The sequence below is a fragment of the Pipra filicauda genome, unplaced genomic scaffold (genome assembly GCF_003945595.2).
Source record: "Pipra filicauda isolate LSUMZ 115617 unplaced genomic scaffold, ASM394559v2 scaffold409_size848515_pilon, whole genome shotgun sequence".
Lineage (NCBI taxonomy): Eukaryota > Metazoa > Chordata > Aves > Passeriformes > Pipridae > Pipra > Pipra filicauda.
The window spans coordinates 692,524-764,612 of record NW_024104542.1 but is presented as its reverse complement, the minus strand read 5'-3'; the positions used below and the strand labels follow the sequence as shown (position 1 = coordinate 764,612).

Sequence of the window (72,089 nt, the reverse complement as noted above, 5' to 3'; positions counted from 1 at the left end):
CTTGAACACCACCAGGGATGGTGACTACCACTTCCCTGGCAGCCCATTTCAGCACCTGACAACCCTTTCCATGACAAAATTCTTCCTGATATCGAACCTGAACTTCCCCTGGCACAGCTTGAGGCCATGTCCTCTTGTCCTGTTGCTGGTTGCCCGGGAGAAGAATCCAACCCTCACCTTGCTACAACCTCTTTCCAATCCACAGACACACATACTTTTTTTCAAATACTATGTGGAATTTCTTCTAGATTTCAATTTGGAGAGAGACGGAGGAAGAACTGGCTGAAAAACATAAGTTGTTACTTTTTTATTCTTCTTTTAAACCACCAAGTTCCACCTTTCTTCTGCCTGCTCCTCTCCCTCCAAAGGTTAGTACATCTGAACTCCACAAGTTTCTCCTCTTCAACTCTCCTAAACCTTGGCTTCCTCCATTTTATAGTGTTATTAGAGCTGGGGTTTAACAGTTCATGAGCTTCCTCACCAGCAGACTTCATAGTCACTCTGCTAAGACTTGTGGTTGCAACTATGAGACAATACGAATCTTTTGTTCATTCACTCGTGGACAGGGAATTAAGACTAAATATATAGTATAGAATACACTTGGCAATGATTTATCCTTAATACAGAACCGGAGGTATGATCAGGTAAAAATCCCTGCATTTTACTATAAGGTGAGCAAACAAAGTTTTGAATGCATGCTGAAGTACCATATGTCACTTGTTTCACTTCAATACTGAAGAAACTTTAAATGTTAGAAAACAAAATTTCATTATGTTAACAAGCATCTCAATTTCATCCCAAATACCAGCTATATCTTGATTCATCACTGCAGCAGTGCACTCCCAGAAGAGCTGTCACAAAGACAGAAAATGAATAAGGGAGTATCTTTGCTGTTATGTGTTGTTGCTACTGCTGCCCCACTCCATTAGGGAAGAAATCAAAGCACAGAAGAGAGAGCTTATTAATTCCTACTCCTAATCCCTTTCAGTATAAACCACCCTTTTTCATGCAATGTATAACCTTTGTCCTATAGGGTTTACACAGTTAACTCCTAGAGCATATAAATATGGAGAAGTCATATCACTGCACCAGAAGTCATCAAATGAGTTTCAAATAACTTGAACAGAAGATTTGTATTTTTCCATTCCTAGTGGCTTTGTCAATTTGCATTTTCATTCTCATCTGTCATTTTTGTTCCTCTACTGACTTTTAAAATCAACATTTTGCTTCCCTTTGTCTTGAACTTGTTCCAGACTAAATAAGGAAACACACTTGATCTATGCCATGCATAATATATAGGGCTCATAAACATCGACATTTCAAGTTTTCAAAGTTGCAGTCAAGCAAAGAGAACTCTTCAAATATCTGCTTTGACATCCTTTCTCATTCTCAGCAACAGCACACAGTCTGACAGGCTCAGTACACATGAACACCTATTTCAGACTAAAGGGAGAAGATTTAAAAAACTAATTTCATCTATATCAGAAAAAAATTGAAACTTAGAGAGAGGTCTGCAGAATATACTCCATGTTGCTAGTTCTTTAATTCCATCAAAATGGAAACTACTTTGAAGTAAATTGTGCTTGCAAATAAAATACTATATAGTTCAAAACAAAATTTAAAAACAGCATTATAGAATCCATTGAAGGACAGGTGCTGACAAAGAGTAGCATTGTAAGTAGCATTCTCTTCATCTTGATTTTAGCATTTTATGTATCATTATTTTTTAATAGGTTCTGTGCATGTTGCTGCTAAAAAATTAATAGAGATTTGCAGCTAGTTTCTCTTCGCTTACCTAATCCATAGTAGGATATCTAACATTAAATTGATTTCAAATCCTGAAACCAATACTACAATAAATACAAAGCAACAATTTGTAAGACCATGGTAACTTCTTCATTGCACTTCCCTGGTACTCACCTCTAAATTAAATTAAGAGAGATCCACTAAGAAGGATTATTTTGTTTGGTAAAGGTAATGAGAAAACCAAACAAACAACTTCGGCTATGGTGGTGAGAGATAGAGACCTTATTAATGAATAACCAATAGTGAAAAAAATTTAAAGAGAAATATTTGCATAGCTGCTGTCTCAGCCAAGTTCAGTAATCCTTTTCCTTTCTATCTTACTCGAGAATTACATGCTAGCTGACTCATTGCATGAAGAAGAGTAACAGCAAAATTGTGTTTTGGGCAAACAAGATTAAAAGCTAGCAATTGTATTTCACAGTGAAAGAGGATTAGACGTTGTAGGAATTATTTTCAAACAAGTTATATGGACTCCTGGTTGCACTGAGATGTTGCTGCATGTATACATTATACATATAAAACTAATTAAAGCTGTTTATTAGTTGTCAGTCACTCATTTCCATTAGTAAGCCATTGAACAAAGCAAAAAGAAATTTGGAAGCTTATTGCAGGCATAAAACTGAACAATCCTCTTTTGGTTTAGAATTCAGAGATGAAGTATTTTTACCTGAATCAACAACTTATCACAGCAAAAACATGGAATGAGTGCATAATCTTGTACCAACATATTAGAATATCAGAGTAATTCCATTGAAAGTCATAAAACCAGACTTTTTACAAGTTCTTCCACTCTTCTACAAAGTCATACCGAAAACAAAGTTATTTACTAGGAGAATTTATGGCAGCTATTCTACTTGTCACTCATCCATAATAGCCCTTTTACAGCTGGTGAGCCTTCAACATAACCACTTTTATCCTCCACCTTTCCCTTCTATTTTCCTTCCAAAATAGCTAAACCAGACACGCAATAACAGACCAAAATGTTTTTAAGAATAAGTAAGTACCAGAATAAGGTCCAATAAAAGGACATATCATCTTAGAAGGATTATCAAGCATTCATTTAATAGTTCAGAGCTTTCAACAGACTCCCTCCTATGTACTGTGAGAGACCCAAAAAGATCCTCAGGAGGCCTGCAGTAGTAATGATGGTTGAAGGCTAAAGGGACCAAGAGAGAAACTGTGGCAACCTTTTCTCTACTGAACTAAAAAGGACGAGAGAAAAAGAAGGAAAAAGAAAAAAAAAGGAGGAGAAATTATATCCTCATTGAATTTCTGGATATTTCTGCCTGTTTTCATTCAAAATACACACATAACTTGAAGACTCTCTCAATGAAGTATTTTATTCCAGATTATTGAAGACAGAAGGCAACTTGTTGAAAGAAAAAGATGATTGAGTCTTCTGCAGTTGTTTCCCATTTCTGCCAACCTTGTATTGACTCTGAAAGTACTATTACATATGTTTCCAGCAGTCTCTCAGTCAGCCGTCTAGCAGTGAAATTAGGCAGACTACTAAACCAAAAAAGTTGATAAACTAAATAATGAAGGGGAAATTATTTAATTCCGTGCTTGAAAATGTGATTATTTTTAGATGACTTAGAATATTTTTTAAAACAAATGTAATAGCAACAGCCTTAATTCATGCCTGTGGCACAATTCAAATCATATTTTCTTTCTTCCTATCAAGGATTCATTAAATCTTTGATCAGATGAGGTAATTATTTCAGGTAGCTTTCCTCAGACACAACAGAAAATGAAGCAACTGATAAAAGAATTAGTTCTTTATGGTTAAAGGCCAACTTCTGAAGACAGTCAAAAGGAAGCTCACAATCTGAAATCTACTTGAGACCTTTCCAATTGAGAACTGGTTAAATAGGTACAATATCCAAAAGACATGCACATTCTTCTCTGTCCAGGTTTGTTTCGGTGGTTACAGCATACTGCAGTTAAAAATTTAGTGCAGCCAGAATGCCTCTTAAATAATAAATAGGGAACACCTTCCTAACAAGAGGAAGGTTGTGTTGTCCTGTCTCTTTTCTAAGTGAATGACTCACATTTTGAGTTCCCTTTGCTCATAGTATCCACATATCCAGACATCTAAACACAGCTACAACTCGGATGTCTGAGGTTCAAGGGTGCATCCTGCAGAAGTTCAGTGAGAAATAGCATAAGAGATTTCCCACTTCAGTGCATGCTATTTTAATTACTTCCCTAAAAAATCCCCAAATGTAATGGGAATGCATTTGTTTAAACTCTTAAGAGTGTATAAAAAACCACAGATCCTTATTTCGGAAAGCACTGAAGAACTGCATTACAGTACGTAAATAATGTAAAAGTACGTGGTCAGTACACGAGAAAAATGCAAGCCCTCACAGTTCAGTCTTTTGTCTTTATTTCCATGATCTTTCCTTTGCAAAAGAAAAACAATTACAGCCAAAAATTACCTCATGAAACAGAGTTGGAAGTGCACACTACAATTGTACTGTGTAATGAGACAGTTCAAGTTCTGTCCAGTTCTTTACATCATATTTCACATGTTTTACCTGGAAAGGACACCAGAAGAAGTCTTTGGATCAAAAGAATAATCCCAATAGCACAGAACTGCACCAAGAAACAAACATGCTTAACTGAACTAATAATTTAGAAGTTTAGGTACACTTTGGGGATAAATCATTAAATATGTTTAAAAAATTTAAGACAAAACTTAACTACAAAATCATCTGTTGATGATCACAGCACAAAGTGAGACACTAAGAGGAACAGTGAGAGAAGTAACAAATTTTTCTATTTTCTTGCTCTTCAGCATCCAGAAGGATCCTGGGATACCTATTCTAAACAACTATTCATGAGCAACTAAAAGATACTATAGGAATGAGAGTCAAGATTAACTTTTTTCTACAGCATCTTAACAAGTCTTATAAATAAAAAGTACCTTGACACTATATCTCTTCAGTGTAGCAAGACTTTTGACAGTCTTGTGATATTCTGAGAAACGAGTTGGCTAAACCACTGTCAATTAAACAGGTTTAAAATAGGTTCATATCTGCGGAAAACTCATCACCAGAGTAGTTAGCAAAAGTTCACAGTAAAAATAAAACAAACTGAAAAAAAATAAAATGTGATGAAATCAGCCAAGCATCATCCTATGTTCAGTACTTCTCTATACTTTCATTAATGAACTAGATAATGAAGGACTTTCCTTGAATTTGAAAGCAATATGAATAAGGGAGGTAGGAGAAAGGTGCACAATGTGCTTTTTGTGCTGCCAGGAAGGATGTGATTTAAAAAAGTCTCTTGACTAATTGAAGCTATACCCTGAATTATGTATAGGATGTAATTCTGTAATGGGGAGAGAAAATTGTTATTAGGTAAGAATAATCAGCTGTGCAAATACAAGCACTTAGCAATGAGATAGCAGGTCTACAGAAAAAGATGTGTGGGTTATAAAAGGAGATTTATTTGAAGATTGGGGAGACACACTAACCGTACCCAATATGTGCTAAAAGCTTCCATAATAAGGAGACATCACATTTGCTCCACGTTCACTCAAAATGGGACAAGAAGTAATCAAATGAAACTGTATTAAGGGACTTCAATTTCAGATGTTAGTTGAAAAAAATTCTAAAAGTAAAAATTAACTTAGGTCTTCCTGAATTTCATGCTACTGGTAATTTTTAAGAACAAAATAGATAAGTTTAGTGTGGATTTGATCTTGCCTTGGAGGAGTGAGTCAGGGTCAATGACTTCTTGAGGTAACTCTGAGCCTTATCTTCTATGATTATCAGCTAATCTCTCTGTCCTCAGCCCTGCACATTTCTGCTGGAGGGAACTCAATCTTTCCTCTCATTGCAATCTTTTCCCTAGCTACAAACTTGCAATGTGCTGAAATATGAATTTCTAATGCCCTGTTTATGTTATTTGTCCTTCTGGTGCATATTTAATAGCCACTACCACTAATAGTCTGAAACAACATCTAATTATTACAATCTCATGAGAGACAAATGCCAAGAACTTTACCAGCTTTAAGTTTTGGATCAGCAAAGAGCTGCCATTCTTTCTTCCATCATTTTTGTTTTTGTAAAGTATTAGATAATATTCTCCTGCCTCACTTGATGTATGTCATCAACTGCAAAATCAGAGCTAACTGCAGTTTTCATACCCTGGAAACCAGCATGTCAGGAACTGAGCTGCAGTCATCAGTTAAATTAGCTCCAAACATGCTGGGCTGCTATGCTCTCATATTATTAATTTTTCATAACCAGAAGTTGTTTCACAGAATACAAGCCATGCTAACTTAAAACAACAATTTCTTCTTATTCTGTCTTAAGATTTTGCATTGGTAGCTTGCATCCTCCACTACTTGGAACAACACAAAGACAGGGTTAAAATTAGTTTACATAGGAGAGCTCTCTATGCCACTCAGCCAGGTCTTCTTGAAGGGAAATGGAATGGTATGACATGACTTCTACTTTGCTGATCACATCAACTATTGTCATACATACTCACTAATGAAAAAAAAATTTTATGCTTAATTATGGACATGCGAATCAAGACCATAGTTAAAGATAAATAACTTCTGCACTTCATGCTAAGAATGCAAGGCCAAGCACATCCTCTTTTTTGTTAGCTAAAGTGTGGCCAGCAGGCACAGAGAAGTGATTCTCCCCTTCTGCTTGTCCTGTATTTCATTTGAGACTGTCCAGCATGTGAAAGACATGGACATACTGGAGCACATTCATCAGATGACCACCAAGACAAGTGGACACTACATCTCATGATGTACAAAGAAAGGCACAAACCTGAAAATTTTCATCTTGAAGAGACTCAGGAAAGAGCTTATTTCTCCCTAGAACTCCCCACAACTGGAGTTGTTGTAAAGGAGCATCCAGACGTGCCTCAGAGTTACATAGTGAAAAGAAAGGAGGCAACGGGCACAAGTGGGAATAACTTTTTTCACTATGAGAATGGTCGAAAAATTACAGCATCCTAGAATGATTTGTGTTGGAAGGTGTGGCAGGATAGACCCATCCTGATAAGACCTAAAATCTATCCATGCTATCATGCAAGCTATTATGCAAGATCAATTGCTGCAGCCAGGGTGTTGTCTTGGTGCTAATTATGCTAAAACCATCCTGGTTCATCAAACTTTGAATACACATCTTGTTTTTTGAAGTCTGATCTGAGAGATAAGCTGATAGCTGGCCTGTAAAGGTGTGACTAGCAGTCAATCACTTTACACTATAAAAGTCCAGTCCCCTCTCATGCAGTCAGGTTCTTCTGACATAACCCTTCTTGGGGTGTATATGTGGAGATTCCTCCCTTGGCTGGGGATGCCCCCCAAGGATACTCCTCGAGGTTGAGAAAAAGAGATCTCCCCACAAGCGTTGGTATGGGTGAGTTACATCACATCTCCACTTAATAATTATTTCTTTTTGCTAGCTTTAATATAACTGCTTCAATAATTGCTTTGTTACAGCGCACTATACTACTTTATGCTATAGTATACTCTACTAGTAGATTTTTAGCGTTTATGTTGTGTAGTAAATAGTTCTGATTAGGATCTTTCATCTGTTCACCTGCTTGTTAATTTGTCATAATAAGTAACTCATTTATATAAATATATCTGTTTTGCCATCATCAAAACCAGCAGGACAAAGTGGTTTAATCACACCTCTATAATTCCTTTCAATTCAAACAGTTAACACAGTGGGAGGCTAAGACAGGATTCAGCCACACCTAAACCTTTCTCTGAGAGGGAGTTCTTTCTCTCCCTTGAGACTCAAAAGCAGAGCTTCTTAATAACTTTGTGTAAGCCTTCCACTCCCATCCACAACAGAAGGGACTATAGACTTCATCTAGATCCAACCCCTTGCCATGGGCAGGGACACCTTCCACTAGACCAGGTTGCTCCGAGCCCCATCCAACCTGCCCTTCAACACTTCCAGGGATGGGACAGCCACAGCTTCTCTGGGCAACCTGTGCCAGAGCCTCACCACCCTCACAGGGAAGAATTTCTTCCTAATATCTAATCTAAACCTGCTCTCTTTCGGTTTAAAGCCACTCCCCCTTGTCCTGTCTCTACAGTCCCTTTTCCTTGCAAACAGTCCCTCTCCAGCTCTGTTGTAGTCCCCTTCAGATACTGGAAGGCCGCAATAGGATCGATCTCCCTGGAGCCTTCTCTTCTCCAGGCTGAACAACCCCACTCTCTCAGCCTGTCTTCACAGAACAGGTGCAGAATGGCAGAATTTGCCCAGAGACACTGTGAAAACTCCATTCATGTAGATTCTCAAAGTTCAACAGGACAAAACTGATCAGCTCGATTAACATGGGCCTGCTGAGCAGAGATGTGGACTAGAAACCTCTGAAGGTCCCTTCTGATCTACATTTTTCTTTGATTCTACGGTGTATTACGTGTTTTTATTATACGCAATAAACCACTCAAATTTATTGTGTGTTTTATCTCCCTGAAGTCTTGTGAAAAGACTTTCACAACTACGTTTAGTACGAATGCTTCGTTTTTCACTATTCATCTTCAAAAAAATAGTTTGTCGTTTAGCTATGCCAGCTGAAAACCTGTTCTACTAAAGGGCTATAAGGCAAATAAATGCACTTCAAAATGCCTTGTTTCCTAGATTATTCCTGTCTTTTCAAGGTTTTCTGCCATGTAGATGATTTGTGAGCAACCTATTTCTCCCTTTTGCCTCTGCATAAGATTAAATACCTTAGATTAGGGTGAAAACATTTGTTGTAAGAAGTAGTTGTCTTCAACTCTCTTGAGAATGAAGAAAGAGAATGGATGTCTTCAAATAAGCTTTGTTAATGACAATTCTATTACTGATAAACAATGAAAGGTGGGAATATCAGCTTGAAGGAATTTGTGTTTTTTAAGACACTCGCAACCTTGTGACATTATTCATCAGTCTTTCCTGAAAATGTATAATTACAACTAAATAGTACTGAATCTAAAAGGTTAAATCTAATGACTGAGAAAAGTTATTCTCTGGTTTACAAGGTTTGACCTTTCAAAAATATTCCTACAGTACAATGCAAAACAATATATATAAATAGAACTTACACCATTTCTCCAGAGAATTACTTGCACAATACAAAATAAATAGTGTGTTTAAAGAGAAAATTGAATTTATTTTATATATATATATATATAATTGCGAGATGAAAATACACTAAATAAGCCACTGTAGTACAAAGTTGCTGAAGATTTTATGTGCTCTAAATTAGAAAATATTTATGCAACATTCAATTTCAGTTTTCTATTCACATTTTAAAATATAAACATTTGTCAGTGCTACAGCATTAAATTGCCTTTTTCACAGCTCTGGAAATAACATCTTTTTGAATATCATTCACTGCTTTGGGATTCTTGCCTATCACACCTGGTTTTTAGTTGTTTAAAAATCAAGATATGCAGATGAGAATGCATGCAGAAATTAAGTAATTCTGCATATTTTTTGGGAAGGAAATTACAGAAACAATTTTCCATCAGCAAAATTTTGGAGATGGTGCAGTTTGCAATGAAGCTAATTTACTAAACATGCCTGTAGATCTCAGGCATCCTTAACTACAATTCACTGGTAACAGATTTTTACTTCAAAGCTCAACTTAACCCACTGAAATTTGTAGCAGTTCCTAAATTGGATTTTCCAAGAAACCAAATGGATTTAATCGCATATTTCCCACTGAAGCAAGAATGGAACTGTGCTAAAAGAACAAACCCATAAAATATATTTATGAACTTTGTGATGTAGACAGATACTTTTAAAAAGTGTTTGAGAGAGACTGTAGGCCCTCCTGTAAGCTGCACAAAGGACTAGGTTTCCTAAGAAGGTGGGTGTAATAAGGGACTGCTACTCTCCAACCTAAAAATTCAGATTCTCAAAGCTTTGATGAGCTGCCATGTAACCTTAGAAATATCTGAAATCTAGCTTTGCAAACATAATAAAACAATAAAATGGCCAAAGTGCCTAAATTGTCTGTTTCTTGACAAGTGCAGCATGGTCCAGCTAGTCACCCAAATGGGAGGGAATCACATGATAGAAAAATACCACCCCCTGCAAAACTGCTCTGAAACAGAGGAAACTCAAGAAAAGAGGAAATAAATTACATCAGATTTGACAGAAGTATTTACTTCAGAAACTTATTGGAAATGCTCTGTATTTCCACGTCAAAAAGCAAGTTAAATCATCATTTTAAACTCCTACATCCAAAGACCAGAGAAGTAAACTCCAGGGCAAAACACTCACACACAGGCGAAAGTTGGAGAGTTGTTTCACATCACTCAGAGCAACCTCTCCATATGACTAAGAAACAGCCCAGAGATATTCCAGAGGGATCTCTCTCTCACACACTGTCTTCATCCACTGTTGTGACCTGAGGACACAGGACCACTAAAAAGAGTTGGTTCAGTACATAAAGTAATTATTTTGAACAAGAACCTCTTTCAAAGAAGTACTTCACACATGCCCATCTACCTGCCACATACATAATTTTAGTCCAATCTCTAAGTCACTCCAAATTCAGCCTTCAGGTTCTGAACACAATTTAGGTATTCATTTTTCCCATTTTCTCTTTCTGGAAGCTGAAACCCTTCAAGTTAGGATTTTGCTGGATGGGAGAAGCAGCAGCTCCTCATGCTTTTTAACATGGTTGAATTTCATTTACTAATTCCCAGGAGAACTGTGTAGCTGCACAGCATGTATGAATGCAGCACTTCTTAACAGTTGTTCTTAGACATGAGATGGCAGACAGGTCTATATGCAATAACAAACCCTAAATTCTTTCATTTCCTTAGCAATGCACTTATGTAAGCTCCAGTGGTGTAGAAAAACCCTTCTCAACCTTCACTTCTCCTGAATCATGAAATTACTTTATCCAGCAGAGCTGTGCAATGCTACATTTTAAGCAGGGTCCATAATACTTCCAACAGCATTGTAATAGAAGAGCCTTGGAAACTTTTCATGTATTTCTGCCCCATTTGAGTTTTCACCCTTCCAGAGTGTAACACTGAACCTTCTTTGTTGTTGCTGGTGAATACTTTGGGAATTTTCCACCTCTGCAGCTCTAACCTTTACAATGAGTTTGCAGCAAACTCCCTCCTCATCCCACCCAAGATGAACAGTCAAGCTTCCTGATCTGGAGAACACACTGGTATAATTCGTAAAGTCCAATGGCAATGTGATCTTTTACAAGTCAGTGGTTCCTACTACCAGCCAAAATGTATAAAAAGTACAAAGACTACTTCAGCACTTATTATGTGCTTAACAAATCACTTAAACACACTTAAGTGTTTGGCTGACCACAGACTTACTTTACTGACTTATAACTTTGTGGAAGCACGGACATAATTAACCTGCCAAACCTGCACTGACAGTCTGCTCCTGAGATTATTAACTTTAAACTGCTTCTTTGTCAAGAAACCTCAATTAATTTACCGCAAGTGAGTAGCTGGGAAACATAAATCTCTCCTTTAACGGTTGGATTTTCTCTGTTAGCGTCTGTTTTCAGCTCACAGCCTGAGAGAAGAAATTCCCCCAGAGCACTGCATGATGTACACCTGAAAACATCAAATAAAAGAGATGTCTTCTGTTTCTGCTCCTTATTAACTTCAAGTGGGCAGCATCCCACAGAACAATAAGATAAAACCTAGATTTGGACCCCTCATGCAACTCACCAAGCATGATGATTGGAATGATTTTAATTACTTTGTTGCCCTCCTTGCCTGAGGACAGAGGCCCCGGGGGTGAGACCACTACATTAGCACTAACTTCTTAGAAACAAGAAATGTTTAAGTTTAGCATTTGAATGCATCCTTACAACAGTCTATGGGAACAAATTTATATCTGATTTATCCTGAAAATTGAGATTCCTTGGGAATTGCCAAAGCACACAAGAAATCTAGGAGCAAGTCATTAAACCCAACGTTTCACGCATTGAACTAGCCTTTATCAGTGAAAGAACACAGAATTAAAAGCCAGTACAAAATCCTTCAGATGAAGAATTAAGAATTTAATAGGAGCCAATCTGGGATAATCTGGATCATTCAAGATGCCTATAATTAGAGATTAAAGTGTAAAGCATTGAGTTTAACAGCTTTTACAAAACTGGTTATACTTGATAACTCTTATTTACATCAGTATCTTTTTTTTTTTTATTTAATCTTACTAAGTTCTTGGATTCCATTGCACCCTAATTACACGTATTTCCTCTTATTCATTTGCTGCCTTTCAATACCAAGTAGTCCCACTACCAAGGTTTGAAAGAGAAGGGTTGCCAAACCCACAGAAACTGTAAAATGCAGTAACTACTTAAAAAAAAGTTAAGGTGAATAAAAGGTAGTAATCACTGAAGCATAAATGTAACTTACTTTTAAGTGCTGTTAAAATCACTCTTGAGCAAAGTGGAAATTACATAGTTGCAATAGCACTGGGCAGAACAGCTGGGCTGGATTAGGCCTGGCATGCACAGTGACCCTGAAGTTTTGCAGTGATTTACAGAGCCCAAGCTTAAGTGTAACACTCCTATGCTTAAGCACTATGAGACGGCATTTTAAAATCTACCTTGGATTTTTGCTGCAATCCTGTGCACTGATATATCCTGCTATGGAACTAAAGCAGCTGCAAGAGCTGAGGAAGTGGCTGGCTGGAGGGGCTGGCAGGTAGCTCATCACCTGTGGCTGGGCTGAGGTTGTTTTGTGCCAAACAGCCACAGAAACTGCTTTGGGGACAGCAAACACAAAATGTGTATTATCAGCACATGTTAAAAAAGCCAATTTGTTCCAGCAGTTGCCTCACCACCTCAGAGAGGAGAACTCGCAAGTCTCAGGAAAAGAGACTTACACCTCATCTTCCTCATCTTCCCACCTTTTCTCTCCTTGCTTTGTTAAGCCATTTGAGTCACCATTTGCAACCGAAAAGAAATAGCCCAAAGTAATCAAAGTCGTTTTGTTTCACTTGCCCTGATTCTTGTGTTTGAAGAGATGTTAATTAAAGACCAATGAACTGAGTCCCTTCTTGCCACCAAAGTTGGTTAGTACGCTACACATACATTAATCATCTTTTAAACTCTCTTTTCTGTGTCCTAAAGTAGGCATTTTCTGTTGTACTTCATTTTTGAAATTTTCCAGGGCATTAATTATTTTTGTTGTCTTTCTTAATTTTCTACAGTTCTAAACAACATTTTTGAGAGAGCTTTTGCAAGTATATTGCACAAGAAAAAAAACCGGTATTGCATAAACTGTAAGCAGCTGTATGCAATGAGAAGATCTATTTTTCCAGTGGGTTTTATTCGTATTAACAAATACCACTCAAAAATAAGGCAAATATATACTTCTTCAATATTGAAAACTGAAAATACCCCAAAACCCTAACAACAGAGCAGCAGAAAAATATTGACCCTGAATGGTTAATAGCCACATTTCTAAAAACAGAATAAACATGGATAGGATATAATGCTACATCAAAAAACAGTGTGGTAGAAAATGCTGTAAAGTTTCTATCTGTCTGTATTATTAGTTACAGGATATTTAACAAAAGTCATTAGCAAAACAGTCATCACACCTCTATTAGATATGAGTGGGATTTTCTATAACAACATTATTCTACAGTTTACTAAAACAGCTGCCAAAAGTTGGAAAAATCATCCTATATTATTGAGTAGCAATAATAAACCTGGCAGCAAATCAGTAGAAAGGGTAATGAAACCTTCTGTTGATGAAGGCTCATAATAACTTCTAGTATATCTCATTTTCTATATTGATTCCTAGAGGAAAGCATAAAATCAGTCTGATTATTCTCCTCAATAGTTTAAAAAAAAAATTGAATTAAAAGGCAATTTCAAAGCATTGGACGCTGAATGACATCTACCAACATGGATCTTACTGCCTCCTGTTTTGGTGAATCCATTTGGTTACTCACTTGGAAGCAGTCAAGAAAAATCAGAGAGTCTGCCCCTGCACAAGCAAGATGGTAAAGCAAGAAGATTTTTACTTTAACTCAGGAAGGTTAGAGATTAGGTGTTGTTCCATTCTTTTCCACAGTCCCCATGGATGGGATCAAGATATTCTAGTATAACTAAAGTGTTATGGAGTCTGTCATGGACAGCCCTGGGGAAGCAGGTTAAGTGGAACAGGTATTCAACTGACACCTCTATTCCAGCTGCAATTGTTGGGCCTGCACAGCCAAGTTTGAGCACAGCCCTCTTACAGCCTGAAACTGGGTTTTGTTTCCCTTCTTTTAAGACATACGGGCCACTTAGGAAATGAATATCAAATTTTTCTTATCATTTTTATTCCAGCACACAGAGTCAAATTTTTAGGTTTTGTTTTCCTTCTGGAATTTTCCTCTAATTATTCTACACCAATTCTACATAACTCAATTTATTCAATGATTATTTTGAATTAAACAACAGTTTTCTTTTACTTACTTATCTTCACATATCCACTGATGCACTTTTAAACACAAAATATGTTGCATACTAATAAAGAAACAGAAAAAAAAGAACAAAAACAAGCCCTTTAAAGTATTGGGAAAAAACTACAGCAGTATTCAAAAATGCACATGCCTGATGCATTTCTAACACAGACTGTCACATTTATCAAAAGGCTAAAGAAACTCAGGAATTCTCACTTTAAGCTCCTGTTGGGAAAATATAGCCATATACATGATATGAAAGTCTTTTAGGAAGGAGATGATACACCGGATTGGTTTAAGAAAAAAAATTGTTTTGAAAATTACTAATTTGGTGTATTTAAACATTAAAATTTCAGAAAGCCTCTCTACTCATTCTACTAACATTAATTAAGTACAATTAATTAAGCCAAAGCAAGATCAGGAACACAAGTAGCAGCGAGGTATCACTAAGAACTCCTCTTTCTTCTCCTTTTTTTTTTCTTTTATTGGTGGATTTCCTATTTTAATACCAGATTTTATGATATACGGTTAAGAATTTAAATATTAGAAAATAGTAGATAATGGTAAAGAATTAGGAAATACCAAAAAAACTGGTATTGTGCTCTCATGCAGACTGATTGTGAATTAACAGGGAGCAAGGTGAGGGGTGGAGGCCTTGATATAGCCTTCATTTGGATCCGAGCTGTGACTCTCCTGGAGAAGCTGCTGCAGCAAACAAGCTCTAATCCACAGTTTGCTGAGGCTGCTTAGGGAGCATCAACAGAATATCTATGGGGGAGAAAACAAGACTTCACAAAGCACAGCCCGTTATGTTTACCTAAATCTTCATCCATGAAAGTTTCCTCTCAAACATGAGCAGAATTAGCAGTTTCCTCAAAACTTGTTGATCCTAAACAAAATGCTGAGATGACAGAAGATGACAGAAAGATGACAGGAAGAGAAACCTTCTCTTTATCTGTCCTGCACTATCACAGGCACTGGAAGTGCTTGTCTGCACTCTTGGACAGAAGCAAATCCCTTCTGTAAATGGAGTTATTGCTGCTTCTGAGGACTCCAACTGCTGCTCCTGCTGCATGGCCAGAGCGTGGGATCATCCTACTACCCAAAAAGGTTGCCCATTGATTCAACATCCCCAGGACTGTTTCCTAAACTTAATGTCACAGGCAGTAACTGCAAAGCCCAACCCTCTCCCCGCCACCAACAGCAACTTATCCTAGACTCCCTTTATCACCATCACAGTCAGCTCACCTTGATATGCAAAAAACCCCATCATATTAACCCTAAATACAGCTTTCCAACCTCTTTCCTCCTCTTTTCTTACAACCGCAAAGCTGTTCCAATAAAAGAAACTTCACTTAAACGGGACAAACTGTGGGTATAGGCCCATGAAGCTTCAGAATATTCACTGCAGGTGGCTGAATTCATTGCAAAATAAGCCAAAAATTATGACAAATGCCCTTGTGTTAAGATCTATATGAGAATATGAAAGCACTTATTTTTCCTAATCCGGGTTCTTTATAGACAAATGTGAAAATCTTACCATCTAAACAGGGAAAAAATTATTCTTCTGGAAAACAGATACTTTTAATTAGATGCTAGATGTTCAGATTCCTCATTACAGGTAGATCAGCACACACTTTCTCCACTCTATGAAGCCTTTTCATGAGTTATTCCACAATTTCTTAGAGATACCAGTAAATTATTAAACTACTGTGATTTTTTTCCTTTACTCAAGAAAATATCTGAAAAAGGTAATTAAAATAGTGAGAATGTTTTTATACTGCTGTCTCTGGAAAGCTTGACTGGAGTGGGGAGAAGGGTGGCCTGAGATGGGCAGGGAGTGATGAAATTGTTCAGCTTTGCAAGGTTTTAAAAAGCAGGATTTCTCAAGAGAGGATAATTTAAATTTTAAAAGCTTGTAGCTTGTGAATAATGTACATTCCTTACTTAAGCATGTTATTATTTAATAAACAGCAAAGTCTAAGAGATGGGAAATCCCTTTACATGCATATTCTTTCACAAATCTTAGAAAACTTGCTACTTGATTTCTAATTTTTAAATTTAAACTTATTACAAAAGCATTACATATACTATATCTAATTATTATATATTATATATTACATATAATTAATTACATTACACATTATAAGTCATTATTCATTATATATAACTCATTACAAAGTATTATACTTAATATGTAAAAGAGATGTCAGACGTTTCTTATAATCTGTCATGAGACATGTACAATGATCAACACTGTAGATTTTAATGGACTCAGTTTTTCCCTAGCTTAGATTTCCCATCAAAATCACGAGGAATATCAGAGACAATAAAAGACCCTCTTCTGAGGTAATTACTTCAAAATTCCTTGTTTCTAGAAAAATGGCCTAGTAAAGATCAAAAAGTTAATTAATGTCACCTAAAATTTGATCAGGTTGTCAAAATTGTCAGGTTGTTTTAATGACAAGACAGGGAAAGCATGAGTTTTACACAACATATTTGTGTCCTCTTTTTCATGTCTGAACAACACTGAATGTAGTCACAGTCACCCTCTTTTCCATCGAACACAAACCTTATGTGCAGGTCTAAGGTACCACCCACTAAACATTAATTCAAGCAAATTTTGAACAAACGGCTCCCAGCAGTTTAGAAGGTAAATTTTCAATTAACTCTACTTTTTCTCATTCCTATTTTAAAGTTTAAGAAAGGAAAAAGAAATAAAAAAAAGAGCCAAGTTAAAGGAATGTATTTATGTGTTTAGCAATCAAAAAGTAGCCTTTACTATGAAAATCTGGTACAGTTTCTATTAATCTAGTTATCATAAAATTGGGATAGCTACTATAAGCCAGTCAATTCCTTTATCCTTATGCTCACAAGTGTTTTTAGGTTTCAAGGAGACAACTAAACCAAAAGTTAATACAGAACTAGGTAGCTGAAAGCCACTGCTATCTTGCAAACAGAGGCAGACGATATTTCTGTAGGAGCCCAAACCCGGTTGCCAGCAGAAAGGAGCTTAAGGAGTTTGAGTAGCAGACCCTAGAAAACAGAGGCTGGCAAGAATCTCGTGATCTGAAGAAGCTGGATCTTCCTCACAAGACTTGTTGATGAACAATCTTATGGATTAAGCCAGCTCCAGCAGAATTAAGAAAGGACTTTTTGAAATATTGGTACCGAACCACATCTGAACCCCTGTAATCCTTCCTTCCCCCATATAATCATGCTTGAAGAAAAAATAACTATTTGGAAACTCCAGTAAAAAAAACTTGTGTAACTCCCTAATTAACATAGCTTGTCCCATTCATTAACATGTCCAACCCCCAAAGCGCTTAAAATTGTGTTCTCACGTTCAATAAACTATTCCAGTTTACACCCCACACTGGAATTGTGTTAGCTTTGTTTTTTAGACCTCCACTTATTTCAAACTCTTTTAACTCTACCAGCAGAAGGTGCTACCCCTCAGTTGAACACACTGAGCATGAAAGTAAATTCTGAGTCTTTCACAAAAGTTTCACCCAGTTAAAGTATCTGGGTCTTTCTGAATTACAAGTGATTTAACATCCTCCATTCACAGAAAATCCTGTGCTACCACTCATAAAAACTTTTTTTTTTTTTTTCCAAAAGTGTATAAAACCCCCACAGTTAGTAATGTGCCACCTTGCATTGCCCTGTTTAGGTATTTTCCAGATGAAAGGGACAGCAAACCTATGCTACGCTCACAGACCGCAGACATTTCAAGCGGCAAGGAAAATATCTTAGAAGAAAGGAGCACTTTATGCAGTTATTTAAATTTATTCCAAGTATTTCTTCCCAATCATTACTACTGGAGCACTTTAAAGTGTAGCTCAAAACCAAAAGCCGAAAAAGCCCTTTACATCTCGTAGATAGGAACCATCACAGCCCTTTTTCTACTGAGTAAGCATTTTGATTTAGATGTAACATGTGTAACCTGACACAAAAAGGATAAAAGCAGGCACATGAACTTTCATCAGTCTCCCTTCTGAAGTAAGAGACAGAAAATGGTAGTTTTCCTCAGCTGAAAAAGATATTACGGTTATTTTTATTCCTGAATTAACAAATGTATAAATCATATCCACTATTCAATTTATACAAAATGATTATGCTCAATATTTTGTATGCTGAGTGTAGCATCTGTAACTCATTTCCTAATGACTAACATTATCACTCAATGCACATATTATTATTTTGAATTTACTTTTAACATTATAATATACACCATAAACATACACTTTTACATCAGGTTTTAAAAAGTAGTTGAACTGCTTTTTCCATAATCTGACACACCCAAGCGTGTCTTATCTATCTTGAAATGTTGATTCTTTGGCAGCATCACTTACCTGGGGTTGTTTGAGAGAAAAAAGCAAAGTTTCCAGACTGATAAGGATACATTTTCCCCCCTTGCCCTATGTTTTTTATTCCCTTTTCTCCATTTAACATTTATTCAGGAAGTTGCTATAATTTAGAGAAAATTGACAACTTTCCACATTTGGTAGTTTTCCACTGTCAATAAGGAGGAATGAATCAGCTACAAACAAGCTGTTTCTTCCAGAGTCAGTGTCACCCCACAGAAGTCACTGGCAGACCCAAGAGGACAAGGGTACTCAGAAAAGTTCAAGAAAGAGCTTTCTCTGAATAAATGAAAAGCTCCCCTTTGAATACAAAACTCACTTTGATAAGTCGCACGTCTTCTTCAGCCTACTGAACACAACATACTTAATTCATATGTACCAACATCTGACATCTGCAAGTAGATGAGTGTCTTCATCTTTAAGCTGCCTAAATTTAGTCTCCATGCATATTAAAATATTAAAAGTCAAGGTTCTTCTCAGACATCAGTAAGCTGAAAGCTTCTGTGGTCACTATTGGTTTTAACTTCTGTTCTAGGTCAGTACAGACTTATCAAAATCTATTCTCCTAGTTCTTATAAAAACTAAGAAAAAGATCAAAAATTATGTCTCTTCCTTTCACTAACCATAAACAGTTCTTGCTCCTACAGAACCTAATCCTCTTTATACTTCTCGTTTGAATGCAAAAGTAATGAACTATGCATGAAGGAAGTCAAAATACCAAGAGATGATTGTGATGAGAAGGGGCTACCATATCACAGGATTTTATGTTTAAAGATGTACAGTGTTTATTAAAAGGGGAAAGGAAAGCAGTACATTAACCTAAATAATTGTCTCTTCTGTTAATAGTACCATTATCCACATACTGATAATGACTTTCATATAACCTATCAGGCTGAATGAGTTTCATTGTCCTCAGACAGTCCCTGTGAACATACTTGTTTTCTGTGCTTTCATATGTCATAACAAAGAGCAATAAAATTCGTCATTGCTTCATTGGGGGGTGATTTCTGCTTCTCCTGCCCAAATCTACAGTAGAGTTGGAATGTATCCTCACTGTTCCCTGCATGCACACAGTGGTACAGCAGGCGTGTGCAGAAAGCAATCTGCACTGCAAACCACAAGACACAGGGTGCCAAACAGCAGCTGACAAATCTGCAGGGATGAGAACTGGTGGTTTCCTGGAAAATCACCTGTTTGATCCCCCTCACCACGCATTTCACCAAATGTGTTAAACACCACTGAAATGCTTTTAAGGTTATTTTTCAAGGGATCCATTCTGATCATTCTCCTCCTTGGCCATACAGGGAGCCCAAAAGCAAGACCAGCTTTGCTGCAGCTTCCTGTGACAACAGCTCAGGACAGGAGGGAGGTAAGAGGTGGGAATGCACAATGTGACTTACGTGATTTATATAAGCACACTGCACCCTGCTTGAATGCTTCACTACGAGAACAAACACGTGCAGTGTAACTCTATCCATGACATCTTGCCAGAAGAAATTAGAGGTTACAGAATGCAGGATACCTCCTTCCAAAAAAAGTGATTTTATACCCTTTATGCTATTCTTCCTCTGCACATACAGTCAAGAAATGTGATTTCACTAAGGAAGCTTTCAACAAAATTGCTATCAGCACATAAGAAAAGTAAGAGCTTCTCCTCTTTAACCATTATTTCTTACTGTAATTTTTGAAACATTATATACATCATCAGAATTAATTACATCAAGTTTTTGCTGGCATTAAGTTATTTTACTCTTGAAACTTGAAATATTTCTAGTGTGATTTCATGGCAAGTTAGAGGAAAAAAGCTTTCTAGATCACGTAAACTAAAAATATGTCATATTTCTTACCATGTGTTTTGCTTCCTTCCATTCTGGTAGGCTCCCTAAATTCAGACACTGATGGTTGCTTGTGAATTTCTATAATAATGGTTAAAAGTTCCTGTAGAATGATCTATTTATTTACTGTCTTTATCTAATTCAGCATTAATTAGCAATATTTTACTTCAGTCTTCCCACATGTTCCTGAAAAGAAGAGATCATCATTAAATTCCTGAACAATGATTAGATCTGCTTCATAAAACTGCATTTTTCTTGAATTATTTCTCTCTGAAGTGCCTATGTAAATAAGTGACAAAAATGAGGAGGTGTGTAATAGATCCTTGTAAAGACAATGCTTCGAAAAAAAATGTAGAAGAGGAGAGGAAGAAAAAAACAACCCAGTTTTTAACTTAAAATCATCAAGCTTTCAGCTAGGTCTATTGGTATGAAACCTGTTAACGTTATTCTTGGACTCTTTACAGGTGTAACCAAGGCAGGTATGGTCACTGCTCAGTACGCTCTACTCTGAAGACATCAAAATAACTCAAAGCATCATAAAATCATAGAATATCTTGAATTGGAAGGGATCCACAAGGATCATCAAACTCCAGGCCCTGCCCCAAGAGTCACACCCTCTGCCTGAGAGCATTGTCTAATCCCTCCTTGAGCTCTGTAAGGCTTGGTGCTGCCACCACTTCCCTGGGGAGCCTGTTCCAGTGCCCAACCACCCTCTTTTTCCTAATATCTTAATGTGTTTCTCATTAAGAAGAAGTTCAGCCAGGGTGTTTGCTTCATGGTCTCAATGGAAGTGTGTTCCTGACAGTTCTCAAGGTTAGAATGTTTCTTCTTAAATCCTGAAGCGAATAAAATATTTTTTAGGCAGTGACAATTACTCAGTGTTAGATTCTGTACACTGTAGCAGTATTTTTGAAAAGTGTGTTCAATTTTTTGGACTCCATAATTCTAGAAGTACTTTTAAGGCAGAAAATTACAAATAATTTCACTATGAAAAAGGAAAGATGGATTTAGAGAGAGGAGAATTTGGAAGCCACTTGTGTTGTCTCTTACTGGGTTTTCTTTCATAAGCAATAAGGAATCAGAGCTTAAGTTGGAGAAAACCAAAACAAACCCCACAAGTTACTTCTATTGCAAAGTGTTGCTAAATTATTCTCAATTCTTGCCAACATAGAATTGGGGGTGGGGGGTAATATTTTGAGCTAAAATTGTTCGATAATAGCACATTTCTTTTAAATTATTTTCCTTTATTTGCAATGGTGGAAAACATTAATTACCTTAATGTTTCCAGAGAACAGCTAAGAAATATTCTGAAGAACCTCTTTCACTCTGAGCTTGTAGGCACTAAGTGTCCCTCTGGTTGTTCCTTAAGCCTTTTGCAAAAAACACTGAAGACACATTAGCACTGGAAGTCTTAATTTATCTGGTCACTTTAATCTCTGTCCAAGAAGGAAAAAAGTTGTAATACAAGTTATATGAAAAGATTCCTTTTTATAAGTATTTCTTCATAATTCAAAAGGGAACACTATTCTATGGATATTGTATATTTAAAATTGATATGCAGTATGTTTTAAGGTTATAGAAATAAGCAGAACTGTATTCACAGCTGCTACTTATCCAATTATGCCAAGAATGTTAAAAAACAGCCACTCATAACCCAAAACCACTCAGCCCCTTCTCCCTCAGTGACCCACACATTAAATGAAACCTCAGCCTGTCATTTTTCAGAGTGGAACACGAGGTTCTGACAGTAGCTGACCACCAATGACACACACATACAGGGCAATGACAGCAAACACAAAGACTTTTTGCTCCACAGCATACCAACAGTCCATCATGCTCTCAAAGGTACAGTGAGCAAACAATTTTAATTTCCCAGAATTGCTACTGAGGGCATACTGAAAGTGGTGCATACTCCCTGAACATGCATGTGATGATATTTATAGGTATAGCTAAGGTTACCGCAGCATCATCTTCTGATGCTTAATAATAATAACACTAAAAATAATAATGAATATGAACACACTCTTAGACTTGCAGCTTCTGAACAAACCAAAAGAAATTCCCCCTCACCTCCTTACACACCACACTAAAGAAGGATTTCAAAATACATGTTCATTTTTCCTTCTCCACCCCTCCCTCATCACAGAGGCAGATGGCAATGGATCAGGTCCAGGAAGGCAGAGAACCCCACTGCGAGGGATCCTGGCAGAGAGTATCTAACCTGCCTTCCTGGGCAGGAACTATCCCACTCCATCCTGCCGCGATCAAGCTGCTCCTGCTTTCCAGGGGAGATGGAAGTGTTTCTCTACAAACACACTTGACAGAGTAACACAGTTTAACAAATTGGCAAAAGAGAATCTGAGAGAAAAGATAATTTGCTACAGCTCCAAATAAAATTGAACAAGTTACAGCATGTGTTTGGTAACCCAATGACTTCCCCTGAAGTCACGGGAGCTCTCATCTTTAATAAGCCAGTTAACACTGTAAATAACCAGGTTTCATCCAGCACCGACTCTTTTTCTATTTAGGGTGCCACTGCATGAGACCCAAAGTCCCCTGTCTATTAGCTCCTATAAGTCGGATTCAAGGAATGAAATACTTTAGCTACCAGCAGTTCTCAGATTTCTTTCTGCCCGTGACAACTCTTTGTTTAAAGCAATTTAGCTAACTCTCCTGAGCAGATGAAATGATTTGCCTCACTAATCTTCTCCTAACTTACCAAGCTGTTAGTGTCTATGTGGCCACTGTGCATCTGATTTTTCACCTAGGAAGAAGTATATAAATATACAAAAATCTGGGTTTGTGTGTGTGTAAATACACACACTGGACATTTCACAGGAATCTCCAACAGCTGTGCAGGGAGTTCCTGGCACTGTGTGCTTAATGCAGCATTAACTAAATGACACATAATACATTCTTTTTTCCGGCCACACTGTTTTGCTTCAGTTCAGCACCGCAGTTTATTGGTAATTATTCTGTATGTGATAGATATAAGGCATATTTTGCTCTGAAGAATCCTGATGATTAAATGGACTCAACACATGCAGTTTGTCTACTTTCTTTCATCTTTATAGTTGCACATCTGAACTTTACTAATTCCTGATAAAAACCACAATATGCTTCTTAGTTACAGTGCAATTCTGTGATAAATACAAATATCTACATAACCTCAAACCTGTATAGATTTTTAAATTAAAAAATCCAATGAAGAAATAACATCCATTTTGCTGGCAGAATCAGAAACTTAGCCATAAAACTGAGGTTCCAACAGAAGGATCAATCCTGATACATATTTTTGACGTAAAATATTCCTTGGTGCTGCTTCTTAGGAAATAATAAATTCACTGAGGTGTTACATTAATCAGGCCACCTACGACAGCTTTAATATATACCTCCTTAAATGAAACTCATTGCTTTTACAGGTACATAATACCATTCCTCTGTCAGCTTTTAAAAGCAGTCTTAAAGCTCTACAGAGGAAGCAGGTGTCACAGGAAGACCTCTCATTGAATATTCATTGTGCTGCCTGTAGTATTTTGAAAATAACATCCTCTCTAAGAGAAGGCAGGGAGAGATTGCAGAATATTGCCCTCCTCAGAGGACTTAGTTCAAGGATAGCAGGAGGTTTAATCTGGTACTGACTTGCAAAAGCAGTTTCATAAGAGGAGAAAATGGCTGGTTACCTTGTGTTTTCATTTCAGCATGAGACTAAAAAAATATGTGTATCATCAATTAACATATGTAGAGTTAAACTATGAATATACAAAAATATAGGGAGAAGTATAACTGAAATCCATAATTACTCATTCACTCACATATTCTTGACACATATTTCTATTTCTTCTTTGTTGCTGACCTTTTAAGAACAGAATAGCCTTAGTTCGCAACCCCAAGTCAAATAAACCATAAAATATTTTTTGAACTGAGATAATATTGATTAATGGATTACACTCTCATGATATTGGTATTTTGACCTGTTTACCTCATTTGGACTGCTTGATAACAGCAGCTGACATTACTCATCATCAAACACTGATGGCTTTTATATTACGGCCAATTAAGTGCTCGGAGAGCCTGAATCTCCAACTCTTAGAGAGCAAGAAGGCCTTATTCAAAGACACCAAGGGCTGTGGGTTTTCATCTAATATATCAGTCACACCTCCTAATGTAAAATAGAAAAAATTAAAATATAAAGCCTAATTTCACCACTAAGTAACAGTATCAATTACAGACTACACAAATAAAAAGTCACTCAAAAATTTGATGCAAAGATCACTGCATATTTAATGCAATCATTTAACATCATATGTGTTCTTTTAGTATGGGGATAAGCTCAGATAATGCTTTCAAATCATTGAGTAAATTATCCAGTGCTTTGGAAATGGTTGTAGACACGCAGAAGATGAAGAAAGGAAGGAAAGAAGAAAAGGATGACAACAAAAACCAGGTTATTGTACTCAAGGTACCCTCAGAGGGGAGGACTGCAACAGAAGTACTACACAGAAAAGACAAGACACTGTAATGGACAAGGAACAAGAGTTATAAGTCACAGTTTCACAACTGTAGCCAAATTCCTCTCTGTAATCAATCCTCTCAGACAGTCCTCTGTTGTTTGAGGAGCATGAGGACTGTCAGGCTGATCACTGGCAGTGAAATAATTCCTGGCACAGAAATTCCTAGCCATCATCCATACAACACATAAACAGAGAGTCAACCCAGTGTAAAAGTCTAAATCATCAGCTGCTGCGCAAAATCAGATATTTATACATGCTTAAATAAATAACACAATCAGGCTGCCACATTTGAAGGAAACTGGTAGACATCTATTTTCACCAGGTTATTTATGCACACATGTGCTGAATACAATATTAATTTTATTCCGACATCATCATATTCAGGGGAATTTCTCTAAAGAAAAACTGTTAAGCAAAAATAAACTTTAAAGAGGTCTTAAATGCCTGGATACAGACAATCCAAGTTTTCAAGGTGAGTACTGAGTATTGTACATTCCATATGCTTCTACTTCAAGGTCACATGAGGGAAATGCTAAGTCCATTTGCTTCTCCTACCCAAGAGTGAGGCTTTCTGCCAGATATCCTTCAGAAAAGAAACCTTTTCTGTGAAGCTGTGCAGAGGATTTATGTATGCACAGCCTGTGAGAGACATAAAAGCAGTGTGCTCCTATCACCTCTGCTAGATTTATCATTAGTTCAAAAACGTATTGTATTGTAAGGCAGATTTCATAGCATGAGATGAGCACCACAAAGAGTTGCCTCTTACTTTATTGTGTCTCCTGTAGGGAGAAGGTGGTGCATGTTGCTTTCTCACACCCTTAGCTGAGGAAGGAGCAGGTGCTCAGTCCCAGCCCTCCCACCCATCAAACCAGCAAGGCTTCTCCACCACTCTGCAGACCAAATCAGGGGAAAGCTTAAGGGCTTAAAGAGAAAAAAAAAAAGTCATACTTTACATATAAGAAAGTAAATTTTCTGTTATAAAAGAGAAAATAAAAATTCCAACATTTCTGTTTCTGCTACAGTTTCTCAGGGGAATGTGATAGTAGTTATTGACTTTTTATGAAGAGTAATACCACAGTACAAAGATAAGTGTAGCTGGAGAGTAAAGTAAAACAGAGGCAAGTGATACTTGAAGCTCTGACCAAAGCCTGAAATACTTGCATTTTTTGGAGTAAAACTTTCATTTCCATTTAAAAAACTTTTCCTGCTTTGTGAGGTAATTTTAATGAAGAATTTAAATTACCTTTCAACACACTTCTGAAAAGTACACATGAAGTAAAAAAGTCAATTTTCTGAACATAAAATTTTTAATGCATTTTATTCATCACCTTATTACACTGAATAACCTGGAGACATGAAGTCAAAACTTGCTGCCTCTCAGACTAATAAGCTCCTGAAGGAACAGCTAGTATAGGGTTTCCCTACGCAAGGCCTCACCTCCTGCTGATCATTGTGATTCCATTGGAGATTTAACTCAGAATTTGTCTCCTTGTTACAGGAACCTCATCCATTGGGAAGTTTCTTCTTCCAAATATTGAAACTGGTGATACTGGTGCTCAGGGAAAGCAAGCACACCTTAGCTTGCAATACTCCAGTTCTGACACTTACAGCTGATTTGAGTGTGAACCTCAGCTAATGTTTGTTACTACCAGCCTGTATGACCCTGCAGTTAAGTTCTCTGAAATATTATAACACAATATCCTCAGTTCTTCTGTTTGATAAACTACTCCTCTGTGAAAAAGCAAGTGGCAGATAGAGGGCAGTAGATACTCACATTTTTTCCTTCATCAGGGTCGAGCACAAAGTCTGAGAGAAGAGGGAATAGGGACGAGAGAGAACTTGGAAGCAGCAGGTTGCAACATGCTGGACATTGGTGTATGCTTGAGCGACTCTGGGAACTGAATTCAAAGTACTGCTGCACAGGGGTAAATGTCCTTCAATTTAACATCTTTTGAACAACTGCATTAACCCACAGACAAATATCAGGTATGAGCTTCCCATTTCATTCTGTCAGTTCCTTCTCTCTTCTCCTCAGATCCTGGATCCTTCTTTGCTTCAGTATAGCTAAAATTAAAGATATCTTAATAAGGATTTCTAAATATATCATGTAGGGGATTTTTTAAGCATCATCTACTCCTTCAGCTGGTAATTTGTTTTAGCAGCTACATAACAATTATATACAGAAGCCAGTTCCCAGATTTGTGGGAAACAAGGATGGAAAAAGTTAATAAAAATGTGACTTTAGGCTACGTTTAGGATTTACAAGTCCTGAGATGAATATATATCTTCTTTTGTTCTCTGTGTGAAGTATAACACTCTGAAGAGAGACTGCTGCACATTGTATTAGAAACAATATCCCCATGTGTGTAGCAAATAATTTGGTGTTCTGTTATACATCTTCAATGACTTCATAGGAACTGAAATCTACAACCAAGGGTTAGTCTAAGAAAAATGAAGTTTTTCTGGAGTTTCTAGAGATTGCCAGAAATGATACCAATGCTGATATCATAGATAAAAAAATCTGATCATATTTATGTTCAATTATTTTAAAATAAATATTATAAATCCTTAATGAAATAATTAAAACCATTTATCGTATTCTCATCTCAGAACAACCTGCTGCTTTCAATAGAAATTTATTTGATTCCAATAGTTATCTTTCAATCAGGTATCTCTGTTTTATTTGCTGCATATGGCAGATAGACACCCTCAGTGAAGCCATACCATACCAAGGAAATATGGATTAGGAGGAATAGCATGATGCAACATCAATATTTTTATTCACAGGATCATCAAATGGTTTGGATTGGAAGTGACCTTAAAGATCATCTTTCCAATGTCCTGGAAATTAGTTTGGAACGTGTAATGTGAACTGACTTCCTTCCTATTAACTGTGCTCACTTGTTATCTGCTGACCTGAAAAAGTAAATAATTACCTTCTTTGCAGCAAATACGTTATAGACTTGGGTTTTTTTCTTCTGATTAATACATTTTACTAGTTTGGAAGGGCATAGGAACAAACCCTTTCCTCAGTATTTATATACTTCTGATTTTACTTCCTTCATACATGCCTTTTGTACTGTAGCATGGTTTTTTTTAGATTTTGCTTTATTTTTTTCCTAACAGAAAACTCAGAAATTACACACACACACACACACCCCTTCAGTCTACAGTGATTTTGACAGTGATAGACAACCATTCCCTAAGCAGAATAAAGTACAATAAGTGTAAATCTATTCAGAAGTTTACTTTCATGAAAGAATGCCCTGTGTCTCTTACCTGCTCTCCAAAGCTGGATCCACGCTGTTTCATTTGTGTTCTTGAGGTTTCTTTTCACACTTCCACATCTTTCATCATTTTGGTGTATATCCAAACTCTTAAATGGACTGAGCCTAAACTATTCTTCAAGTTAAATAAATAAAGGCAAAACAACCAATTCAAAGGTAAGCACAAGAGGACACAAAGGAGAGAACGTGCTCACACAGACAGAGTCCCTCCTTCATCCCTGGTCCCCAAATCACATTTCTACCCTCCAGTCTGCCACATGCAAGTGCAATGATAATCTTTGTCAACACAGTCACTGCAGATATCCCACGTGAAAATTTAATACTGTAAGGCACACTGGAAACAGTTCTCCATATGACTAGAATTTTAAAAACAGTAAAGTTATTCTGCACCTTTTCTAAATGAAGACCCTCTTCCTCTGAAAAATCTAGTGGACAACTGAGTTTGTTCTACATGGACTAAATCCTTTCAAGTCAACTATATGGGGCCACCAATTCATGTTCCTAAAAACGCCATCCTTTACTTCTCTGATCTGTTTACTAACAAAAAAAGGTGGATAACTAGACAAGGCAAGTGGGAAACTTAGTAGTACACTGTGCTGCTTTGTAAGCACACATTCACTCTTGACTACATGTTAATATTCAGCATGAAGAAATCCTGGGCAGGTTTCACTTCAATGAATTGTAGATTTTTAACATCTCCATTTAAGGTGGTCATCTGAGTTCACTTTAGAACAGGGAAAAATGTAACCTCTGGGCACAAATTATCTAACTCTAAATAAATGGCTGAAACAGGTCAGATGAATCATGCTCTGTTTTTCTTCACTGACTGCAAAGAGAGCCTATAATAACTTGCATTATATAGTCCTTTCACTATAGACATATAACATCGGGGGGGACAAATAAATCAAACTTCTGGCTACCTTTAAAAAGAGCCATGGAAATGTATGGGATAACAATCTGCTACTACTATTATTTCTTCCCAAAAGGGAAAAATAATATTGCATAGAAGCCATCTGAAAATACAGAAATGGTATTACGATCAAATAGTTTGAACTCAGGTTATTACTTGCAAAGGATAACATTCATGTTTGGGTTTAGGCATAGTTACTACAAATCACAGGAATCAAGAGCAAGTTGTAGGTTTCCTTCCAGCTAACTGCCCAACTCAAACACCACAACAGAGCAAAATGTGCTACAGAAAAAAAAAAAAAGGTTTTTACTTCAGTAGAGTCTTTAAATTCACACAGAAATTTTTATCCCATGTATTGACTGCAAATCTCAGTCTCTTAGTTCCCTAAAACCTATAGAATTTATGTTCATTTCTACCTGAAATACAGCAACAGACAAAAAAAACCCCCAAAACTGTTAAAACATTAAGAAACAAAAAGAACGTTCTAAGCTCTGTTCAAATCTATATCAGTTTCAATTCTCTAACAGGTTTTATATATTGATTCTTTAAAGCAAATGTTTACTGAAAGATACTAAAAATGCTAAACAAGTAATAAAGATTATTGTAAACGACAAACTGAACCTTATGAAAAGTGCTAAAAAGATATAAGATATACTAAGGAAAAATGTGGTGCAAATATGAGAAAGTTAAGACAAAAAGGGCTTTTCACTCCCTCCCACATTCGTTTATATCTTATTTTAACCAAGAAAAATTGTCAAATTATCTCTTTTCAGATCCTTCCAATGAAGACATGGAGATCTAATTCCAGTCAGTGAGAAGTCAATAAAACAACATATCTGAAAATTTCGTTGTGGTTCATAGCATGTTATCATGCTCCAGGTGAAATTTCTCTACTATGAAGTCACTTATTGCACACAGGAAATAGATTTTTGTAGTAAAGGAATTGAGATAGAGTAAATAAAGGTTATCAATTAATCCATTCCTATAGTATTGCTGAAATTGTTGTTCATGATGAACAGCACGGTCCTACTTAAGTATGCGTATTAATTTGCAAAAGACTATTTGAGGAGAATCTTAATGTACCTGGCAGTGCAAGAGTATCAGAGCACATACATTTTATTAAATAATTTGCAGCTGCTTAGGACAAAGAATTCATTAGACGACCTTTTCCTTTTTATGTTGTATTTCATTTCCTATGTAATTAGCTTGTACATATTTGCTTCACTGGAGACACACAGAATAAGTGAAACTGTTTCCTCATAAATCTTGCTACATATATGCAATGATGACTTTCTCCCATTCTTCATAATATGTCCTTTACTCAGGACATATCTGACTTACTACAGTTTCTCTGCTTATAGTCCACAGTCCTTGCTAGGATGCATGAATCAGAACACATCCAAAAATATCCAGTGCAGGCAAACTGTGTGGTTCTTGAGTTTATCAAAAAAGACAGACTCAAGCAAAGGCTTAGGGAATTTTCTGAATAAGATTATACAGGAAGATTTAACCAGCTCAAATAAACCAAGTTACACATTAATAAAATAACAAGGGAACAGTGAACTACTGTTATACTATTGAATTTTCTGTATGGGTATTACGTCCAGATACTACAAACAGTTATTCAAGGACTTAATTCCTAAAGTATTATTTATGCACATCTTTCCATTGACTTAAATAAGCCTACTCATGTGAGCTAAACATAATATAGGGGTTCTGTTTTACATTCAATAAACTTGATTTCATGCTCTAATAACATTGCTGATTTATTTCTTCCATTAAGTAATCCTCTTGACTTTTTGTAATAATTAAATTGTAAGTTGTTTTCCAGAAAAGATGAAAGTAAAGCTAGGTTGCAGAAAGGAGTAGGAAAAAAACCGTGGTCATTATACTTGTATATCAAGACTTTATTAATTTACCACAGACACTTTCTTTTAAAGTGAAGAATTAAGACATTCAGCAGCTGTACTTGCAGAGATAAACTGTGGGGGCGGGTCTGAGAGGCACAGAGGATGTGCCCAGGTACAGAGCCCAAGGAGCATGCCCCAGAGTTAGTAAACTGGTTGGTTAAGAAAGTCACATGATCCGTAAGGATAAAAGGGCGCGCGAGTTTGAATTAAAGCTCTTTGTCCACAACACCGCACGAGGAGCATCAATCATTCCTTGTTATACAAGGGTCGCCGCTACAATAAACAAATTTATCAGACATCAAGTCTTTCTGCTATGTTTGTTTAAAAGACATTAATAAGTCTGTTTCATTTCATTCCCAGTCTCATGCTTTTCATTTGATGATGCTTCTCTGTGGTGACATACTGAGGTATTTAAAGAAGATTCTCCTGAGCAGTTTTACAGGCTGCTGACTGTATATACACATCTTCATACTTATACACCCTAATAACTTACTAAGAGTAATTCATTTCATGATGCACTGCAAAACAACGCTTCAGATTTGAGAACTAAAAGTGATTACATCGACATTCAACAACACTCAGTTCCTCTTCAAAGATGGTGCAACTTGGAATTCTGATTCTAGCTTAAGAGAATAGCATACATTCAAATTTCTTCTCTGCAGGTTATTTGCCAGAAATTAAGCATTCTTTTTCCTTTCCCCTTCTCCAGTTTCTGAACTGTGAATCTTTACAAAGTTTCACACATTCTGGTTTTTTAGTCTGAGCTAATTTTCTTGTGTATCCAGGATGCACTCCCTTTCCTGTGAAACCTTTCAGATTTGTAACCAAGTTAGTCATGTTCTTGCATTGATTTCTCTCATGCCCAGCTGCAGTTCTATCCCTGACCACTGAAGAGCTCCTCTTCTCTCGAACAGTCTCCCACTCAGGTTTACGATATCCATTCTTTTGATTTTCTAATAATGGTGAGATCTGAAACATCCCAACTGAAGATATTTTCATAGAGAAAAAAGTATCCTGTGATTCTCTAGATAGAACTTGAAGGGAAATATAGCAAGACCTGGAAAACCACATTACTTTTAAACATCAGTTGCACTTGAAGTCTCAGAAAAAGGATCAATACACAAATACGTGAGTAAGGACATTTAAAAATTGTTTTATATATATACATATATATTAAAAACTTCCTTGTCTTTCTCATTCTTAACCCTGATATCAAATATTATCCAATATCTCCAATTATTTTTCTTTCTTTTCTAGTGCAAAAAAGAAAAAAAAGAAACAAAAAAAAAATAGTAGCAAACCAACAAGAAAAGAAATAAATTAAACCAGAGTGCTTTTTTAACTTATTCTACAATAATCACTCTGGGGATGGCAGGCTGTATTTGTCTGATCCTCATGTTTTCTAGACTAGTGTAAGCACAGAATACGAGTATGTATGTATGCATGCAGTAACAAGAAGTTCAAAATCATCATTTGGATACTTATGCAAACCTACTGATTATCAGAATATATAATTTCCTTGCGCCCCCACTATGCACTGTGTGTGCTGTTTCCTCAAAAGGTGTAACATTTCCTACATGGGAAAGGCGTATTCCTCAAACAAGGAGAATGTTTTGGAGCATGCTTAGACTAAGAAGCTCCTTGAAGACAGAAGGCAGGAAAGGAGACTGTGGGTAAAGGTCCCAAACAACATGCAGAGATCAAGAGTTGCCTCAGAAGTATAAAAGTCCCAGTCACCATGAAAAATGTACCTATTTTTGGAGAATTTTATAGAATTAATTTACAGCTGTAACAGCTGTGGAAAGTTGCTGGTTTGAGAGTAAGCGCAATAAAATATCCACTGTACGCAATGGGAAGGAGGACAATTTTGTTATTAATCCATTTTTTTTTAACCCATTGTACTCACCAGATTTCAGAAGTTTCATACAAAAATCTAACAATCACTTGCAAAGTCCTTTACAGTGCTAACCTCAAAGAAGAGGCAGCAGCTGCACATCCCATTAGGTTCACAAGGAGAGAAGAGTGAGACAGAACAAAATTGTTCTCCACCTTTCCTTCTCAGCTTCTTTGCTTTTCTCTTTTCTTCTTCTTCTCATCTTTTTTCCTTTCCTTTTGAAAAAAAGAAGTCAGTTCTTCTCATGGAGCTGAACCAGTCAGTCATGCACTTCAAACATAATATTCAGTGGAGGAGAACTGGTATTTTGTCCTATTGAGGTGATAACAAGTCCAGGTTTTTTTCCCCTTAGTTATGTAGAAGCACACAAACATGCTACTGTCAAAATCCCAATGGTCTCCAGAGGCCAAAGGAAAAAAAACGAAACGATTTTCCCATATGCACTACTTTACCTAACAGTGATTTACACAGCAGGCATTAATTTTCATCTATCTTGTTGCTTTCTATCCCTGCTCAAAATTGTGAAGGATCTCACTGAGTTTTTCAGTTTTTCAGCATGTCTCACTCCTAACCTTTTATCACTGAATGTTAATCTGCAGTCAAGGACAAATTTTGCCCAACTATAGAGTTTTCTTGCTTAATTTTTTTTTTTTTAATAATTGACACTCACTTTTCTTCTCCCTCCCTCTTTTTAATCTCTCTCTTTGGAATAAGAGATGCTTGCAAGAAGCCTTTAAACTTGGTATTGCCCTGACATGAGGCTATTCTGGAAAATTAACAGAATCCCATCAAATTTGACGGTATCAGAAGCAATTTATGTTTTAATCAGAAAAAAATAGAAAAATAAAGTTTTTCATCCTGTTTAGTGTAGTAAGTGCTCAGCTGATCTTGAGGCCTGTAAGATGTGAGGAGGTATCAGTAACTGAGGACAAAGGAAAAAGAAATCCTGACACTATTAATGTTGAAATCCATGGAGCACAACATTCCCTGACATGAATATTGTACATATTTATGGTCATTATCTCCCAAAACAGGTCAAATTGAAAATGGGAAAAAGAGAAGTGGATAAGAGAAACAGAATGGACAAATGAATTTCCCCTCTTTCAAACTGAAGGAGAAAAAATTTAGGTTAGATATCAGGAAGAGATTCTTCCTTGTGAGGGTGGTGAGGCCCAGGCACAGGTTTCCCAGAGAAGTTCTGGATGCCCCATTCCTGGAAGTGTTCAAAGCCAGGCTGGATGGAGCGCTGAGCAATCTGGTCTAGAGGGAGGTGTCCTTGTCCATGGCAAAGGGTTGGAATGAGATGATCTTTAAGGTCTCTTCCAACCCAAATTTCTCTGATTCTGTGATTCTATAAAGAATAGTTTCTGTATTCAGAAATGAGTAAACAAATTTAATTTTTTCAGTTTTGGAGGAGGAAAAAAAGCAATTACAGAGGAATTGAACAGATGCCTAGAATAGTACAGCCAATATACACAAAATCAAACATGGAACAATTATTCCTTATTTTTCGTAGCACAGAAAAGGAAAATTGTGATACTACCACAGTCACAGTCAGCAATTCAAAGTCATCAGAAGGAATTACATTCTCCACACAAAATGTGATTAAATAGTGAAACTCACAAGAGACCCAAAGTATAAATGAATTCACAAGAAGATGAGATAAGTTCATGCAAGAGATTTCAATTCACAGCCACCAAATACAGTGGTTTGATGTAGCCGCTGGCTAATAAAGTCATTAATCTCCTTATTGCTGGAAGCTGAAGGGGGAAGGGTTTCTCTGATTTACTCTGGTGTTCCATGCTTTGACTAGAATCTGCTACTGGGTATTGTTGGGGACAAGCCACTGAGCTGGACAGACAATGATCTCCCTCACTGTGCCCATTCAAAGCTTAAAAATAAAACGATACTCAAAGCAAATACTTCATTTTCAAAACCGCTGTGTAATAATTTCATAACAAATTATTTATAAAAATAGACTTATGAATGCTCTCCTAAAGTACAGTATTTAGATGGTCAATACCCATATTTCGATATTTTGAATGCGGAACAAACAGAGGGCAACATACACTGTATACAGAAATGTAATTAGCTACACTAATAAAACCACTGAATTATTTAACCTTTTGGGAAAGCACTTTCTAAGGTATTGGTTTACAAATCAGATTACAAAACTGAAAAGCATTTGACACCAAAGGGTAACATCTACAATGTCTCACCCTAATCATTAGTCCCAAGACTTAAAAAATTATCACTCAAACCAAGAGAGATTATCATCAGTCCCAGATCTTGGGCTGAGTCTGTCTGCAAAGATTTTGTTTTCCTCCTTCAGCCAATGAGAATTCAATTACAAAAAAAAAATAAAAAATAAAAAATAAAAAATATAAAAACGTACTGTGAGTGAATTAGATTAGAGACTGGTAATTGCAGAGTTCATCTACACTGTTTCTCTTGTATTTCTACAGTATCAACCAGCTGTGTTTTTCCTGAAAGCAATATTGAAAATACAACAGCAGCATCTGAATAGCATAATTTACATCTATCTTTTAAGTTGTTTTTTGTAAATGTTACCTACTTCTAAGGTAAATTTTGTTCCTTGGTACAGTGAGTTGATTGTTTTAGTGAGTAAAATATAATGCAAAGTGTTGTTGAAACTGAATATCAGCTTTTGCTCAAAGCATATCCTACTTTGCCTAATGTTAACAGCTGAAATTGTGCCTCAGACATCTTTTCCACCTTACTAACTGAATGGGCAGTGGCAGATTCATTTGATATTCATCATCACAGCATATAACCTTTCCATCATTGGGGAGGACCATCCTGGAATTACACCATTATGAGAGGAATAAAGTCTATACATTGCACCTTTGGTAGAGCACAGAAGACACTTAAAGAAGCTAAAAGACATCTGACCCCACATGCTGAGATGCATGGGGGGGAAAAGATGGGACTGAAAGCTCAAGGTTCCAGTTCTCATCATGAAGATTTCAGTCACTCCCATTTAATTTTTTTGCTTGTAATCCAGCCATGACCTGCTGAATTTCTGATCTCCTAAACATTTTACCAGCCGTACCAAGTAGCACTCATGAGCCTGATAAAAGACATCTCCTCTGGATGCCTCAAAGGTCTTTGCTGGCCAAAAGTACCGAAATACCTAAATTGCACCATTCCAGAACAGTTTATTCCACAGGCCTGACTGAAGAAAAGGGTTTTTCGCTTGTTGCTGATATCTCAAAGAAGCCTGCTCCAAAATAGGTAGAAGGTCATTCAAATTGGTAGAAAAATACATCAAACTTAACATAATCTTCCTGGAAAATAAAATGTTTTTTTCTCTATTCACCTCTAGTCCTCGTGATATATCTTCACATGGATATATACACACATACAGTCAAGTGTTCATACCAATCACTCAGCATCTGGCTTTAAAGTGTCAATATCCTCCAGACATACAGGAAGAAAATACTGAATAATAATGGCTTATAAGTATTGCCATAAATAATTCTATGCTTGTATCTTGTGCATACAGTGCTGTTAACTTTCTTTTCTGATTCTTTTGATTTCTTTCCTTCACAAACCATTTCCATAGCGAAATTCTTTTCTAGTCAAATTTCATCACAGTATGTCATGCCAAATCAGGGACACACAGGTTAACCACAAGATACAGTAGTTCTGGGCTATATATCATCTTCTTTCATAACTGACAGTCAACACACTAAGCAAAAGTCTGGGAACAGGGAAATATTTGACAAAATAAGGGTCTGTTGCTTTAGGGGAGCCAAAATTTCGCCTTGCTTGGTGAGACATAATTACTAGAACCATAAAATAGACTATGATAAAGGTAATTCATTTACTACATGAAGGAGCCTAAAGAATAGTTAGCAAATTTTAGTGGCAATAAATAATATTTCACATCTTGTTGTCCTGTACCTTTCTCAGTTGCCTTCAAGTATTTCCAAATTCATCAACTAAGTTAATTAATGAAATAAAGCTCTGAATTCATTTAAATGAAGACAATGAGAGTATGCTCTAACACATAAACTACACACTGTCCACTACACTGAGATACACCTCTGTTAACATCAATATTCCCTGTTTTGGAATAAAAATCTGAATAAAGCCTGAGCATCATGGAAGTAAGAATATATGTCATATTGTTATACTATTTCCAAATCTTGAATGTCTTCTGATGTATCTTCTTTTAATGTTATACTGAAACTAACTTTACTTGTCACCTAGTTTAAGCCATCTTGTCCACAGAAGAAAACAACATACTTAGAAAGCCTTTCTTCAGCAAGAGAGTTGTATCAGCAGGAGGTTTTAAAGCTTTTTAACTAATAAAAAAAAAAAAAATCACAGATTTTAAAAACAATAACTTAGTAACTAATAAAAAAAAATATATATGTATGTGTATATATGTATATATTTTCCAGATACTTGAAAGTGATTCTTCTGACTCAATACTGAAATACAGCATGGAAGTTCAAGGAATGAGGGACAAAAACATTTTGCCTAAATACATTGTCTAACGCATTCAGAAAGAGACAAGAACAGTGCCTTTCTGAAGTATAATGAGTTGGATAAAAAAAAATAGTGTATGTAGAACTCTTAACACCGACTGAAAAACAACCTGACCTACAATTAAAGGATATTAGAGAGTGCAGCTTCTGGAATTACAAAAGTAAGAGTGTTGAAAATAAGGAGTATTACACCAAGGTTAAAAAGCGGAGTGATAATTATATAAAATTATATTTCCTTTTTTGTTTGGTTTTTACTTTTTAAGTCTTTCCTGACAACTAAAACATACAGCAGAAACAGTTGTTTTTTTTCTTTAATCTATATCACAAAACCTAATGCAGCATTTTGGTGTGCTTGGGCTCACAGTTTTGGAAGACAATGCACACTATCTATCACACACCAAAATATACACAAGGCATCTACTGAGCAAGTTTCCCTCTGCTACTCCCCTTTGGCATAGCTTTGCTGGCTACCCTGGAATGAATCACTTGGCCAAGGCAGCACATAACTCACAGATATCTCTTTCCATTTTACCAGCCACATTTGGAGTTGTCACTGACATTTATAAAACATTCAGTGAATTAGAATTTACCACAGGCTGCAGGGGAATTTCCACTCTGGCTCATGGAGCACCTCTTCTCCCCCATTCTTCTCCCACCTTGTTGTCTGCAGGGTGGTTTCTCTCACATATTTTCACTCCTCTCTCTGGCTGCTGTGCCACCAGAGTTTTCCCTCCTTCCTAAATCTGTTATTCCAGAGGTGCTACCACCACCTCTGATGGGCTCAGCTTTGGCCAGCAGCAGGTCCATCTTGGACACAGTGGAATTGGCTCTCTTGGACACAGGGGAAGCTTCTGGCAGCTTCTCACAGAAACCATCCCTGTAGCCCCGCCACCAACCAAACCTTTGCCTTGCAAACACATACAGTTGTTAGAACCATATAAATTTTGCACTCCTTGACAGCCGTGGCACATTTTGGTCACTTGGGCTCTGCATTTTAATAAAGTAACATTTAATTAATGTTGTCTGTAGTTATAACACATGACAAGACCTTAGTCTCAAAACCATGTTCTGAAATGAATATTATTCCCTCGAGATTTATGATGGGAACAATATTTTCATTTAACTGAAGGGGGAGGTGAAACATCCCAGAGGTATACACATTTTACTGGAGAAGGGAATTTTCTTTCTATTTCCAGTGTGCATATGCTGTTTTCATCCCCATCATCTCAAAACAGAGGAATGAAGCATTGACCATGAGAGGAGCAAACAAGTTAGTGAATTTTGTCTATTTTAGAAGTTTCATGAAATAAAGATTAATTACAACTCCTCTGAAGAGCTATGTCTGCCAGAACATAAAAGGTACCTTGAAATTACGAATATTAAAAATTTAAAGTATTTTAAATCATATACTAAAACCCAGAAGAATTAAAAAAACAAAGGCAAGTAGATGTGCTCCTCACTGCAGGAAAGTTCAGAGTAGCTATAATGTAATAAAAATCATTTAACCCCTACTAGATGAGTTTTATCGAGTACTGATGATTTTCCTCTCATTTTCACTTGAAGATAATTCACTGTTATCAACTTGTAAGATGAAAAAGAAAATTGAAGTTGGCAACCGAAAATTTTCAGATTGGCATAAGAAAATTATTTTTGCACATACCACCCCTTATTTCAAAGAAATTTCTCTTTTTTTTTTTTTTTTTTTACAGCAGTAGAATTCAAACATCTTAAGGAAATTAAATGTCTCCAAAAATAAGTTATTTTCTGAGCAAGCATTTACCAAGCTTTAATATTTCGTCAGGTTAACAAGTACGTACTCACCACTTTGACAGTTCACTCACATATTTGCAGATATGTGTGTAAAAGATACAGAAGATGCTCAGAGTGTCTCAGAGTAAAAGCCAATACACAGTACTGAAAAAGAAACATAAATAGCAAAGAGAAAATTAAAAGGACAAGTTTAGTCCCTTGCTGCTGCAAGTGAATAAAATAAACATTTGCATACACTTTCCAGCCATTCTTCGCACAGATTTTGCTGTTGTGTCATTCTATGTAGTTATCTACTGCTCAGAATATTAAAAAAAAAAAAATCCCAAACCAACCAACCCACAGCCAAATTTCACACGTTCTGCGGTTTAATCAGAATTTTAGGATTCTTACATACATAGCTGTAGACGTGTCACGTTCTGAATTCAATGAGCTTTCTTACAAAGTATTGTTTTTCTAAACATATTTTGAGTCAAACGGTCAGGAGCCAAGCAAGGTCATTCCCAGCAAATCACATGGTGATTGATCCCCCCAAAAAATCCCACTTCAGTGAAAACTATTACATATGTATAAAAGACAGAAAAAATAAAAAAAATTAAGAGTACACATCAGAGGGAAATATTAATCTTTTGGGAGAATGGTGGGTCTGTAACCTCCAAATGGATAATTTCTTTGGGTTTATTTTGTTTTGTTTTGTTTTGTTTTTTTTTTTGCAGAAGGGTATAGTGCAAGTAATAAATACGGTGATAGCTCTAGAAATAGAATGTAGAGAATAAAATGGTTTGAAGCCAAAAGCTAGTCATTTAGGTGGCTAGCTAAAAGAAGAGAAATTCTCTGCTTCCAACATCCTTGCTGATATTGAATGGTTTTATTTAATTTTTTTATGTAACTCCACAGGGAAAAAAAAAAGTGTATGCAGTTTTTCTAGTTGATCATGGTAGACTAAAAACATCCATGTCTTAAAAGCTTCTGTCAGTAGCCTTTGATACAGTAATGCACTTAATATTGGTACTCTGACCCCTTAAATTTCAGAATAGGAATGCTATATGTTGTAGAAAAGAAACCATTATTAACCTTTTAATAAAAGCTTTTGATATTCATTTTTAGTACTTCACATTGAAAGCTCACCTTCCAGAAAGGCTATGAAAAGGTGAAGAACACAGCACAAGACTAATTCTCATTTAAAAATATTTTTTTTGTGTCTTTCTTCAACACTGATAAAGATAGTACTGGCATTAGTGCAGAGTAATTTTTGCAGATTGCTTAGCACTTATGTGCCATAAAAATAAGTTTACTGGATCACCCATCATGCCGTGACAAAATGGTTCTATTTGCATGGATAACATATCTCAGTGTATTTTTCACCTCACTTGAAATCTATGCCTAAGGAAGTTGATGATCACTGTACAAGCTCCATTTTCAAACAGTTAGCTCTGGTAATAGAGTTCACTACTCAGTTGAATTACTGCTGATATGTGTGGAAGTTCCCTTTGATTCACACCACTGCTCCTGGCTGGTACTTTGCTGGACAGAATTCCTGGTAGTGCTCTATCATTGGTGGCACTGGTTCTCCAAGGCACATACTTAAGTGTAACTCTGGACAAAATTAATGTACGGAAAAGGCATTTTTCCAACTATTTTTATATTTAGAATCCAAATCAGTACCAGACAAAGAATAACCACAGCGCCAACTTATTTAAATAATATTCTCTGATAAATTTTGGAGGCCTAAAAGCAGCAGGCACAAGCCATGAAGCAGAAGCTGAAGCAAGCGAGAAAGTAAAGTACCTTCTTGGCACACTGAAAATACTGTAATAAGACATGCTGGAGCAGACAAAGGGATAACTCTTCCAATACACATCAAAAGCTTCCAAATGTCATTTCTGGGGCCCACAACATAAGAAGAACATGGCTCTGTTGGGGCAAGTCCAGAGGAAAGCCATGGAGATGATCAGAGAGCTCCAACACCTCTCTCTGATGCCAGGCTGAGAGAGTTGGGTTTGTTCAGCTTGGAGAAGAGAAGGCTCTGGGAAGACCTTATAGCAGCCTTCCAGTACCTAAATGGGGCTTGCAAGAAAGCTGGGGAGGGACTTTTTACAAGGACATGTAGTGATAGGACAAGAGGAAATGGCTTTGAACTGAAAGAGGGTAGATTTAGATTAGGTACTAGGAAGAAATCCTTCACTATGAGAGTGATGAGGCACTGGAACAGGTTTCCCAAACCAAACCATTCTATCATTTTATGATTCTGCAGCCAACAGAACAGTAAATGTAACTCTATTTGCTATTTTCTTCATGAAAATCAAGATTAACTACATAAAATGATATTGAAAAATATTTAAGGAATAAGATATATTTAGACAGAAGTTTAGCATAAGATAAGCTAAGGCTAATATTTTCTTCACAAACTTAAAAGTATATAAAATCAGATCAAAATCCAAAACAAAATCAAGATCTCTCTAAATAGTAGAAAACATTAATTACAAGGACAGGTTAAAATGAGAAAGAAAGTTAGGATGTACAGGGGGATGCAGAGTACCTCAAAGTCTTAAAAATATTAACTAATGTTAAAAATTAGCAAAAAAATATTCATTTTTATGGAAGTGTATAAACCATAACCTTCAGATTTCCGTAACAAAAAGAAATATGAATTAGTTTAAAATGGAAACCAACACATTCCAATGAAAGGTCAAAGGGAAATAAAAATTGCTTCATTTTACAGTCTGTTTGTTGGTACAAGAGCCCCTGAAATAAATGACATGAGGAAGCTGTAGGAAGAACACCTACATAAACACCACAAATAGGAAACTTTAATCCAGCACAGAGAGCTGTGAGTAGGGCCTGTTTGCTTCACCAAATAATTTTTAAAGCAGACTAAACTGTAGTATGAATGCATCCAGTGTGACAGACACATTTCTATTGCATTTATCTGCTGAAATCAGCCCAGTTGGAACCATTGGAAAAGGATGTGGGACTGCTGGTTGACGGCCACATGAATATGAGCCAGCAGCATACCCAGGTGGCCAAGCAGGCCAATGGCATCCTGGCCCGTGTCAGCAATAGTGTGGCCAGCAGGACCAGGACAGTGACTGTCTCCCTGTACTCAGCACTGGTGAGACCACGCCTTGAATCCTGGGTTCAGTTTTGGGCCCCTCACGACATGAAAGACATTGAGGGGCTGCAGCAGGTCCAGAGAAGGGCAACAGAGCTGGGAAAGAGTCTGGAGCACAAGTCCTATGAGGAGCAGCTGAGGGAGCTGGGGATGTTTAGCCTGGCAAAAAGGAGGCTCAGGGGAGACCTCATCACTCTCTACAACTACCTGAAAGGAGGCTGTAGACAGGTGGGGGTCGGCCTCTTCTCCCAGGTAACCAGTACAAAGATGAGAGGAAATGGCCTGAAGTTACGCCAGGGGAGGTTCAGATTGGATATTTGGAAAAATTTCTTCACCAAAATGGCTATCAAGCTTTGGAACAGGCTGCATAGCGAAGTGGTTGGATGATCCCTGGAAGTAATTAAAAGGCATGTGGACTTAAGGACATGGTTTAGAAGTGGACTTGGCAGTGATGGGTTAATGGTTGGACCCAATGGTCTTAAGGGTCTTTATCAACCTAAGGGTCTTTATCAGCCATGTTTCTATGATCCTATGATTCTAAGCCACAGCCTTTTGAGGATTCAATAAAATGGAAGCTAAACCCAAAAATCCACAAAGTATGCTACGTATTCTCCATTCTCTTTACCTGCAAAAGTAACATTGGGCCCTTAAGACCCTATTACACACTCTTTTCACAGAGTGTTTGAAAGAGTGAGACAACAAAGTACCACCAAGATTTTCTACAAACAGACACGTCTCACCCTCGCTAAAACAAAATAATTTCTAACACTGTCCGGTTCCTTTTGCACTTCAGCACTTTGATGAGGAACCAGACCTGATATAGAATCTGCTTTCTGCAGAGCATCACTAAATTCAGCCATAGGAGCACCTTCACAGTCCGATTTCCAGCCAAAGTGCTGATAAGAGAGAAAGGACAGTGTGGAATGAATCCACCTTGCTTACCAGCTCACCCATTCCAAATTTGCTACGGACAGGCTAAGTACTACAAGGCTTCCCATCCTCCTTGTGTTAGTTTTTTCCCCAGGGAAAGAATGATTGCTACTGCAACTGCAACTTTATAACCCTTGCAATTGCTATTATTATTTCTATGGCAGAAAATGACAAAACATTAGTTATTCCAGATAGAAAGGGGATACACACCTTGAAGGTCAAGGTGTGTATATAACCCTACAATAAAATTACGTTTCCTTTTACCAATTAAACTATCAAAGTGAGAGAAAGAAAAAATAATACAAATAGGATTTGATTTACCTGTTCCATATTTTTTAAATTATTTTTTTTAACCCAAAAAACATAGATATATTGGGAGGAATTTTGTTGTTTTGTTTTTTTGGGGTGGAGGTTGTTTGTTTTTTGTCAGGGTATTTTTGGATCTGTTTTCCTTTTTTTGTTGTTGTTGTTGCTGTTTTTCTTTTTATTTTAGACATTTCAGTTTGCAGAAAATATAACAAAGGAGATGTGAGCAAGCTGGGGAGTCAGACTAGTCAGACTATACTTCTTTTTTATCCAGTAACTTGGGACTTCTGGTGTTCATCTAGCTTTGGAAACTCAGATTTGGTTATCTCCAGTTTTGGAGAAAATATGATTCCATATCTTTCATATGGAACCATACAGCTACAGGGGATTTCAGAACAAGTCCTGTGTAAATCATAGAATGACATAATTGCCTGGGTTGGCAGGGACTATAAAGATCATCTAGTTTCAAACACCCTGCCATTTGCAGAGACATCTTCCACCAGACCAGATTGCTCAGAGCTCCATCCAACCTGGTCCTGAACTCTTCCAGGAATGGGGCATCCAGAACTTCTCTGGGAAACCTGTGCCAGCGTCTCATCACCCTCACAGTCAAGAATTTTTTCCTAATATCCAATCTAAACCTACTCTCAGTTTGAAGTCATTCCCCCTTGTCCTGTCACTCCAGGTCCTTGTAAATAGTCTCTGTCCATTTTTCCTGTAGGCTCCCTTCAGGTACTGGGAGGCCACAATTAGGTCACACCGAAGCCTTTTCTTTCCCAGGCTGAACAATCCCAGTTCTCTCAGCCTTTCCTCACAGGAGAGGTGCTCCATCCCTCTGATCAAATCATTACCTTGTTCAGACAAAGTTTTCAATATAACACAAACTGCAGCTGAGACTCCTACCCAGAGCAGGAACCTCCTAGGAATTTGTATAAAGTTGTTCACTTCACCCAGCAAAATTACTTTTTTAGTGCAGTAATTGCCAAAAGAGAATAATACAAGTTCACTACTGTGACTAATGGCAACAGACACCGGTAGAAATTCTCAAGATGTTACTTTAATCTATTTGAAAAAGAGTTGGTTGACCAGTGGGCTTCTCTAAACAGCTTCCTAACATAGGGCAAAATATGGTCATCGCAGTACGTGTTGTAGTCCAGCTGCATGCTGTCATGTTCACTTTTGCTCAGGAATAGTGAATCTTTAAGTATTTTACATCAAGCCACCTCTACAGAAAAACAGAGATTCAAATCCACTATAGATACCCAAATGAAAACCTTTTAGGTAACCAACAGGAACAAAATGTGGATCTTTCATGACCAGGGCTACACGGTAACCACAAATAATTTAGGAAAATGCTCTGGTATGCACAGTAGGGAGTTCCTCCAGCATGCCAGTAATTTTCAGTATCAATCAAAATACACAAAGCAACATGCAGAAGTGCTGGAACAGCTTTCGTGTCAGGTAATCCTGGAATGCAAAAGCAGTATAGTGCCTTTGCTGCCCACCTCAGCTGTACTTCTCATCTCCCAGGAAAACCAGCCGTGCACTCATTTGCAATACAACCTTCCATGCTCATTAGAAGATTTTCTTTAAGCTCATAGTTCTGAATTGCTTTTTGCTCCTAGTCAGCTTTACAAAACATCCTTCAACTGATTTCATTATAAATATATATATATATAATAAATTAATATAAATGTGTGCATATACACACAATTTTTACTAAACAGGACTTTTGCTGCCTTGGATGACCTGCTAGGACATTTAGAGACATGCTGCCTGTGATTGATGTGTAAAACTGGAGCATATTTCTGAGATTAAATCAGCATGGAAGGTTAAAGGGTCATTTATCTTCTTCCACAAATTTATCATTGCTATTATGAAAACCTCATATTTGGATTTCATTATCCTTCAGTCCTATCTTGATTTTCTGCTACTCTTGCACCCTTAGAAACGGGTTTAGGTATTTCTCATGAATTGCTATAAGAGTTCCATCTGAGTAGAATTTTTTTTTTCACTGAAAATGGAGTTACCAATAATCAGGGGAAAAAACCCCAAGCTATTAGTGATACCACAGAATGCCATGTACTTAGGAATTCCTTCCTTTTTCCATTCTTGATTACCGTGTCCCCCTCCCTACCCTTTTTATGCTTCTAAAACATAGATTAGATATTAAAAAAATTATTCTCAGGTTCATTCTTAAATCTCTATGTGAAATATGTGTGGATGTATAGCTTCAGAATAAAACTAAAATATATTTGAAATTCTTCTGAGTACTATTTTTTGCTCAGTGTTCTGCATCCACATTGTATCTCCTCTTTAGACATGGTCTCCAAAAACTAAAACAGAGATCAAGCATGATAATGCAGATACAGGAGAATTTCATTACCAGTTTGTTTAAAGAAATATTATAATAGGATTTGGACCATCATTTGCCAGTTGTTGACTCAAATCCATCTCAGAAGTTAATTTCAATCATTGCAAGCTCCCATTTTTCTGATCCAGGCACAGAAAAGTTGCTGCTCTCAGCCCAGCGTTTAGTGGGCAGGTGTCCACATCATAAAATTTACATTGTATAATATATTATAACTTAAACTAGTTATTGATGCACTCAGAAGTGTTTATGTACATTGATGAGGCACAGTAGGAAGTGTAGTTAAGTGATGCTCATGCTGTACTCAGCTGAGTAATTTTGATAACAGCTCCTCATAGCAACAGCTGGAAAAAATACAGAGAGTAAGAAAGAGAAAAGGATGATGACAACTTCAGATTCAAGAGTCTATCAATGTAAGAATTTTCATAAATACCTGAACTGAAAAAATAATCCATAACCATTCTGACTATTGAAATATTTATTATAAATTCTTATACCTTGAGGCTCTAAGAACAGGAGTAGCACAATAAAAGGACTTTGACCGTCATATTTTGGAATAAGAAATGACCTCTAGTCTGAAAGAAGAAAGAGCAAAAAAGTTAAACAGCTTGTTCCAGGTGGATAGAGGCAGGCTGGTGCTCCCATCCCTCATCTTCTCCCAAACACCATCCACTCTTCAGCACTAAACTTTTGGTAGTCAGCACCTGACAAAATGCAAATGCAGATGTAGAGATGTAGAGATTTGATAAACTTCAAATAAGAAAAAAAAAAAGAGAAAATTGAAGTGATCAAGACATCACAGTGGCTGCTGACCTTCCTCCTCATCTGTAAAACAGATGCACAGATGGAGCAAAAAAAGCATATCAGCATTCTGAGGAGGTTACAATCATTTTCCAGACAGAACATTCTTCAAAATAAGAATTTATAAAAATTTTAAATCAGTTACTAGAGTGAATACATAGGGAAGTATATCCATAAATCCTACAAAGAATAACATTTTTTTAAAAATCCAACATACAAAAAAGGCAAGCTAAATATTTAGTACAGAACTTGATGATTCATAAATTACAATGAGCTTGGAATGAAACCTTGAATTTTACTGTTTCCTCTCTTCCATCTAAATAATTACTTTGGAAAAATCACAGGAAGGTAGAAAAAGGCTGTATTACAGACACGTTTAACCAGCTAGTCCTTCAAATTCAACTCATTCAGCTACTAATTAGTTGTAAACGTTATCCTTATTATCAGCATAAAACCTTACCTTGGGGAAGCTCAAGCCCTCTCTTTTTTCGTCTTCAATAGCATAACACGATAAAACTGTGAGCTCCAGTAGCATGGCACTGTGCAGGAACCATCCATAATGGGAATCCCCTGCCAAAAGAAAACCAGGAACTTTTTCAGACATCTCAGATGGTTTTATTCCAGATGTACACCATGTTTTACAGTAAAAATATTGGAACTACTACTCATGGAAATGAAATAATGATTTCTATTTCTCATTGCGCTATAACAACTTTTTTTTCTGCTTTTCTGACAATGACTTTTTCTTGTTTCATTTACTGATGTGTGTAAAAATTGCCCTTTTTTTTTTCTGATTATTCCCTTCATCTCCTCTACAGAGATAGCCACTTAAAAATCCTCACTATACTAGGTATTGAGTCAAGTTTTCAATTCTTTATTAGTCACAAAGGATGCAGGTATGACTTTCTTTGGTTCTATGCCTTTTCAGTCTCTCTTTTGTGCAACAACAAAAAACTCTAGTAAAATATGGATTTCATCATTTTCAATACTGCCTGTGGACTTTCTCATTTGTCAGTCCTAAATCTCCCAGTTCACCTCTTCTTTTTTATTTTTTTTCCAAGCCAATTGCATTTTGCTTCATTAGTTATAGCTGTCCAGAATTCTTTGCTAACTACATTCTTTATTCATCATCTTTACACTTTTAAGCATTGGATAACAAATAACTTTTTAGGTTCAGATACAAGAATTTGTTTTGAATTTTAAAGAGCTATTAATTTTCTACTTTCAAAGAAAAGCACATTCATTTCTCCAGAAAGGTTATTCTTCTTTCCCAATAAAGCCAAGGAGTGCCATTAACAAGACCACAAAACTGCCCGTTGAATAGAAGTTTGATTTGTTTCCTCGCTCACTCTCACTCTTCATATTTGATGATGCATGCTTTTGACTTCTCGACTGTATTTAATTCCTCCTCATTAATGACACACTTGTCTCTTATCCCTCTTTGCAAAGATCAATTATTGATCTGCATTAATGTAACTGATGTATCTCTCACCCATCTATTAGCCATGTGTTTTCAAGCATGTAATTTAACTGAATTCTTTCCTCCTGTTACAGTTTCTCTGTCATCCATTTCTGACAAGCACTGTACTTGCTTTTATTCCTGTTCTTTGTGCTTCATTTTATCAAAAAAACCCCAAACCAATCGAACTCTGTGCTCATTTTATAATAGTCATTGCTATTAACTGTAGTAAAAATAACTTAATCACCACAGGTTTTTCTTGTTTTGTTCTGAGAAAATGCAAACTATTACTCAAGAAACACATTAAACATTTAAAAAAGTAACAGACTTGTAGGCTGGCACTGAACAGATCCAAACACGTAAAAAACTGTATTTATACACTAAGGTTCTATGGCTCTATACTTCACATGTGATGTCTGCGTAGCAAAGTATTTCTCATAGCATCCTCCTCAAAATCCAAGCTGTACTATTTCTAATAGAATCAACTGCTCTGCTCCAAGGGCCTGAATATTTAACATCAATATCCACATACCCTCTGAATCACACTGCAACTGAACAAACCTATAACTTGGCCCAGGTACTCTAAAGATCAAACTCCCACTGTGAGCACCAGCAGGCCTTGTACAATCTCGCCCATGACATGGAAGTCACTGCTCTTGCAGGAACTAAAAATAGTGAGGGATAAGTATACCAGTCACACCCCCTTTCTGTCACCAAAAATATGCCTCTTCACCACCAGGGGCTATGAGAAGTTTCTTAAGGCAAGTACACTTGCATTGTGACCCACTAGCTCATTGAATTTTTTAACCTGACTTTTGTACATCTTTGTCTAAAACACCTGGACAACTACGAAGACAGGCATAACTTGCAGTTTCTTCTCTTGAACTAGCTTGACCTTAATCATTAAATAGATATAAAACACCTTCATATAACTTCAGTATGCGACAAATCAGGCTATATTCCTAAGAAAGACTGCTAGTTATGAAACAAGAATGTGAAAGACTTACTGTACCTCTGAGTAATCTGTTCCAATGGTTGCTTGCCCTCACTTCCAGCAGTTTTCACCGTCTTTCCGGTTTGGACTTTGCTGACTTCAACTTCCAGCTGCTGGATCCTGTTAGTCTTTGTTTGGCAGATTAGAGAGACCACTATTATCAACTAATAGCACCATACCCTCCACAGTCAATTCCTCCTTTGCAAGCAGTAATTCAACATAATTTTTATATGCAGATTAATAACTCAGCGAGAAAGGCAGACAGGAATACACTCAGTACATTCAAGTTGTGTCAATCCTTTTCACAATAATACTGAATTAATAGCTATGTTATTATTTAGATTATTACCTCATAAATTGCAATCTATTCATATCCCACAGCTAAGCAGCATGTAAAAACTCCAGGTAGCAAAAATCTGTATTTTTTCCAATTAAAATACATAAATATGCCCAAAAGCTGTAAGAGTACTAAAGTACAGGGTTCCCCTTTCAATGGCTCACTGATTAGTCAAATTATTTTCAGGTACTTTTTTATCTCTCTAGGAATCCTCACTTTATATGTTCCAGTGAACAAGTCTCAATTTTTACAGTACAGTTTCCTTGAATTTAGTCTATATTTTCTGTTCAGAAACTCTCCTTTTAGTAATCAGCATATGAAGGTGACCAGAGCCCACTTACATAGTTACATAGCAAAGCAAATTAAAACCCATTAGTACTTGTTGCTCTGCACCAAACTTTGGTGTTTACTCTAAATCACGTTTCAGTTCAGCAAAATGAATGAGTAGTACGTGAACATATTGCCTTAGATGTTTAAAATTTAAATGGAGTCACCAGTTGTAATGACCACATTTGGAATATATTTACTTAGTTTTCTTTCAAAAATACATCATATTGGAGGTTGCCAAATCTGGTGAGCTTCACTCTTACCACAGTTGGGATGATACAAGGCTGCAGTGGTTCCAGGTTTCCAGAGCAAGTAGTGAGGCTGCCTAAGTGTTCCCAGACAAACAGATACACACTATAAATATGCATTTACACCTGTATTTATATGCACACATGGCCAGCCACACGGAGCAGCATAGGCAGAACAGTGCCTTTACCAGTCTCCATGAAAGGCACAGGGCTCTCACCAGCAGGAATAGCACAGATGCCCTAAGCCTTCATCGCTGTGGTGGATCCACCACTGGGACAGACACTCATATATGTTGGTTGTCTTTCCATTAGCTGGTTACAGACACTTGGTCTGGTCAGTCCCTGGCTCACAGGCCATTGGGAGCTGCTCCTCCAGCAGCTGACACCTCAAGCCCCTGGAGTTGGTACTCACTGCAGTTGCTGCTCACTTCTTACCCTACTTGAGGATTGGTCTGACTTGCTGCTTGCTGGAATTAAACTACACCTAGAAAAGAGGCTGTACAACCCACATGGAGGATGGTCAGAAATAGGATTTAAGAACACCACAGGATAGACTATGATAGTCAAGGCCAGTCAGGTAAGTGTAATAACCAGCAACCTGTATAAACTCAATCAGCCTCTTTTACCCCACTCACATCTCTACTTCCCCCACACTTGTTCAAGGCAGCCTCACTGGTCCACTTTGATTCCTACTCACCTTCAGTCCATACTGAAGTCTCACAGCCCACCCTTAAAACATTGCATGTTTTACACAATCCCTGAATTCTCTTCTGTTTGCAAGTTTTGTGCCTCTGAGAGACAGTTTTGCCTTTATAGCTTTTCGGGGATTCTCCTGCTCGACTCACCTCCAAGCATTTCACATCAACTGCAATGGTCTAAATCATTTGCCCTTGAAAGTTTTATTGAGGAGTAATTTCAGCATGCTCCTTTCAGTTTTCACTGATTATTCTAAGGTATCCCAGCCTGTCACCGCTCCTCTGATCTTTACTGGGGCTTTGTCCTTATTGTGATTAGCCAGAATACCTAACATAATATTTATGCTGATACCAGCTAATACAGAATCACGTTACTCAATTCCATGCAATCACATGATCACCATGATTGTATTTCAGTGGTATCATATAATGGTACTATTAGCTCTACATCAAATCAAGTTTTCTGTCATAAAAATAAACCCTTTTGATCCATTTAAACAGACTTGATAAATCATTGGGAAATATAATGGTCTATTATTTGATTTGGGAGGGAAAATATAACCAACAAAAATATTAGGCACTGAGTTACATCCTCCATGTATCTCTGTTCTGGGTATGGTACAATTCCAGATGCCTACAATAATGCCTGATCACAGAAAACAGGCTTCATCTACACTGGAACAGTGGGAGCTGTCAGGAGAAATCCGTCATTCCTGCTGGATCAAACAGCCTGAGAGATGTGAGGCTGCTGCTGTTCCATGTTCCCAGTAGGTCCAGCCAGTAGTGAGGCTGGAGAAGCACTCCCAGCAGATACACATACAAAAGCACAAACATGCAATACACACACAGCTGCCTGCACAGGTCACAGATAGAGCACTTGCACAAACACAGCACCAGCACCCTCATTCTGCTCCCTGTGGCTGGACAGGATGGAGAATGACTAGTGAAAATGTCATTCCCATGTAGAAGGAGGATCCCTCCAGCAGGTGGACTCAAACACTCAGTGTGTCCAGGGCTGGCCCCTGGGACCCAAGCTCTGAAGTTGTTGGCATCTGGACATACCTGAGACTAGGCTGGGGGGGGCTCTGAGCACCCTGCCCATCCACAGCAGAGGGCTTGGAACCAGATGATCTTTAAGGTCCCTCCCAACCCAGGCCATTCTATGATTCTAATCTCTGAGCCCCAGAAGCTGCAGCCCTACTCCAGTTGCTGGCATGACTATCACCCACACATCGAGACGGGTCAGGATTTTCCAGGTCCCAGTTATCTAATGTTCCCTATGTTCTTGCCCCTAGAGGCACCCAGGTGCTCTCACACCCAAAGTCAGCCCTAGAGATCTGTTCACCATCTTGCTCCTGGGCCATTTCTGCTCACCAACCCACCTGATTTGATCTTCACTATTGCTCACACACATGCTCACAGACTTACACTTGCTCCAGTCTGTGGCAACATGGACACAGACCCTCTGCCCCATGGTCTGACTCCAGTTGCTGCACACAGATCCCCCTGCACACAAAGAGGGAAGTGCTGCCCTGGGAAGAGCTGGGAAGAAATTTAATAAAGAGGACAGAGAGGTGATCAGGTGCAGGGCAACATCTGGCAAGAGTACTGACCACACTATTTACAACATGTGATGGTCCCTTCTAATTCCTTATCCCTCCTTTGTTTTCTCACCCCTGTTCCTCTCCAAATGACCTGAACACCTCCCTTTTCCTACCACTGATTCCTGCCTAAACACCCTGTAAATCCTACGTGGTCTCAAATTGCTTTCCCCCTGCATTCTGCAATGTGTTCTACCCCTAAGAAGCAACTCCTCTCAGCTTGAAAGGTGATTTGCAAAGCTGCTCCCCATGACACATTGTGATGGGTTTCATGCCTGGACATTGAGGCTGAAGGATCAGCTGACATACACCGTTAGGGGTCTGAACAAGGTGGTTGTTCCTCAGAAGTCCTAGGTTTGGGTTCCCACCTGTCCTTGTGCATTCCTGTGCTCCTCTGGACTTGTGCAGACAGGTCATGGATGGGCTGGTGGTTCCTGAGATGGCCTGGGAGCAGCCCAGCAGGGTATTACTTGGGCTTCAGCTCTTGCTGTTGTCTTTCTGAGCTCCTTTATGGATGTGGAGATGCACCTCATTACTTAATTGAACAGTAAATTGAGAAATAATGTGTCAGCACAAAAGGTATGGAGCAGCACCAGACAACCAGGCAGAAAGATAGGTGAGAAAAGAGAACACTGGGAGAGCAGCAGGAAAAAAAATTTAAAAAGCACAACTGCTTATGAACGTGTTGGAAGTCAGCTGGAAGAACAGAATGCCCTACCAATGGTTATCCCAAGGGGTAACTTGAAAGACCAGGAATAACCGTGCATACAGAAGATGAGCCCTTGTGTCCAGCTGGATGTCAACAGGAGCAGATTAGCACTAAGGGTTTTGTTCCCCTCGCTGCCCCTCTGCCCCTCCCACGCCTGCTGCTCAGAGCCATCTCTGCAGTGATCACCACAGAGCCAGCAGAAAACAAACCTGATGCACTTGCATTTGGACTCATCACTGAGCTGACTTCTTACAGCAGCATCACTGAACTTCCAGACTGCTGCACTTGACCACAACAGTGAACCTCTACAGAATTTATATTGTCTCAGTGCTTGGCTGCTGCTGAGGTGATAACATCACAGGCAGCCCACCTCTTCCTACATATATGAAGTACTTCTTTAGACATGTAGAAAAAAAATTCTTCATTAACAGGCCACTTAAGCTTATAAACTTGTGATTTTTTTTCAGTGGCACATCACAAAATGCACTAAGACAATTAACTCACTGATTCAATCCTTAACCAAATACAATAACACCAACCCCTGCAGAAGACTAAGATCCCCCTGCAGAAGCAGACCCTGCTTCAGTAAAGAGTGATTATGCACAAAGTTCTCCCAACACCTGACTGTGCTGAGATTGATGTGAACACAATGTTTACAGGCAAATGAAGAAAAGATTTCCAGAATGTTCACATTCCAAAGCTTGCTTCATGTGGTAACTAGAGCTGTCAGATAGACTTTATAAAAACCCCTCATCAGAATTTTCTGTTCTAAAAGGAAGGTTTACTTTCTGATGGGTTAATTAATTAGTGGCAACAAGGAACCTTTCATGGATCACAGAAACATTATTAACAGTAATAAATTGCACCTTCCCCGAAGCAACACAAAATCAATGACTTTACAAGAAATTGTTAAAACAATGGTGATGCTTTAAGAAAAATGCTCATTTGAACCGTATGAAGGTTGTGATGTAAGGGTCATTATATTTTTATACTATTTATGATTTAGAGATATTTGATGTTACTGAGTTAGATCTATTTTCCTAATGTACTATTAGATATATGTGAGATATGTAATACGAAGAAACTTATTTTTGCTGAGAGGTGGGGGAAGGAAAGAGTTTTACACAAATTGTAAAATTTCTTCTTGCAGGAAAAAGTCCCCACAAACTATAATTGTAATCTGTTGGAAGAAAAATAGTTATACTGATCCTCCAAGGAAGGTGTACCTCAAATTTACTGAATTTTCATAAGAATTTCACTGATATAAGAAAGTATTTCAAGAGTAACCACTGTCATGACAAATTTTACCCTGCTTATTGATCTTCCACTATAATTTTAAGAAAGTACTTCTCTCTCATCCATACCAAGAGAACAGCCACCTAGAAAAATGTATCAAAACTGAGCCTCACTTCAGCACAAATTAACACTGACCTATATGAGACAACTATTTTTGTTACCCAGTTCACTAAGGATTTCACTGATTACTTTGAAAAAGGGAGAAATTTTAACTTGAGTTTGTGTGTTGGTTTTTCAGTTTGTGGTTTTTTTTTCCCCTCACTTTTTAAAAATTAAGAAATTCTTTTGAAAAATGCAGCCAGGTCACTACCTAAAGTTAACCCTTGCTCTTTATTCTTCCTGAGAATAAATAATAAAGAGCTAATTGTCCTTAGCTCTGTCCTTCTGTTATTTCTTCCCACTAACTTATATTTCATTCTTGACAGTAACTATGGATAAATAAAATCTACTGCTGATAATTAAACATATGCATCCCTTTAAAGACTGAGCCAGAGGTCACAACAATTGTCAATAGTTACACAAACATGATTAGTATTAATTTAGCCTTAAGTGCTAAAGCATCACTTAACATGTAAACTGAAGCAGACTTTACAGATAAATTAACCAGTAGGAGGTTTACCCTTTGGTGTTGCATAAATAGAAAGAGGAAATTCCTGCCGTGGCACCCTCTAGAAAACTATTATTTTTGTAGAGAATTAGTGATAGAGTAGCCAAAGAATTTGTCTTTGATATTTAAAGATGATACAAATTATAAGAAATACAAATGAATCACAAACAAATGGAAACAGCATGCTAAAAAAAAAAAAAAAAAAAAAGTATATGTCTAGAAAACAATTTACTAAGTTTAAATTAATAATTATAGTACTTTAGACACTGTCCTGGAAAGGAAAACAATAAAGCAGGATACCATAATGTGTGGATAACATAAAGTACCACCTTAAAACAACAAGGTCAGGACACATTAAAAGGCTATTCTCTGTCATTACTATGATCAATAAAAATACATTTCCCACACTGACCACTAGGTTAAATAGGAGTTAGATAAAATTCAATTAATTACTGCTATGTTTTAGAAGCAAGTATGGCTAAGCAGATTTCTATTTATCCCAGAAAAAATAAAATTTAAGAAGAAATTAATACAAAAATTTAATCCTTTACTAGGAGCAATAATAAATTTCCATAAAGGTAAAATTAATGATTTTTTTTTCAGAATATCTTTTTGGCTTAATAAAACAAGGTGACTAACGAATGGTGTGGGATATCATCTTGGGTAATGTTTTCTCAAAAGAGTCCCCAAACATATATTTTTCCCATTTATGCAATTTATGTAGCTACACTGAGAAAGGTTTTATTGAAGCAAGCATTCATCTACCTCATTTCCACACTGAGCCACCTCATAACTACATTATCAAAATTCCTGTAATCTAAAAAGCTCAACTTAATCCATATCTTATTAAATAGATTAAATGTATCTGATCACAAAACCCACATAGAGTTCAATTCACAACTTTAACATATTACATAACTTTATCATCACACTACCCAATTAGCAAATACTTTTTGTTTTCTGAAGTGTATAATATACAACTGTACCACTGCCATTTTTATTTCATTGACAAATTATTATAATACTCCCCTACGATTTTTTTGTTCTCAGAGATTGCATTCCTTTCTGCTTACTTAACTCCAAATGCTTAACATGGATTGCTAAACCTCAAAATCCTCATCTTGCCAAACTACTCAAGGTGTACTGTCTGCCAATTCTAGTTTTCAGTTTGGGTTTTTTTGTGCTGACTAAAACTCACTGTATGCAAATGTACTTTTTTGTTTGATCATTTGTCCTAACTGGAGGTCTTGGCCAAAGGTGTAAGACAAAATTTTTTCTAACATCTTGTGTTCATTACAAAGCAGTGACTTGGTGAGGATGATGGATTGGAAGGTCAACATGAGCCGGTCGTGTGTGGTCATAGTCCAGAAAAACCCCCGTGTCCTGGGCTGCATCCAAAGCAGTGTGGGCAGCAGGGGAGGGAGGGAATTCTGCCCCTCTGCTCTGTTCTGGTGACATCCTGCCTGGAGTCCAGCATCAGCTCTGGGGTCCCCAACATAAGAATGATATGGACCTGCTGGAGCAAGCCCAGAAGAGGGCATGAAAATTATCAGAGGGATGGAGCACCTCTCATATGAGCACAGGATGAGGGAGATAGGACTCTTCAGCCCAGAGGAGAGAAGGCTCCAGGGAGTCACAGAATCACAGAACATCCTGAGTTGGAAGGGACCCAAAAAGATTATGAAATCCAACTCCTGGCCCTGCACAGGACACCTCAAGAGTCACATCATGTGCCTGAGAGCATTGTCCAAACACTTCTTGAACTCTACCAGGCTTGGTGCTGTGACCACTTCCCTGGGGAGTCTGTTCCAGCACTCAATCATCCTCTGAGTAAAGAAACTTCTAATATCCAACCTAAACCTCCCCTGACACAATCTCAGGCCATTCTCTTGGGTCCTGTCACTGGTAACAGTGCCTGTCCCTCCTCTTTCCCTCCCAAGAAAATTGTAACTGCAGTGAGTGTCTCCCCTCAGCCTCCTCTTCTCCAGGCTGAAAAGACCAAGTGACCTCAGCTGCTCCTCACGTGGCTTCCCCTCAAGGTCCTTTACCATCTTTGTTGCCCTCCTTTGGACACTCTCTTAACAGCTTAATATCTTTCCTATATTGTGGTGCCCAAAAATGCACACAATATTCCAGGTGAGGCTGCACCAGTGCAGAGCAGAGTGGGACAATCCTCTCCCTTGCCCGGCTGGTGATGCTTTGCCTGATGCCCCCCAGGACACAGTTGGCCCTCCTGGCTGCCAGGGCACTGCCGACTCAGATTCAACTTGTTATCAACCAGGACCCCCAGATATAAGGGGAGACCTTATAGCAGCCTCCCAGTACCCAAGAGGGGCTACAAGAGAGCTGAAGGGAGACTTTTTTCCAAGGGTATCTAGTAATAGAATAAGGGAGAATGGCATCAAAGTCAAGACAGTAGGTTTAGATTAGATATGAGGAAGAAATTCTTTACTGTGAGGGTGGTGAGTCACTGGAACAGGCTGCACAGAGAAGTGTTGGATGCCCCATCCCTGGAAGAGTTCAAGGCCAAATTGGACAGGGCTTTGAGCAACCGGGCCTAGTGGAAGGTGCCCCAGTCCATGGCAGAGGGGTTGGAACTAGATGATCTCTAAGGCTGTTTTCAACACAAACCATTCTATGATTCTATAATGTGACAGAAGTAGTCATAAAACACGGACATCATCTTTCTTATCTTTATGTATATGTTTTGTGTTGACCGAATTAGAATTCAAGATCTGGATGTTGCTCAGTGTTAACCTTTTACATGCCAACTTTATAGGAACTAATCCCATCTCTCTGGCAGCAGCAAAGGCCCAAGAGCAAAAAGGAAAGGGATCCATAAATAAACAAATACATAGATAAATAAGTAAAACTAAACTAAGTCGGGATCTGAATAAGAATCTATCTAAATCCATTTTAAAATATTTAGGCTATAGCCTAGAGCTTTATATGTGAGTAGAATCAAGCGTAGCACCATTCTGGCCAAAGTTTTCCCCCACAGGAGCTGGAAATTATGTCTATGATAGCCATAATTTTGGGGGTGGGGGAAAGGTGAGGCGAAGGAGAGCGGATTTGAGCAGAAAGCACAGCAACAGTGAACTGATTCCAGTAAAGCACTGTAACACACCTAAACCAATAGTCACTGTCAGTGTGCCGCCTCCCCTATGCCAAAATCTGTGTGTTACCTGTTTCCAAATCCTGGCTACCCATCAAAAAAAATCTCAAAATTACCTTGCCAATTATGCACAGTAGTGGTTTTGCTATTGCTGGTCCATTTGCACAAATCATTATATTAACCAGTTGCAGCTGACTTTAAAATGTGTCTAAAGATGCTAAACTCAAGTATGCTCAAGAACAAGACCTCTCCTTCCTAGTGTTACTTTTATCATATCCAAGTTTTTTCTTATTATTAGCTAAGCTGTATCTTTCCAGATTTCATTTCATACAAGTGGAAAACATGAGTCTTTGAACCATTTGGAATTCATGGCCTTTTCTCATTTCAGTATGGACCACTGGATTCTCAGACTCTTGTCCTTCTGTAAGAGATCAAATTTGTAAACAAACTCTTTTAGCTACTGTTAACAAACAGGAAAATATTTTCTGTAAAAAACTTTTAACTACTCAGGCCCATTTTGGCAAAGCTTATTTTGTAAGAGGTTTGGCTTCTCTGAAACTCTCTGTATAAACTCAAGTGGGTTTTAATCAATTTGACATGGGATATGAAAACTCTTTTACAACATTTATAAACTCATCAGTATGTAATTAACAAAACCATATCCATTTATTTTAAAACAAAGCCTGTATGTGAACTAATATCTAACACCACAGTGCTATAGCAAAGGGGAGGAGTGGAAGAGTCTTCTCAGCCACATGAATGCAAGACTAAAATTCAATACAAATAATCATCTTTTCCTCTTCTTCCTAGCTGGTTGCCAAAAAGCTTGTCCCATCTCAGCAGAGACCTTGGCATGGATCCTGTATAAAATCATAGCATTCAATTTCCCATGCCTAGCTCAAAAAGCTTTTCTTTGTGTTGCATTATTCAGCAGGTAATTGATTTGAGCTTATTTACATTTTCTGTTCTGGAGTGAGACTGGTGAACTCTCTGTGTTAGTATTTTCACAGATGAAAACTAAAGACAACTGTCCATTCATTCTCAAATTATCCACGAACACATCTGAGCTTTAAAAATTGGTTTAGTGTTCAAATATATATGATGAAAGATCTGTTTAAACAGAAAAGATAGAGAAGAAATTGTATGTTACAAGACATATATCACACCACTCAAAGCAAAGGTGGTTTTGAGGGCAGCCATTTCATTTCACTGCAAGAGAAAATGAGAATTGTTCCCTCATGTGACTTTCTAATGTGGGTGGCAGACAGCACTAGTGCCAAGCAAGGGAGGGCTTTATTGAGTTTGTGGCATTCCCTTGAGGAAGCCAAGAAATTGCTCATGAGAATAGGTTCACCACATCCTTAATCTGTAAATCTCAGCTAAAACATAGAAAGTGCTAGGAAACATAAGAGCTTATGCAGTGCTTCAACTAATTTTGTATTATACCATGCTTGTCTAATTTTTAAAGATAAGTTAAAAATATGCATATGATCTCATTGCAGAATATCCTGGTTACTGGGAGATATCCTAAATATCCAGGGACAGAGCAGTCTACTTCTATATGCACCCCACGAGGAGTGAAGTCCTTATGCACGGCATGTGCATGAGCACATGCAGATGAAGCCAAGAGTCTGTGTGCATGACATACTGCCACATTTTAGGATAACATCACAAGTTACTGAGGTTCATAATGAAGTTATGCAAAACTACCAGAGGACTAACAGAAATGCTTTTAAAGGAAAGCTGGCACAGAAGGGAAAATAAACAAAAAAAATCCAGAATCTCCAAAATGTTGCAAGGCTTGCTAAAAACAGCAAAATAAGACAAGCACTCAGAAAGCCTTGACATAGTTCTCCTTCCTAGTAACTCTTGATACCCAATACCTTCATGTCACTTTTTATCTTACTGCCTTTGCATAACATATTTTCTCATCTTCTTCCTTCCCTGCCACCATCCTGGGATTCCATGACCACCTGCTCTGAGTACATAAAATCTTCCCCACCTTTTATTCCTGACATTGCTCGCCTTCCTTTTAAGGTATCTGCTAGGAGAAGAGAGCTCCCACCTGATAATGCTCCTAGGAACAAAGACCAATGATGGTGTCTTTGCACAGTATTTCATTGAGTCCCCATATCCTTTCCTTACTGTGTGACTCAATCATGGCTTTGTCTTTTGCCTTTGTCATATTCTGTTAACTAAACATGTTCTCCAGTCAATAAGACAGCTTAACATATGCATGACTTCAAAATAGTCTTGAAAACACCATGACTGACCCAATCTTTCCAATGCTTCTCCCTACAATGTTCCTACAGAAAATTGTCTAGCAATTGGTTGAAGAGATGTGCAAATGTACACATATATATGTATACATAAGTATATGTATATAGAGAGAGCATCTTTAGAATGAGGGGTTTTTTTCTTACATTCTTAAACAAAAAATCCTAACCCTATAAAACAGCACAGCATCAATTCAAATTCCCCTGTTGTGCTGCTGAAGTTCAGACAAAGCAGTATGATTGCACTGTGAGAAGCTGACACATCTTGCTATCAGATCTGAGCGTTCTTTCTTCTATCCATAAAGAGACTTACTGTTGTAAAGTTTTCTTTGGGAGGAGGTGGAGCACTAGACACAGATATGGATGGAGTTTGGTTTTGTTTGTATTCACAAGGCTGAAAAGTTATATCCTTTTGGTTAATCTCTTCTCCCTTCCCTGCCCATGCCACAGCCCCTGCCCAGTAATAGGGGTTTTATGTTAGTTTCATGCTGAAAAATAATGTTCTATACTCACCCTTTCAACAAAACACAAATGCACCTCACACACCGTATTTTTGGGGAACAATCTCTTCCCCTGGGAAGTGGAAAAAAATCCATAAGTCTTCCTAGGATATTTAAAAATGGAGAAGTAACAAGCAGAGGGTGGGGTGGAAAGAGTGTGAAACATAAGTCCTAATGAATTAAACATCAGATGATAGTATCCCACACTGAGACATGGCATATGTAGTAGTAGTCCCTGTAGTACAGAAATTCACTAAGAAAAACATTTGGAAAGTGGAAAAACAGTGGGAAATCAGGATGAAACAATGAAGATGCCAGTCTAGCACATCAAGTTCAGTATAATATTACTCAGATGAATAATTTTCATTAAAGATGCATATCCTTTTGTTCACAGTCTGTTCAGGCAGACAGATAAACAGGCTTAAGTGACTTTAATATCACAATCACATATTTGTAAATCAAAAAATAAAAAATACAGACTAAATAGCATTGCTTTACCATTGTTTTATATGAATGCGCAAGAAACATATTATTTTCATCTACAAAGAGAGATAAAAAGGGACTCCTCACACAAATAAGATGGTAGCAATTGCACTTTGACTTCAAATACTTATTGGCATAAGAAGAGGAAACCTATTAGAAGTTTATTACTCTTAGAGATTTCTGATTTTCCCTAATCGTTGTGTTTAATAATGCAACAACTACCTAGCAAGATACAGACATTATTTTACGTAGCATAGTTCCAATAATTAATCTGTAAAAGCTTCTGTCCTTCTAATGGGATGGGATTCATAAATTCTATTGAGATTGCTAGAGGACCAGCACCTAACAAACAATAAAATAATCAACCTGCCTTTCAGGAAAATACTGATCTTATTATTGCATTAGTATGATTTTTCCTTGAACTGAAACCACTTTGGGGAAGGACACAGCTCTGGTAGGAGATAAGTGGAACAAAAGTATGCAGAGATGATACCAGGATGCTCCAGGAGTTCTGACAGACAGATTCCAATTGATTTCAACTGTCTTTAAACATTTAAGCAGTCATTTAACACATTACAGCTCCCACTTGTCTCGACATTCCATCCAAGGTGGTTACTGCTTTCCTTGCCACTGCAAACAAATCCTCTTATTTCTCAACCTAACACCAAAGTTTACTGGTCAGGGAAAATGTGTTTCTACTCCTAGTCTAGACTGTGAGCTGGGGCATCTCTTGCTTTCTGTCTCCTTTCCCACAGATCTGAAAAATCCTAGACAAGGATGATCCAGGTACCTTAAATCTTGATAGGATGTCACTGTAACTAGGCCAACAGTAATGTGGAAGTCCTGAATATTACTTGCCAGCATGTAGTTACAACTTATACTTGCCCATTTCCTCAATCCCTCAATCCCTTTGCCTTGGTAGCTAAAGGGATATCATTGCTGCCTTGCACTACTTTCTACACTGTTGAATATATTTCTTAAGAAGAGACTAAACCAGTTTGTGCATCTCCTACTCCCAATTTTCCTCAATGCAACAAAATGGACTGTACATAGGTTCAATCATGTCTTTCCACTCTACACCATTCTGCCACCATAAAACCAGAATGCCACAATAACGTCTTTGGTTACGAGCGAGACAATAAGAGAGGGACAAAATTCACATATTCAGCCTTTGCAGATTTGTCATAAACCAATTTCACATTGCTAAAGTGAACCTCTGTACTGTCCAATTTATATTTTACAGAACAGACAAAATCCAAAATAATTAACAATATTTATCTTAAAAAAAAGTGTAGAAATAGAATCCTACAGCTTAGAGCAATGCATTTTGGTGTGTTTACAATTTGGCCAGTGGTATTTAGCCCTTTTTCTTTTTAAGTGCATCTAAAATGAAAAAGATTGTATAATAGACTGTACTGCATAATTTCATTTTATTTTCCATATGGACAAATTACAATAGCTTAGCTACAGCAAAACACATAGTAGTTAGGGAGTTCTTTAAATTAATTTCTTGTACTTGCATACTTATAGCTTCTCAGTTTGTTTAGATTAAATAATTTTAATGCTGAGCTTAGCACATAGAGAATGTTGTTAACCATGGGAATAAATATTTGGAAGATGAGGATTTAAAAATTGCATCAGCTTTATTATTCTACTTAATAATAGCTTTTTCATTGTAATTTAAAAGGCAGTTTATCTTGCAGTTAAAGTAATAAAATGTACTGTATAAAATAAATAGCCTTTTTACAAAACACTGATTTAATTAAATTTAGAGATCATTGGGAACTAGCTTTATGATTCTATTTTTGCATTGTATTTTTATTTTTTTAAATCCAAATGCTTATTTATAAATAGGCATGCAGATTATAACTATAGATGCAGACAGATGTGTGTGTGTATTTTGATAGCTTTTTCAGGTTGCACTGCCATGCTGTACAGGTTGCAGTTTTCAGCATGCTGGATTTCAACTGCTAGAAATAGTTTGTAAGAGTTCTGAATTCCCAAATCTCTACAGAAACAGGTTAGGTAGAAGTAATGCAGTTCTACTGTAACCAGGGAACATAACATTAAAAAAACCCTCACCTATAAAGCAAATGAATTTGCCAAATGATTTTCCAGACTTTCTTTTCTAAGCCAAAACTTTGCTTGAGTTTGGAATACAGGGCACCTGGACACACACAAGAGCTTTCTACCACCCTCTGCTTCCAACATATGGTCAAATGCAATGGGAACCTCATGGCTGAAAACCAAAGAGGGAGTAAGGAAAAAAAAAAATGGGAAAATCTCTTACCTTCCCATTCACACATTTGAAAACACAACAGATGAAAAATAATGTCCACACTAGGATAGAAATTATCAGCCCAGCCTAGTCTGATGGCAGTTTGCCTCATCACAGCACGAGGGAACACTGGCAACGCTCCTTTGCTCTCTGTCCTGTTGATCACCACCTTCCATTCTCCAAGGCTTGTTTAGCAGCTTTTCTTCCAAGTCACTGTTTTAAATCATTGTAACTACCCTGCCCAGTTTCAGCAGAGGTATGTTTATAAACTCCTCTATACCTGTAGAAGTCAGGTTGAATACATAGAGAATTCTTCAAAAAATTTCAAAACTTAAATGATCACAAATGCCAGCTGATTCCTCTGGGTGTCTTGAGGCCAGTTCTCTCCTATGAGGCTCAAAACGTTCAAATCTTGCTTTCTCTTTGACAGGAATGAAGTTTTGTATCCCATACTGTTTTGTGAGAATTCATATCACAACAATAACATATTTCAGGATGAGATAAATTAACTGTGCTGAGAACCAAATATTGTCCCCATCAACACTGTGCTGAAGTGAATTCAAGACCAGGTTGGATGGAGCTCTGAGCAACCTGGTCTAGTGAAAGGTGTTCCTACCCAAGGCAGAGGGATTAGAACTAGGTGATTGTCAAGGTCCCTTCCAATCCAGGTCGTTCTACGATTCCATGATGAGCTCTTGAACCTGAAGCACTGATGGCCTACAAAGCCAAAATATTTTTCTTTAGCTATAGAAAGAGTCTGACACTCCCTCATCCACCACTTGTCCTTGTCCCCATTAGGAATTCCTCAGTCCTACAGGGTTGCTCACAGAACGGTTTCCAGTTCAAAACAAAAACAAAAAATTAAAAAATGCATTTCACTACCTCAGGTTTCCCTGAAACCTTACAGCCATATGTCTGCAGCTATATGTCAGCAATACTAAGTTTGGTCACTGGACATATTTTCTGGTAGATGCAAGAACCTACACCCTCAGGTTACAGCCAGCCCACTCATTTAGAGGTGGTTGTCAGGAAGGGACTGAGGGTGAGTGTAGTGTAGCTGTATTTTAAGATGTGGAAAACATGAGAACCACTAAAAATGGCCTTTAATTCTTCTCAGTTGTTTCCAGTTTTGCAAGGTTCATCCCTCGCAAAAAAGGTTTCTTCTGCGTAAAATAAAATGCTCCAAGGAAAGCACTGCAAAGTCAAACTTCAAACGAAAGAATATGCACTATCTTAAGAAAAAGAGTTGATTTCAGCAACGTGAAACCTCAAACTTCTGTTGAGTATCACACTGATTCCATTTATTCAGCAAAATTTTGTTTCAATTTATTTCTTCCTTACCCCACTTGGCTGTCAAGAGTATAATTAATAATTTTAAATCAAATGAGAATTTGTATTTGGTAAAATTAAGGAACATCAGGAAGTTTTTAAATAGCAAAACATTGGATCTTGCTGGTAAAAACAAAATAAATCAAGAACATTACATTTTATTTGTAAAGACTATATTAATATGTCTATACAATTTATTAGCCTTTGAGAAACTGCAGCAAACTGGCACTAACTCATCAAGGGTTTACAACACGCCCCTCTAAGCTGTTCATAGGTTTAACAAACAGGAGGAGTCTGGTTGAAATCCACTGTAAAAGAGGTGACATGATACTATTTGAATGACTGTCATTGACCCTGAATTACCTTTAACTCACATCTTACTGTCAGTACAGCAGTTTATCCTGCAGACTAAGGAGTACTGAAACATCCAAAATTTGACAGCAGGCAACTTCTTTCTACTGAGCAAAAGAGAAGTAAAGTCTCTGAGATGGCTAAGAGCACTTTCAGACCAACAATTTAAAATGCAGTCAATCATTTTCCAGTCCTATACTTCAATTCCAGAAACACATAAAAGCCTTTCACATTCTAACCAACCGATATCCCAGAACTCTTCCCTGCTATATTTTATGAACAAAGATCTCACACAGATGAGCACCACAATTTGACACACAAGGCTGAGCCATTTCTGAAAGTTGAACTACTCAGTTTAATAATATTATGCCCATTAATGTTCCTGGAATGGGTCTGAGTGACTATGTTTTGTAACCTTTTCAGACCTTATTTTTATCTAAGGGAAAAGCTACATATGCTGTTTCAAACTGAACCTGGAATGAAAAAGGAGAGCTCCAAAAGGAGAGGTATTATCATTTTGCCAACACTGGCATCTGGCAAATTTCACTGCTGTACAGATCCCTTCTGTTTGGTTTACATCAAAACCCCAGAATTTTAGACAGGTAAAACCAGACAGTGCTGACCACTGCCTTAGAGTCTCAAGACTGAATCACACAGAAAGCTTAACAAGACTTCCATAGTTTTGATAACTCGAATGATAACTCAATTATTTTACACTGCTATTGAAGAAAAAAGTTTCAGAAAAACCTGCAAAATGGCTTCTACTAAGCCTGTAAAATGTACAGTAACCATGATGGATGCACATGGCATAATAATAGGAGCTGGTGTGCTTGAAAATATTTGGGGATTTTTCCGGAATCTGAACAGACTACTCCTCAAGAAAGGATCTATACGCATACCTTTTACACTGCATTTCACTTAAACAGTAGCCATTTCTCCACAAATCCATTTGTTTTTCTAGTTATTATGGATGAAATGCAAGGCTATACAAGACTCCTAATTTCTTAATCTGACTGTGAGTCTTAAATAAAGAAGCTATTAAGTCTGCAGCACAGACTGACGCATTTCCTTACAAAGAAGAAAAAAAAACCAAAAACCCACACGCAAAAATCCCACCAAAAAGCACCCAAGTCTCCAACAACACACATACACAAAAACCAAACCCAAACAAAAAAAACACCCAAAAACTGAAAAAAAAAACCCCAAACAAACAAAAAAAACCCCCAAAACAAACAAAAAAAAACCTGGAAAAAACAAAAGCACAAAACAAACAAGAAACAAACAACCAAAAGCATTGCTCCCGAAAAAATGAAGAATCAAGACTTACACACTAGGATATCCTGAAGTTTCCTACAGATATAGTTTTCATAATCCTTTCAGAAATAAATTATGTAGGAATTTAAAATATATAGAAAAAAATTGTGCTACACATAGAAACTTTGAAAAGACCCATAGATAGTAATATATAGCAAGATCATTCTCCAAATACCATTCTAGCATCTGTAGTTTACTTCATTTTGAGATTCATGCTTAGACAGAAAATAATCCTTCAAGCAATTTCACATCCTTTTCCTTACACATTGAATATTTAGAAGCAGAGACTTTGTTTTGCAAAATCCTGCACAGAAGAGTTGGGTGTGTAGCTTAAGAGAAAGAAAAAAAACCAGAGGATGGACTATTTTTCTGAGCCTGTCCTGGAAGATGACTTTCTCTCATTGCTCACTAGACAATGAATACTGGTTGATGAAAAACAGCAAGTAGGAACCATTTTAGCTGCATAAACCTGCCATCTTGGATTTATATTTCAATAGCCTGTGTTAGTGCTCAAAATGTTATGGAACTCTCTGGAGTTTTTTGGTGTAGTTTTTTTTTTTTGTGGGGAGTGTTTTGTTTTATTGATTTTTTTTTTTTAGATTATTAGTTTACTAACAACTAGTTAACTATTACTTCTAATAATTTCTTTTTTTCCCTGCAACTTGTTAGGAGTTAAAGGATGTGTAGATGTTAGGTGATTAAGAATAATTGCCTGGCTTTTCCAATGTTGTACAGTATCCTTAAAAGGTGATTCGGATGTAAAATCAACAGAGATCAATTTAAGACCATAACGTCCTGGATTGTATTGAAATGAGAGAATATATTTGGGTTTTTTTTAAAGTAATTTGGCATGATATTAAAAGAATGGAAATGAGTTAGTAATGAGTATGTTATGCTTTCTAAAGGCATCATCTCCAATCTCTGTATTCAATTGTCATAAAAGCTTTTTAAAGCATAACCATATCTCATCATTGTAAAATGTTGAGAGTACAGAAACACCTCTAAAAATATTTAATACACCTCTTCCCTACTAGCAAGGAACATACAGGAAAAGTTGTTCTTCCTTTTATGGAGACATTGAGTTGGAAAGATTATCAGATAAAAAATGTAAAACAACTGATGTAGAACTAATCCTGATTCCAAATACAAAAAACATTCTCAAGAGTCTGTAGGACATTGTGAAGTATGTAAAATATTTTCTTCTTACAGAGTAAGATAAAGACTTCAATAAAAAAAAAGAAAGTGATAGGAAAGGGCATTTGCTGAATTGTGTCTTTCTTACAAGCAATAACCACCCACCATCTGTAAGAGGTGGTCAGAAGTGGCTCAAGAACCCTTTCAGAAAGGTATTACTAAAAGCAAATTCCAGAAAGTAGTTAACTGGAATCACTGTAGTCCCTGATGCAATAGAGAACTAAATCTGTCACAATTCACTGCAGTAACACATGCATCAAGAAAACCATATTTTGTCTCCCTTTCTCTTGCAAATTCTGAACACTTATCTGATGTTCAAAAAAAAATTAAAATAATAATTCATAAGACTATAGGTAAGGTGAAAAAATGAGAAAGGTATCACTCAGAACTTGAGCATTCAAAAGAGATGCAGTTTGTGTCAGCAGAGGAAAATCTAACCAGTAGTCAAGCAAGTGGCATCTTACATACAGGGCAAACTTAAAAGTTTAAAATTCAAACTTAAGGTTTGAAAACAAGTTTTCTCACCTTTCTCACCTCACAGTATCTTTGCATAAAACCTGTCTCCAAGATCCTATCATCACTGCTAGATACTTAGGCTTTAACTGCAGTGGCATCATCTTCCTTTATGTTTTGATGGATTTACTGTTCCCTCTGATCCAACCCATGCAAATACCAGGTGGAACACATTCTGATAGAGGAGAAATGAAAGACATTTTACTTCAATAATTTCCTATGTTTTTGATAAAACATGCAATGTGTTTTAACAGTGAAAAAGCAGCATATGGCACCGAACAAGGAGGAAAGTCTTTGTTCACGCCAACTTTAATATATTACTAGTATGGAGGTTTTGATAGGTTTTCACATAATCACTTACCACATTTCACCCTTCCTTTTTCTTTTCTTTTCCCCTTTGGATTTCCTATTAGATAATAAAGTAAACCTTTACAGAGGACAGAATGAATTGTTCCTTTTATCTCAAGGCAACAACATCTAAAATGGAGAACTACAGTACAACATAATTTGCTGTAAAAAAACCCAAAACCCAAACAATTTCACAGTTTAAAAGAGGGTATGGGGAGTAACCGCCTATTTAGAATAGTGAATAACTCCCCCTTCAAGCTCTCCCAGAAGAAATATATTATACAGAGAAAAGTTACAACTTCTTGGTCACACTGGTTTCTGTCAAAAAGTGCCCAAGCATCCACAGTCACTCTGTCACAACAGACCACAGTCTGCCATTTCTACAGGAAAGAGATGGATCCTCAACTGTATCTTGTCTCTGCTGTCAAAAAAGAGTAGGAAGATCCCAGTTCCTTTCAGTATAGGATTCATTTTTGTTCCAGCACTTCTGAAACTGAAGATCACTTCTATCCTCTGCAGAGATTTCACAAAAAAGCTGGCACACTGACTCTTTTAAGTATCACATATTGCTCTGTTCCCTTTCCTCGCTAGGACTTAAAATATCCTTTCTGTTGAAGTAGAATTCTTAAATATTCATCTCAGATCTTCATTTGGGAGGAAAGTGGAGTTAAGTAAAGGAAAAAAAAAATAGAAAACACCTCACCTTATCCATTTTCTCCCTAAAAATGAGTCACTCACTCAAGAGTAGAGAAGTCTTTATTCTGTAACACTTCTGCTCTTATCACTCCATATTATTAAGTAACATTTGAAGTAATATCTAAGAGCATTTGCATGGCAACAGTAAAGAAGAATGGAGCACTTTGCTCCTTAGAAGGGTTCTGAGACCCCCATTAAGAGTTCAGCATTTCCTCATAAGATCCACTTCAACAGAGCTTCCTACACCCTGATTAACTAGAGCTGTTAAACTCTCTTAATGCAAGATCTCACACCTTGAGAAGTGCAGCACATGCCTTTCCCAGGAAAAAGACAGATGTCTTATCAGTGTTGACCAGACCAAAAGGGAAACTTTCTTGTCTGAATAATAAAAATGGAAGCGTGGCTATGAGATAAATCTGACCAGAGCAGTGGACAAGATACAAATGAAAGAGAAGCATGAGAAAAAGGTGGATGTAGTGCTGTACCTAATGTCCAAAGTACTGCAAAAGAGCATGATCAAAAAATCAAAATAAAAAACTAAGTGCTAAGGGGAAGTCTGAAAGCCCATAACACACCATAAATGTAACTGCACAGTTAGAAACCAAACCAGGGCCTGAAACCACAGGAATAACCTCAGTAACTCAAGAGCAGGGGAAAAGGTGAGACCAAATCCTCCACGTTTGGTAGATGATAAAAGGGAAGGAGATCTAGAAAAAGCAGCCTCGAAATGGCAGAGAATGTGTTCACACTTTCAGGAAAGAAGATGGAGAGCATCCATTTATCTGCAGAGGTTAAGTATTGTAGCAAAGATTTTGTGTCATGGTGATTTGCTACTGGCACTAAGGCAATAGTATGGTAGAGAATAAACATACTGTAAAGTGTATTAAATTCTCTCCCATACTTCACACAGCGTAGCATATTCAGAGCACAGCACCAACATCTAAATGCATTTTCCATGCGCTGTAAATACAATCAGTAATACTTTTTAAAATAATAATAAAGGAGTAGCTTACCTAAATTCCCACATATAATAAACTGAAAGATATATCTAATTTGTTTTCTTGAAAAATTTATAATATTATTATGAATTTACAAAGGAAAGTAATATAATTTCCAGCCTTAGGGACAAAAAGGAAGACATAAAATGGAGAAAAAAGCACTTACATTAAAAATACTCTTCATCATATTCTGTTTTGAAAAAGAAAGCTTATGCATTAATTAGCCTAATAATTAGACTATGGTATTTGGATTACTTCCACCAGACTTTACAACATAATCTGAAGCACTGGAACAAAGCTGAGTAAATAAATGCATTTTAGAAGTTGCATCATGGAAAAACAATAATATTTGATTCTTCAGGAAAAGAAAATAGACTACAATATTTGAAGAGACAATATGTACTCATAAATCACTTTAATAGTATTTGAATATTGAAATCCACTATAACTAAAATATTCTAAATTGTACCAAAGATTGCATTTTAGAGACACTCAGAGCAGTCAGACTATTTTCCTAAATTTGATTTTAAAAATTGTTTTCAAATACCTAAAAAGGCACCACTTTTTAAATGTTTTCTTACATTTAAGATGAGCAACTATCAAGTAGAGTACTGCTGCTAATACCCTATCTTGAAAATTTGCACCAGCATGGAAGGTAGACTTCTCAAGTTAACAGTGTGCATCGTGTACAGCCATTTAACCCAAGAAACCCTTCTTTTCCAGTGAATGCACTTAAAAGAAAAATATTATTGCCAGTCAGTTTCAGCAATCATGAAGGGAGTACAAATCAACTTTTACTGTTTGACAAAATCATTTAGGGTCAAGGGTGACAATAAGATGATGATGGAGTTCACTCATCTTATGTTTTTTTGAGGGATGTATCTACTTCCTCCTAATATACAACGCTTTATAGTACTTGTCATTAGACTTAACTGTCTGTATCAAAATCAGCATGACTGAGGGAAAGTATTACTTCTTTCATGCTTGCTGACTGACAAACATCTGTTTTCTGGAGAGGTTAACATCGATTAAAGTTCATTTTGTTATTGAACATAAGTTACATGCTGCTTCTGTTCGAAGAAGCAAAATTCACACATGCCAAGGTTTGCACGTAAGGTGCACCTGAAATACCTTTCCAGGTAAATCAGTGGTAATTATTTGGGTATCATAAACCCACAATACAAATCCAGATACTGCTTTAACACCTGAAGAATCGAGGTCACAGGAGGAAGAAAAAAAAAAAAAGAGCTGAATTTGGGATGCTTTTATAGTTTTCCAGTTGTGATTATTGCAGAAGTTGAGATGTTTTCTGCCTTACATCAGAAAAAGGTCAGCATAGGGTCTACAGCCCAATCTGCTCTCCACTGGATTGCCATCCATCCCTGGGAGAGTTCTATGTGTTCCTGCCATTCACACACAGGACAGCTTCCTTCCTCACCTCTCCTGTGTTCCTCCTTAAAATCATATATCCTTCCATCACAGTGCACCGGCACCATGACTGGGTGTTAATAAATGTCCAGTTGAGTGAAACATGACAGATTCTGATAGGCCCTTGCAAGTGCTCTTGGGCTGAATGAAGAAAAAAGATAAAGCACACCAGAGATACCACAGATTGCCATAATGGTACTTTGTGAAAGGCAATAAAGCACTACTTCCACAATTAAGTCCTCCT

At 37.2% G+C, this 72,089-nt stretch overlaps 2 long non-coding RNA genes across 3 annotated transcripts; both read right to left on the bottom strand.

Moving 5' to 3' along the window:
* Nucleotides 1–21,762: 21,762 nt before the first annotated feature.
* On the bottom strand, nt 21,763–28,897 carry LOC120324046. The gene is made up of 3 exons (XR_005565049.1): nt 28,224–28,897; nt 26,719–27,008; nt 21,763–21,866 (listed from the first exon to the last, which is right to left on the bottom strand). It is a non-coding gene; the product is annotated as an uncharacterized LOC120324046 (long non-coding RNA).
* Nucleotides 28,898–39,214: 10,317 nt separating this feature from the next.
* On the bottom strand, nt 39,215–49,476 carry LOC120324045. 2 transcript variants are annotated; one of them, XR_005565048.1, is made up of 4 exons: nt 49,221–49,476; nt 47,210–47,319; nt 46,446–46,523; nt 39,215–39,376 (listed from the first exon to the last, which is right to left on the bottom strand). It is a non-coding gene; the product is annotated as an uncharacterized LOC120324045 (long non-coding RNA). The 2 variants fall into 2 exon arrangements; XR_005565047.1 differs by lacking the exon at nt 46,446–46,523.
* Nucleotides 49,477–72,089: the final 22,613 nt, after the last annotated feature.